Source organism: Petaurus breviceps, unplaced genomic scaffold, assembly GCF_028583685.1.
Source record: "Petaurus breviceps papuanus isolate PSGF00001 unplaced genomic scaffold, PetGlider_PUasm1.0 90847, whole genome shotgun sequence".
Lineage (NCBI taxonomy): Eukaryota > Metazoa > Chordata > Mammalia > Diprotodontia > Petauridae > Petaurus > Petaurus breviceps.
The window spans coordinates 392,338-464,426 of NW_027187360.1; the positions used below are offsets into that span (position 1 = coordinate 392,338).

A 72,089-nucleotide genomic window follows, 5' to 3' on the forward strand; every position below is an offset into this window, starting at 1 on the left:
CTTCAGAACTTCCAAATTCAAGAGATTCACCAACCTCAGCCTGTATAGCAACAGAGACTATAGTGATTGAAACTGCTGGATACCAGTGCTGCAGAGAAGAAGATGATCCTAGTGCAGGGATGGAGGTGGGGACCAAAAAGGCAATCTGGAGTGCCATGACTGTCAATTATTTTATGTGGATTTAGTTGGGTTGGTGAGCTGAGAAAGGGAGATTGATTTCCAATGATCATCTACCTGCTTTCCCTTTCCACAGTCTGGGTTCCACAGATGAGATACAGGACACACACACTTTCCTTTACTTTCCGTGAACTATAAATATGAATAATGTAGAAATTTCTTCCCAGCTCCCCAAAGATCAAGAAGGACAAGTAGAAAAGACTGATGAGATAGTAGGATGCAGAATACGTTGGCTCCATATAAGAATGTATGACCTATTTCCTTTCCATTTCACTATGTTCAAAAATTAATGGGACCATGGTACATTAAGAATCTGAGTCCCATGGATGAAGAAAGAGTTGCAATCTGAGAGATTAGAGTCCAGTTCAGACACAAAAATGGGGGTTTTAGAACTTTGTACAGACTGTAGGTTCCATATTTTTCCGTGTTCACTAATATTCCATTTTATTTTCTAGCTCAATTCCAAACTCAGCCAGGTATGTTACTTGAAGCCACATGCTTGGTGGTGGTACCTAGGTGTCTGTGGGCTAAGAACTAGCCTTTGGCAATTGAAAATACCACAGTCTTTTAGGAAGACTATCCCATACCTGTTCCAGAGAGACTGTGAAGAGACCACTGGCTTGGTGGTTTGAGTAGAGCACCACCTAGTGAGCAACTCAGATACTGTACCCCCCTCTAATGACTACAATGACACTGTCTTTTAGACTCCAGATTGCAACAGTGAAGCTGATTTGGACTGTTTGTAGTGCTACAAGACTGGTGATGCCACACTCCGGTCATTCTTTCCTCAGGCTGTCCTCCATGTATGGAATGGAATCCTTCCTTTTCTCCACTATATGAAATCTCTACTTTCCTTCAAAGCACAGTCTGGGTGCCACACCCACAAAAGACCCTTACTGATCTCTCCACTTGTTTATTCTCTCCCACCACCCAAAATTTCTGTGTAGCTTCCCTACAGAGATCTTGTACGCTTTTATCTGTGTGTGTGTGTGTGGTGTTTCCCCTTAGGTGAATGTGAGCTGCTGCATTTTTGCCTCTATATCTCCATCACTCAGCACCACACATGGCACATGTCATAGACCTTCAATAAATATTTGTTCAATGGTATTTAATGACATTGAATTACTACCAACTCAATCTCTGTTCTCCTTCCTCATCCACATTCCATCTTCACCACATAACAGACTACCAAAATCAATGCCTTGAACAACAAGGTCAAGGGTACATTTTTTTTTTTTTGCCTTTTGGAGGGCAATTGGGGTTAAGTAACTTGCCCAAGGTTACACGGCTAGTTTTTGTGTGTGGGGGTGTGGGGGTGTGTTAAGTGTCTGAGGCTGGAACCGAACTTGGGTCCTCCTGACTCCTGGACCGGTGCTTTACTCACTGAGCCACCTAGCCTCCCCTAAGGGTACATTTCTAAAGGGTAGTTTTAGGATAGCTTCCTAAAAAGGGTCATGGAATAATTGACAGCTGTGAGCAGCCGGCCAAGCAAAAAGGGCAGTACTGCTCCTCCCTTGGCGGCATCCCCAAGCTCTAATAATGTCTTTTGTTCATGCCATCCCCCATATACTAGCAGTATGACCTTGAATGAGTTACTTAACCTCTGACTTCCTCAATTTATTTTTCTAATGTAAAATGTAAAAATAATAAAACCTAGCTCCTAGGATTGCTGTGAGGATCAAATGAGATTACATTTGTAAAGTGCCTAACACATAGTAGGCACCATATAAATGCTAGCTACTACATGAAATAGATTGGACCCCAACCATCTCTGTTTAAGTCCATTGAAGATCAAGTGAGATAAGAATTAGAAAGTACTTAGCACAGTGTCTGGCACATAGTAAGGACTATATATAATGTTAGCTACTACAACTATGATCAGTGTCATCATTATTTCTGATGCCATGTTTTACATAAAGCCTTCCCTCTCCCTCTATATCTTCCTGCCTGGCCCACAATGAAAGTGATCTTTGTCTTTTCAAATTCTTCATAGCATTTTTCATTTGTCTTCATCACATTTTACCTTGTGTCATATTTATTTTTGTTTTTTTTTGTCTTATACTCCAATGAGAATACAATCTCTTTTAGGACAAAGACTGCATCACTTTAAACCTTTATAGCCCTAGCACCAAGCAAAGTCTCTTGCAGATTTAAGTTCTTAACATCTCTTACATTCACTCCCTTCTCTCCAACACTGCCATAACCCTGGTGCAGGCACTCATCACCAGACCCCTGGACTATTGCAGTAGCCTGCTAGTGCATCTCCCTGCCTCAAGTCTCTTCCCATTCCAATCCATCCTCCATTTAACTGCCAAATTCATCTCCCTAAAGCACTGGTCTGACCATGTCTGACAAACTTCCCTTAGTCCATAATCTCCTGTGGCTCCCTATCACCTCTAGGATCAAATATAAAATCCTCTGCTTGGCATTCAAAGTCTTTTACAATCTGGACCTTCCTAGCTTTCCAAGTTGTTTGGGTTTTTTTACACTTTACTCTCCCCATATAGTCTGGGATCTGGTAATATTGACCTCCTTGCTGTTCTTCAAACAGGACATTCTATTTCCCAACTTAGGGGATTTTCACTAGCTGTTCTCCAAAATTAGAATACTCTCCCTCCTCCACTACACCTCCTGGCTTATCTGGCTTCCTGCAATTCCCAGAGATTCAAAAAGTAGCAAAAGATAGACCCTGCTCTCAAGGAGCTCACAATCTTATGGGGGAAACAGCAAGCAGACAAATGTATGCAAACAAGCTATATACTGGGGAAAAATAAATAACTAAAAGAGGGAAGGTTGCAAAATTAAGGAGATGTTAAAGTTGTTAAAATCTGTAAAAGACAAGATTTTAGTTGGGATTTGAAGGAAGCTAGTGAAGTCAGGAGGCACAGAGGAGGAGGGAGAGCACTTGGGGGGCCAGCTTGGGGCCAGCCAGGGAAAGTGTCTGGAGCTGTGAGACAGAATGTCAAAATCCTACCTTCTACAAGAGGCCTTTCCTGATCCCCTAAAATTCTAGAGAACTCCTTCTATTGATTAGCTCCAATTTATTCTGTCTATATCTTGTTTGTACACAGTTGTTTTCATATTATCTCCTCCATTAGACTGTGAGTTACTTGGTTGCACAGTTTCCTTTGCCTTTCTGTGAATCCCCAGCACTTAGTACAGTGCCTAGCACAGGGTAGGTGCATAATAAATGCTTATCACATAACTTAATTGGGGCATAATAAATGTAAATTTATTTGAATTCTGAATTTTTAGGCATTAGTGGAATTAGCAGAATCGAACAGTGGATAGAAATCTGGACTTACCAGAAGACCTAGGTTCAAAGTCCTGCTTCTGATGCAGAATGTCTGTGTAACCCTGGGCAAGTCACTTAATTTCTCCTAATGGCTGCCAACTCTTTAAGACTCTAAGCTGTAGAGAAGGTACTGCTCTGCATTACAAGAAGTTGCCTATACTCATAAAATCACAAGTGCAGAAAAATTAGGGAGGTGGATTTGGGGGAGCCATGAGCTCTCACTGCAATAGGGTATTGCTTATTAGGCTAGTGAGGGTTAAGTGTCTGAGGCTGCATTTGAACTCAGGGTCCTCCCGATTCCAGGGCCAGTGCTCTATTCACTGCACCAACTATCCACCCCTAGCTTTGGTTTCTTCATCTGAAAATTGTCTATTTATATACAATGACTATTTATCAACTGGGGAATGACTTCTATTCTTATACATTTGACTCAGTTTTCCATGTATTTGAAAAATGAGGCCTTTATCAAAGACACTGACTATAAAAATTGTTTCTCAGCTTTCTGCTTCCCTTCCAATCTTAGTTGCATTGGTTTTGTTTGTGCAAAACCTTTTTAATTTAATATAATCTAGTCAGATCAAGCATAGAGAACTTTGGAGTTAGAAAGGACTTTAGAGATCATCTTTATTTTCATATGAAGAAGCTGGAACCCAGAAAGGGGAGGACAGAAACTCGTCCAACCTCACAAGCCACAAGGGTTGGAAGTCAGGATTCGAAGCCACGTTTTGTAACTCCATATCCTTGCAGGCATGCCATTCAGTGAGATCATTTTCAAACCTTCCCTGGGCCGGTTAATCCTGTCCATAGCTTGTGTACAAATAATCTTGTATATATCTTCTTTTTAGGGGTCAGGCAATCCTGTCTCTATCTTGTTTGCTTTTAATCCTGGTTCTATCTTTTTGCAAAAAAAGATCCTGTCTACATCTTGTTTTCAGGGCGCTGCTGGAGATGCCTTTGCCCTTCCATCCTTTTGCCATTGGCCTGGGCTGAGCTGGTCCCTGCTACCCGCAATGCGGAGCGCGGCTAGAAGCCGCAGTTGGCTTCTAGGTGACGGTCCCAGAGTAAAATGGGCCCGTGAACGCAATCTCTTCCCAAAAGGGGTATGGGGGTGGGAGATGTGGAACGCCGCACCTCACGGAGGAGGGAGGGCGGGTACTCGGTCCACCGCGGGTACTCTGGCAGAGTAGTGAAATACACCATAGCAGGTACAGAGAGCCTGCGGTGCTCGGACCACTGCGGGGGCCGGCGGGCCTCGAACTCTCAAACAGAAGCCAGGTTCTAACGCTAAACTCGCACACCGAGGCCGCTGCGCCACTGAGGCGCAGCGCCAACCGGCTGCCCGGGGACGGGCTGTTCCGCGCTCGGCTCGTCTGACTGCTCCAGCCTCCTGAATGGCGCGTTCTGGTGGGGTTTCCAGAGCAGAGTAACCGCAGCCCAACAAACCACCCACCGTCCACTTAGGAGAATCGCCTACTGGCTCCCCTTTCGTTTCATAATAGATTCCTACGTCACTGGAGTTTAGGAGAGCGAATGGAAAGCACCTCCCCACCTCCCCTCCTTTTACAGACAAAATGAAGGACGCGGATGAAGCCCGGCTCTCAGAGAGCTTGTTATCGGAGCAAACAGCTAATCCTTCCACGGCACCACAAACCCACTCACTAGTGACCCCGATCCTGAGGCAAGTTCCTTCCCTGTGTGGTCCTGAGAGCAGTTTGGTGGCCATGCAGAAAGGACCTGGGCTCCAAAGAGCTGAGTTTAAGTCCCAACTTCACTTACTAGTCCGGTGTCTGAGCTTTGCAAAATAAGGATGGCAAAACCTGCGCAATTAGATCATGCGATTATTGTGCATTTTTTAAACTTTAAATTCAGCACTTTATAAAGGAGTATTATTATTGAAAATAATAATGGAAGGCTCTGGAGTAAAAGAGCCTGGGTTCATCTTTCACTTTTGACAGCTACCTATTTGACGTTGGGCAAGGCACAACCTTTCTGGGGGCCCCTGTTTACTAATCTGTAAAATAAAGGTGGTTGGACTAGTTGACCTCTTGGGGCCTTTCCCCTCTACATCTATGATCCTCTCTTCTCCATGGTTTTAAGCTTCAGATACTGGACAAACGCATGATCTCCAAGAGGAACTAACCCTCTGCTTTCTCACCTGTAAATGAGTTTGGGACCAGATGACTTCCAAGCCCCTTTAGCTGACATTTATTTGTGTGACCCCATGGTCTTCCTGAAATGCACCCACTGTGAACTCCCTCTTTGTCTTCTTGCTTCTCTCTCCACTAGAAATCAGAGTCTGATTTGCCACTTATCCAATTATAGGTACTTTCTAATATTTGGCCAAGCTCATTTGCACAGGAACCTGCCATATATCTGTGTATAATTGGACAAGGCTTTTCTTCAAGAAAATTAGGAATAATTAGAGAAGAAATTCTCTTGAATAGCCTACAACAGGGGTGGGGAACCTTCAGAAGCCACATGTGGCCTCCAGGCCACAGATTCCTCACCCCTAATAAGCAATGGATACCCAACTGACTAAGAATACTGGATTTGGAGTGATAGAATGTGGGTCCTGACTCCTGCTTACTTTCAACTTGTGAATCAAATGAGAGAAGGTATGTAAAATATACAGTACAAACCTTTATCACTGTGAATTATTACTTGGCAAGTTACATCTCCTTTGGTTCTCAATTTCATCTGTAAAATGACAGTTAGAATAGAAGACCTCTAATGTTCAAATCATCATTGAAGGGCCAAGATTCAACACACCTTAGTTCACTCCCTGGGAGGTTTTTCACAGACAATAATTTATTTCCAGAATCTCTGATTTTCTCAATGAGGGAATTCTTACATTCTGGTAACAGACCTGGCTCCTGACCAACATTTACTAGTTGTGCTAACATGGACAAGTAATTTAGGTTCTCTCACCTCGGTTTTCACACCTGTAAAATGGGAATACTGCTAATTTTTAAACAGAGCTGTTCTGAGGGTCAAATGAGAGAAAGTACAATGTAAATGTCAGCTATTATTATTATCTATAGCTTCAGGAGGCACAGGTTAATTGACTTACCTAGTTCACACTGTTAATGTGTCAGAGATAAGAATGTATCATCCTGACTCCGACATTCTATTGACTCTCCAACTAGTTCAAATTAAGGTCCAAAAATCAATTTAAAAGTTTTAGAGAAATTTTAAAACATGTTTTTTCTAGAGAAAGGCTGAACATCCAGAGTATTTTACATGTTTTGGAAAACTTACAGCTGCTTCTGAGACAGCACAGGTCACTAGTCTGAAGTTCATCTGAAAGCCTGTGGTGGGTGTCCAAAGTCATTAATAGCTGATTTGCCCTGAGCAGTCTTTGAAGGATTTCAGACACAGGAGAAAACAGAAAAGGAATTTGTACCTTACCTTAGGAAATGCTTATTTAATAACCAATTTCCCATGAAATATTAAATATGCATATATATTAGGGCAATTAAGTGGGACAGCGGATAGAGTAACAGGCCTAGAGTCAGAAAGACCTGAATTCAAACCTGGCCTTTGACACTGACTAGTTGTGTGACCCTGGGCAAATCACTTAACTGTTTGTCTCAGTTTCCTCATCTGTCACATGAGCTAGAGAAGGAAATGGCAAACCACTCCAGTATCTTTGCCAAGCAAACTCCAAATGGGGTCACAAAGAGTTGGACAAGACTGGAAAACAACTGAAAAACAGAATGGTCAATATTTACTTTGGGGATATTATGGCATTCCATTCCCAAATGGAATAGGACTGGCATATCTCTGCTTTCACTTGGTTCTGAATTCAGTTTAATTCAACAAACATTTACCAGTTGTGTGCAAATCAAAGTGATGGATAACAACACACAGGGATGTAAGACAAGGAACTGGTACCTGTATACTTAATGTGCAAGTCCCACCTGACATATACATACAGTGTGACTATTCCCTGATGGGGCAGCTGGAGAGCAGGCCTTCCCCCTCTGCTAGGATTCTTCTGTGTGGTTCACTCCAGGCCTTCAGTGCCCCAAATGTCACTTGAGACATCTAACCCGTGTCCTCTGAGAAATAACTCCTCTCCAAAGGTGACTATGTAGGTTGAATTATTGAGGAATTTTATAGAGCTCTCTCCATGGGTTACATGTCAGAACACCTAGGTTCCTCTAGTACTAGGCTTTACTCACTCTCTGGGTCTCAGTTTTCCTAAACAGTAAAATGAAGAAATTGGAGACTAGACAATCTCTATAAGGTTCTTTCCTATAAGTCTATAAGATTATCTCTATGGTTCCTTTGTGCTTAATGACCTATTGATTATAGTCTCTATACTGTAAAGGTGGACAGGACAGGATACTACTATTAAAGATGCACTAATGGAAGAAACAGGCTATATTTTCTGGGAAATACCAGCTCTCCCAATATGTGGGGGACCTTTGGTAACTCAGATTCCACTTCCTTCAGGAAGCCTACCCTGACCTTTCTTGATGGTAACAAGCTACTGCTTCAGACCTCATATTTCATTTTGTTTTCTAACACTATGTAATTCATTTATCATGTGTGTTAGGCAACATGGTATAATGAAAATGCCTTAGTGCAAGGGAGATCAGGGCAAAGTGAATAGAGCACTGGCCCTGGTTCAAATCAGACTCAGACACTTAACACTTACTAGCCCTGTGACCTTGGGCAAGTCACTTAACCCCAATTGCCCTGCATTCCTCCTTCCAAAAAGCAAAAAAAAAAAAAAAGAGAGAGAGAGAGATCAGGGTTAAATCATACCCCTGTGACCTTTAGGACAGCAGTCTTCAAAGTTTAGCTCCCAAAGACAAGGCCTTTCAAGGTCAAAATTATTTTCATAATAACATTAAAATGTTTTAGTCTCTAATACAGTAAATATCGATAGAACCAATAACAAAAAAAAAATCCTTTGGGGAGTACTAAGTAATTTTAAGAGTGTAAAGATATCATGAGACCAAAAATTTTGAGAACAGATGCTCTAGGCAAATCCTGGGACTGTAAATTGCAGAGAAGGTCCCCACCTGCTTTGGTAAAGGGATTTTCTTTTTTTTTTTTTTGGAGGGGGGAAGGCAGGGCAGTTGGAGTTAAATGATTTGTCCAAGGTCACATGCCTTGTTTTTGTGTTAAGTGTCTAAGGGTCACATTTGAACTCAGGTCCTCCTGATTCCAGGGCTGGTGATCTATTTATTCACTGTGCCACCCAGCCACCCCTGAGGGATTTTCTTATCTGGTAGTTACCCATGTCAATAAAATGAAAGATCCAGTCCCTTAAACCCCCTCTTTGTGTTTTAAAACTGTCTTTACATACATATATATCACACCCTCACTAAAAAGTGAACTCCTTAAGGGTGAATTTTTCTTATCTGGATTTTTTCTCTCTCCAACACTAAGTACTTAGTGCTACACAAATTTTTAAATATTTGTTGTTGTTAACTTCCTCCTCTGTTGAGCCTTATTTCCTTCTCTGCAAAAAGAATATTGGCCTAGATCTAAGTTCTTAACTTGGAGTCTATAAACCTGAGGTTTGGGTTTTCTTTTTTAATATTTTGAAAACTGTATTTCAACCTAATTGGTTTTTTTTCTAATCATCTGTGTTTTTATCCTATGCTTGTAAAAACATTCTTCTTGAAGGGTTCTGTTGGTTTCACCAGAATGCTTCAGGGGTTCATGACACACAAAAAAGATTAAGAAATCCTGGCTTAGAACACTTCTTAAAGGCCCTTCTAGTTCTATATGATTCCAATGTAAGGTTCCCCTCCCTGTCACCCCTTACCCACCTACCCACCCCCAGGGATAGGAATAGCATAAACTCCTTAGTCTACTGGGAATTGGAATTTTTTTTTTTTTGGCTTATTTCCTGAGGCAAGGAAACATCAAATGTTTGGGAACTGAGGAGGATCTGGGGAACTAGAAGGATAACCCCAAAGAGAAGCAAAGGGCACCCAGGAGAGATGAAGCAGCAGCAGCAGTGGCCATTTCGACAATTCCCCTTGTCAAACCCACAGCTCCTCCTGCAACCCTGGAGAGTGGAAACTAGGGGAACAAGTGATAAGATATGAGCCTAAAACCGAGGTTCTCCAGTCCCACTGAGGTGATTGCTGAGGGAAAACACAGACATGAAGTGAATGGCTGTCCTCAGTCCCTTCCTTCCCAAGGGTGGGCTTGGTGTTCCTCTTATATTCTGCTTAACCTTTTTCCTTTCATAAATACCTATGGTTGATTCCTTTGCGTCCCTCCGTTTACAGTATGAAGACAAGATACCTTAGAGAGACCATTTTGTCTCCAATCCTCTCATTTTATAGAGTGGGGAAACAGAGACTCAGTGAGTGCCACAGAGCTATTAAGAACCAGGACTAAAGAAAATCTGGCTGGTGTGCTGTATCTCATCCAATGCTCTAGTGGATAGAGATCCATAAAGCTCCCAGAGACAAAGCTCCTCAGCCCTGTTAGTTTTCCTGGGGCATACCCGCAGGCCATACTTTTGTTCCATATCTACATTTCCAAGGTCCGAATTACAACAAATTGGCCTAAATCTGCCTCATCAGACACAAGCTTAACCTAGTCACCCCTAGAATTCTCATACTTTGTCCTTATATCCTCTATATCTTGTATTCCTAGTACAGTGTCTAGAATACAGTAGGTATATACAGACCTAGCTTGGAGACATTACAGGTTTGTTTCGAGACCACAGAAATAAAGTGATATCCCCAGAAAGCAAGTCACATGAATTTTATGGTTTCCCAGTACATATAAAAGTTACGTTTACACTATACTGTAGTCTATTAAATGCAATAGTATTATGTGTAAACACAGTTCATAACTTAATTTAAAAATACTTTATTGATTTAAAAAAATGTACTTTTAATTTCCTTCAAGAACTTTTCCTTTGCATTTAGTATTTTGTCGTTTGGCACAAGAGGCTTAGCTTTTGGTCCATCTCAGCTTTTGACATGCCTTCCTCACTAAGTTTAATCATTTCTAACTTTTGATTTAAAGTAAGAGAAATGGGACTCTTCCTTTCACTTGAAAACTTAGAGGCCATTGTCAAATTATTAATGAGCCTAATTTCAATATTGTTGTGTCTCAGGGAATAGGGAGGCCTGAGGAGAGGGAGAGATACTGGTCAGTGTAGCTGTTGGAACATTCATAACATTTATTAAGTTCTCTGTCTTATATGGATGTGGTTCATGCTGTCCCCTCCCAGTTACAATAGCAACATCAAAGATCACTAATCACAGATCACCATAACATTATAAAAATGGAAAAGTTTTAAATATTGCAAGAATTACCAAAATGTGAGATAGAAACACAAAGTGAGCACATGCTGTTGCAAAAATGGCGCTGACAAATTTGCTTGATCCAGGGTTTCCACAAACCTTCAATGTGTAAAAAAAAAACAACCCAAAAACCACAACACCCTGTGAAGTACAACAAAATAAGGTATGCCTGTCATAAATACACATCTATCAGTTGGAGGTTGTAGCTGAAGGGGAGAGAGTGAATGAAGCACAGAAGGACCTCTCCTGAAATAGTGCTCCAGGGGAGGCAACTACCCAAGGGGGAGTGGGGGAGAAGGCAGAGGCTTGGGTACAAGTCCCTCTAAAACACAATCTCTGGAGGGCGAGGGGCAGGTGGTTTGTCCCGGAGGCTATGTGGAGGTGGCTGGAAAACAAATTAGGCTTACTCCTAAATCCCTTGGAGCTCTCTGAAAGACAAGTGAAGAAATCTTATTTAAAGTATTGTTTTGCTAAGGACCACTCCCATAACAGTTTTTGACAAAACAATCCACAGTGGCAAGTAGATGATGACAATGAAGGACAATGCCAATGATACCAAACACTACTTAGAAATATTTCCATCACAGCTTCAGGCCAACCAGCTTCCACAAACCAAATCTAGCAAAACTCTGAAGTTTGAATGAGACCAAAAAAGCAAGATATGCAATGAGTAACTACAGTGACTTCTTCCACATCAGATCTGTCCTAAAAGTCAGCCCAGAAGCCTATGGGCAATAGGAAGGGGGGCCCACCAGTAATGCCAGCATCAGTACAGGGCAGCCTCCCATCATGACCAGAGGCAGAACATTTGTAACCCACAAAGTTCAGTATTTGGAGGCAAGGACAGAGTTTGCCTGAGCAAACTTCAAGGTGATCAGAAAACTCCAGAGTGGAAAACTTGGAAGGTCCAAGGAGTAGGCAGTGACCAGCAAGGTGCCATAATGCTCAGACCAGGATAGCCTGGGCCAAGGGGCTATAAAACTATATACCCTTTGACCCAGCAATACCATTAGTAAGTAGGTCTATATCCCAAAGAGATTAAAGAAAAAATAAAAGGTACATATGTACATGTACATATGACGGCAAAGAACTGGAAATTGAGAGGACACCCATCAACTGAACAATAGCTGTCATATATATTGTTTTAGAATATAATTGTTACAAGAGATGACAAGCAGGATGGTTTCAGAAAAACCTGGGAAGACTTATATGAACTCATGCAAAGTGAAGTGAGCAGAACCAGAATACTGCACACAGTAAAAACAATATAATGGTCAACAATGAAAAATTAGCTACTCTGATCAATAACATGATCTATAACAATTCCAAAGGACTTATGATACCTACCCCCAGAGACATAACTAATAGACTGAGTACGGAGTAAATAGTTTTTCCCACTTTTATTTTTCTTGTTGTTTTTTTTTTTTTTTTTACAACATGGCTAATATCTAATAGCAAAAACAACTGGCCTGGAAAACAGATCAAGGGAAGAAGATTCATTAAACTCCCTAAAAATCATAATAAAAAAATCTGGATACTATATTTCAAGAAATCTTAAATAACTGCTCATATCTAATAAATGCTTGTTGCCAAATCTAATAGAACCAGAAGGCAAAGTGAAGACAAAAAGATTCCATTGAATACCTCTTGAAAGGAACCCCAAAATGAAAAGTCCCAGGATTATTGTAACTAAAATAGAGAACTCCCACATCAAAGAAAAAATACTGCAAGTATCCAGAATGAAACAGAAATACTAAGAACTATAAGACCCATAAGACCTAGCAGATTCTACTACAAATACAAGCTCTTGGAATATAATATTCCAAAAGGCAAAATAAAAAGGTTTACAACCAAGAACAATTTAACCTGCTGATCTAAGTATAATCCTACAGGGGAATATTGCCTTTAATGTAAGAGGAACTCAAGTCTTAATGATGAAAAGACAAGAGCTGAGTAGAAATTTTAAATACAAACATGAGTTGAGAGAAATCCAGAAAAAAAGAACTTTGAAGAATTGAAAGCTATAGTTCTGACATCCCAATAAAGAGAAATGTGCCTCTTCAAAATCTTAATGTCTTCACTGAGTATTGAGGGAAAAAAGAAATGTCTTGGGGAGTGGATTGGTTATGTTTCAGGGTCTGAAGTGGGAAAGAAAAAGGGATGATAAAAGCATGAAACATGATGAAGCCTGTAAAACCACCTCTGGGGAGTGATGATATCCACGAGACACAGAGATATATTTTTGAACTATATAAGTATATTGCTTCTCTATGCTTATTTGTTACAAGGGTTTTTTTTTTCCCTCTTTCTTTTTTTAATTTGAGGGAGTAAGATTAAGGGAAGGGGTTTAGCAGTAGTGTCACAAAAAAAGAGGAGCATTGTAACATTTTTTTAAATGCACAGAATAGAAAGTTCATTCAGGAAGAAGGACAGAGAAGCAGGACAGTTTTGAAAGTAACTATTATTATATGCTTTTTTAAAAGTAGTGGGAAATGGAGACTGATTTCATATAGATCCCCTTTTTATGTTCTGCTGTATATACAGAAACACTCTTTTTTGAGGGTATTTAAGTTCAGAATATTAAAAAAATTAAAAATAAAATCTCAACACAAGTTTTGGTAACCTCCCTGGAAAATTTATTTGGAAATAAATTATGAGGTACCACAGAATCTTCTATCCAACCATAGACCGCTTCCTTCCTCTCAGGCGTACCTCATCTAACTTCTTTAGCACAGGGCCTGACTTTTTGGATTCTGAAGAGTAAGTTTTTAGAAGGTCCTGGTACAGGGTCTCCGTGTTGGGATGTGTGCTAAGAAAGGCCTTTTCTAGGACATACAGGTCTACACCCTTATCTTCAGGAAGGGCAGAAATGAAACTGAGCCCAAAGTCTATGAGTACCAGGCTCAGCTGTTCAACAGGCATTTTCAGAAGCATGTTTGAGGTGGTGAGATCTCCATGAATAACATCTTCATCATGCATTTGTGCCAGAACCTTCCCGATCTTTCTTGCTAAGAGGGAGAGTTGTTCAGGATCTGTTTCAGTCATCTGAATTGACTGAATATAGTCCCTTACAGTCAAGGATCCTTCAATATCTTCCAGGTATAAGCAATTGGAGGCATAGTCCACAAAAAAGACAATTGGGGCCAATATCCCTGTAGGAGAGACAAAAAGGAAAAGCTAGTTTTTATTATTAATAACTTTTAAAAGTTTTTACTATATATATTTGTAAAGGTCTAAGAGTTTTCTTATTGTGTCAAATAATTTCTGCAAGAGAAACAAAACTAGAAAGGTTGGGGTTGTATCTTATCTAAACTTTCTATCTAAAAAAGAAGAGTTCCCTGCATTCAGTGTACAGGAAACTGACTGATGCTTTTGCCATGTGCCAGGAGCTTCGAAAAGCGCCCCCCCCACCCTCTTCCGCCCTCCACCCCCGCAAGCGCGCACGCGCTCACCGGCGCGACGGCAGCGCAGCAGTGCCCGAGCCTCCTGCACCGTCCGCCGCCGGCTCAGCCGCGTGTCCAGTACAGGGTGCCGATAGCGCTTTGGGAAGCGCTCCTTGATCACCGCCGCGCGGCCCAGGAAGCGGCCACGGTACACGCGCGCCTCAGCCCCCTGCTTCACCAGCTCCAGGCCCCGCAGGAAGTCTCTGCTCCTCGCCCGTTCCCGTTCTAGCTTCCGCTCCTGTTCCTGGGCCGCGGCCAAGTCCGCAGTCTCTGCCGCAGCCTCCGCTGTAGCTGTCTCCCTCCCGGTCTCCGCGACGGCCTCCATTTTGCCCTACTCTCAACGGCCGCTTGGAATTCTTCGGCTCTTTTCGGAAACCCTCGATGGTTGGTCCCCCTCTTCGGAATGCTTCGGCTTTTTCCGGAAGCTCCGCCCCCTTCTCGTCGGAAGTTTCTCCGGCCTAGAGACAGGGAGTTGGGAGGGGTCTCTGAGTCCAAGCCCTTCATTTATTTTTTTTAGCAGTGTGTCGGGGAGGGCTGGAGGGAGAGAGAGAATTGGGACCCCAAAATTTTTTTTAATGAATGTTAAAAAGTAATTTTTAAAAAGTTCAAGAGCCTATATGAGATTGCACGCCGTCTTGGGGAGGGAGGGGGAGAAAATTTAAAACTCATGGAAGTGATTATTGAAAATTAAAAATAAATTAACTAGGGGTGGCTAGGTGGCACAGTGAATAGAGCACCGGTCCTGGAGTCAGGAGGACCTGAGTTCAAATGCAGCCTGAGACACTTAACACAAAAACTAGCCGTGTGACCTTGGGCAAGTCACTTAACCCCAACTGCCCTCCAAAAAGCAGAAAAACAAACAAAAAAATAAAAATAAACTAACGAATTAAAAAAAGTTCAGTGACTTGCCTCAAGTCACACAGTCATCTTGTCTCTTCCTTTAGACTGTGAGCTCGTTGAGGACAGGGACCGTCTTTTACCTTTCTTTGTATCTGCTCAGTGTCTGGCCATTAATAAATTCTTGGCAACGAGGGATCTGAGGATTCACAGGGGTTGCCTGAGATTTCAAATGCAGTGCCTGCTCCAGTGGATGAATGAATGAATGAGCGTGCATTAAGACTTATTTTAAGGTCAAGCCTGTTCTGAGGGCTGCAAATATGAATATAAAAGAAAAGGTTGTCCCTGACCCCAAGGACTTGACATTCTTCTGGGGGAAGGGGAGGACAGGGGAGGGGCTAAGGGGATACGGTGTCACACACTTTTCAGAAGCAATGGCAGTAAACCAGATTCTCCTCCTGCCTCTGAAACACACAATCACCCTGGGCAAGACACTTGTCAGTAACTATCTGTTACAGAGAAGATCCCAGAGTTTCCTTAGTTTTCTTAGTCTATACTAATGAAATCACAGGTCCAGTCTATCCAGAACTATCCAGGACTAGTTTGGGGAGGAAAATGCTAAGAGGACTGGGATCTACCTGAAATAGTGAACCAGGTGAGGTAATTATCAGGGGTGTGTGTGGGTGTGTTTGGGGGGAAGGACAGAGAGGGAGTTCTGAAAGGGTTAGCATCTTCAGGGAATAGCCTCTGGTCCAGGTGGCAAGGCAGTGGGGCAGAAGAGTGGCCCAGGATAAGGAGAAAATGTCTCATTTACTTGCTTCTCTACTGAACCCTTTCATCTTTCCAGAAACTCAATCTCGTCTCATAGGATCATGTACTCTAACCCACTCATTTTACAGAAGAGGAAACTGAGACCCTCAGAAATGAAGTGATTTGTCACACAGGTAGCAAAGCATTCCACTCCCTGTAACCTCTTCATAGACTTTTCAGTCCTTCTTATCTGCTTCCAGAAGATCTTTCTAGATCTTGTTTCATGGGTGAAATCCACATGGGACTTCCAAATGGATGAAGAGTGCATGTTTTCCAGATTATGGTTTGTAGTGTAGGCAGGCAGTCCATTGTGTTTACCTACTTTTAGATGTTCCCACAATAGAATCTCTGACTTTTGAAAGTAGGGACTGTTTCATTTTTGTGTCTGTATCCCTAACACCTAGCATAGCATCTGACATTTAGTAAGTATTTAATAAACTCTTGATAATTTGAATTGACTGAGTTGATAATGATTGTCCCTTTGTTCTTACTTTGAGATGTCTCTTTAATAACATGTGAATTCTTTGTCTTGTGATGAGTGCTTGTTGCCACGGGTACTTGATAACACATCTGTGATGACTGGTTGCTGAAGTCTATAGACTGACCAACATCATTGAGGGGAAGGGAGGAGTGGGTGGGGAAAGAGAAAGGGAAGGAGGGAGAGACAGAGACATAGAGAGAATGAGAAAGAATCAAGAGAAAGAACAGGGGCTACTTTTGGATTTAGTTCTCTGGAGAGAGCCCAGGACATCCAGGCAAGTCCTTTCAAGGAACAACAGTCTCAGTAAAAGCAGTGAACAAAGTCAGTGGTACATAGCTGAGGAGCTGATGGGCCAAACAGTGATTTGCAAGAAAATGAGTCACAGAGAGGGAGGCCAGGGGCAGAGTTAGGAGGGACTTCTGGACTAAACTTCCTATAGCTAAACGAGGAGTTCCTGGACAAAGTGGGAGCAAACCTAGATCTTGCTGTTTGTGGTACTTCGAGTTGTGTGATATAGAGTTTTGTGGTTTGGGAAATGAAAAGGAAAAGCATTTTCTGAGTGTTTACTATTATGCCAAGTGCTGTCAAGGAGTTCACTTTCTAACTGAGGGAGACAATACACAAAGGAGATCTCCTGTATTATCTTAATGGGATTTTAGAGATCTTTGATGGAGTCTTAGTCCCTAGTTTTTCAGAAAAGGAAACTTATGCTCAGAAGTTCAAATGACTTGTGTAAGGCTATATAGCTAGTGAATGCCTGACATGGGATTTGAACCCAATTTGACTCTTGTCTTCCATAAACACTGCCTCGTAACTTTTTATTTAACCCTAAGCACTTGCTACTTTGGGGGTGTGGTGGAGAGACAGGGTAGTACTAAAAGGTGAGCTCCCTTGAAAGTAGATGACATGAATTTGTGGTGGATCCAATCTGCAAGGTAGTAAGATTCCTCCATTAGTGTTCAGTAGCTTAGTGGAACCAATTGTAGCAGCAAGCACCCCAAGCGTGTCCTCAGGGTTTGCAGCTACCATAGGTTCTTGGATCTGCTTTGTTGAAGGAAAGCAACTCAAAATGGGTTAACAAGCTTACTTTAATCAGTCAGACATATATCGTTTACCTTGTTCAGGAGAAAAGGTCAGCACCCTGAACCTCAAAGCATACAGGCATAATTATCAAGACAGAAACATCAAGTAGACAGATTTCCAAACTGTCCAACCATTACATCCATACCCAGTCAACATCTGGGTTTCCACATTCTGGGTTTTTCAAAGCCGGGGGACTCTCAACAACGGCTTCCCAGAATTCAGATCAAATCACAGAACACTTCTCAAAGTGAGTCCCAAAAACAAAGCCACACATCAGGGCTTATATAGCCTTCTCCTGGCTCAGAGAATGTAACAACCTTATTGACTCACTGGCCAATCAAGAAGTATCTACTGAAAACAAGCCTCCCCCACCCCAGGCTTCAGGTGCACATTAGCCTAGGGGCAGGGAAGATCTTTAAAATTTACATTCTTATTACACCAATTGAGAAGAAAAATGGCAAAGTTTATCCAAAGCTAAGGACTGGCAGAGTGTGAATGGTAATAAGTCAAGAGGGCATGGGAGTCAAGGATGGGGGACGGTGTATAGTTAAATTGATCAACTCTAGGTAGGGTCAAGACTGTGAAGAGTCTTCCCAGAGTGTGAACCTGAGGCTATGCCCTGAAGATCTTAACCCTATCAGAACTCACTATATCCTCACCCCCTACATGTTCCTGTATTTACCCAATATATTCACTAGAGGAAGGGTTATGTATTGGGAGAATAGGAATGGATGGAAGGACTGGAGGTTATGGTGAAGATGAATAAGTTTAGGAGACAGTCATTCAGTCAATAAAGGCAGCTCTGCTGAGCTTGTTGCTTGCTGGCTTGTGTTTCTCCTTTGTTCTCGAAGAGGATTGTGACATGCAAGTGAATTGGATTTAAGTGAGGAAAGGCTGTGAAAAGTCACCAGCCTCACTTTCACCTCTAGAGCCATCTGGGTCCAATGACCAGATAAAAGGATCAGGACCACTGGAGATGACCCTAGAGGCAGTGGGGGCCCTTGGCCTTTTCAAGCTAAGGTCTTTAATAGGTCTCAGTTTGGCTGAGGCAAAGCACATTCAGTGATTAAAGCTTAACAAGAAATGAGACAGAGGATGCCTTCTTTATCTTATCCAAAAAAAAAAAAAAAATCAGTGTGGTAGGGGAAGACCCTCAGGGTTTCTGACCAAAACAGAAAGAATTGCTATTTGCCTTCATTTTGAACCAATAGAAAGGCAAAAGACAATCCCTGCTCTCAAGGATCCCATCTAATGAGGGAAATTACATGCAATAGACTATCAAAAGATATACTGGGTAAGTCTGAAATAATCCCCAAAGGGAGAGCAGTAGAATTAAGGGGGATCTAGAAAGGCTTCTGTAGGAGGTGGGATTTTAGGCAGGAATTGGAGAAAGTCAGAGAAGCCAAGAAGGAGAGCATTGTAGGGATGGAAGACAGCTAGTGAAAATGCTTGGAGTCGGGAGGTTATTCCATCTCTTGTTTGAGGAATGGAAAAAAGGCCAGTGCAGAGTACTTGGGGGGGGGGGGTGGAGTGGTTGTAAAGTATAAGAAGAATAGGAAGGTGGAGGTGAGGATAAGTTATGAGGGGCTTTAAAAGCCAAACAGAGCATTTTATATTTGATCCTGGGGTTGATAGGGAGCCACTGGAGTTTATTGAGTAAGGGGATAACATGGTCAGACGTGTGCTTTTAGAAGATCACTTTGCCAGCTGAGGAGAGGATAGACAGAAGTTGGGAGAGACTTGAGGCAGTCAGACTCACAAGTAGGTTACTATTGCAGAAGTCAGGGCTGAAGTGGGTAGGGCCTGTACCAAGGTGCTGGCAGTGTCAGAGGAGAGAAGGGGGTGTATGGAAGAGATGTTTTAAAGGTAAAATCGACAGGCCTTGGCAAAAGATTGGAGATGGGGGTTGGGAGTGAGAAAGAGTAAATAGCTGAGGATGAGAGACTAGGCTGAGACTAGGAAGCGGTGGCAGAAGGAAAGACAGAACAGGACACTGTCATCAGAGAAAGGAATATCATAGTTTAAGTTCATAGGTAGGAGAGATGGTAAGATTTCTCTCCGATTGACTTAGGTGGAATGAAAACATAGTCCATAGGAGTTAAGGAGACAGGCGAACTGGGAGACCAGAGTGCTTGAGGAGACATGTTTAGGTATATTGAAGCCCACTCCTCTCCCCCCCCCCCCCCCCCCACCTCACTCCCCCCCTCCAAGTATGGAGCAGGAGTCGAGTTGGAAGCAGAGTTGTGGGCTTAGAATTCCAGGAAATGAAGGAAAGTGACTTGGAGGCCAAGAGATAACAACACATATGGATAAGATGAAATAAATGGACAGAGTGAACCTCAAAGGTAGAGAGAATGCTCAGTGCTTGTAGCAAATAGAATGAATGGAAACTCCTTGGGGACTTCATTATTTTGTCTTGTGGCCTTAGCACCTACTGCTGCTTCTGGCACATAGCAGACATCTGACAAATTCTTACAGATTGATTGATCAGTTGATTTATAATGGCCATAGGGAACCAGGAACACACTTGTTTCTCTTGATCAGTGTGCTAGGACACATGAGATGTAGAACAGCCAGCAGTGGAGAAGGTGAATCATCTGGAGAACCTGTATTTCCCTGAATCCAGAAAGATGGAAAGATGATGAAAAGGAGACAGAGGATGAGGGGAAATATTTTGATGATTAAGTGGATTTTCCAAAGGGCACAATGGAAGAGGAAGGCCCAGGAGGAAAGAGACTGGGGAGTGGTGGATTAGATCTGTATGCCAGAGACATCAGGGGAAGGGGAGTTTTGTCTGCTTTTAGTAAAATGACTGGATTATCTCTCAAGTCCCTGCTGACTTCTGCTGACTTCCTACATCCACTTTTACTGTGACTTCCCCTTCTCAGTGCTGCCCTTCTCAAAGTTCCTGCCATCATAAAATCCTAGAATTTAAGAGGTGAGGATGAGGAGGAGCATCTCTATACTGGATTAAAGTCAAGACTGGAGTGGAGTATAACCCTGGGAAGTCCCTAACCTTTCTGGATCTGTTTCCTTCTCTGCAAAATGAAGATATTGCACTCCATCCATGACCTCTGAGAGCCCCTTGGGGAGGTGAATCAATGATCCTATAATTTTTAAACTAATTATAAAAGCTCACATGTCCTTGATACTGAAAAAAGCACTGCACTCACAACCACCTTCTAAAGTAGGTTCGAAAGCATCCTCCTTTTACAGAGGGCTCCAAGAAAGTGACACAGGGCAGCTAGGTGGCACAGTGAAGAGAGCACCTGCCCTGGAGTCAGGAGGACCTGAGTTCAAATCTGGCCTCAGTCACTTAACACTTACTAGTTGTGTGACCTTAGGCAAGTCACTTAACCCCAATTGCCCAGCTTCCCCTTCCCTTCTCCAAAAAGCAAAACAAACAAACAAACAAAAAGCAGAAAGGGACAGTCACTAGCTGTGTTCTGACTTGAGCCTAGGTCTTCCCATTTCACATCCAGCTCCTTGGTCTACTTGTAAGAATATTTCCAGTCCCTCCACAAACCCACACACCCATTTTAAATAGCTAGAAATGAAAGGGAAAAAAAGAGTAGTTTGTCCCCCCCACCCCCAGCTAATGAAGTGAAGGGTGTGACCCCATCCTGGGCAACCCAGCCAACTCCAAAAAAGGCCTCCTACAACAGAGCTGTCTGCAACTGCTATCTCCATGAGGTGCAAATGCTTGATCATTTTCTCAAAGCAATTAAAACCTACTTCAGAGCAATTGCCTCTCCATTGTTCAGCCTTCAAAGTGCATCACTTAATTAGCATGATTATTAGTATCATTGTTATAACCATCACCGGGGTTACCAACCCCTTAGGAACACCTGCCTAATTAAGTCCCTTTGACAACCTCCTTTTGAGTTCCATCTTAATAAAAAGACTTTACAATCTAATATAATAAACAGCATCTCCCATTCTCCTTATTCTACTGGTATATTCATTCTATTATCTTTCCACTGGAGAACAATAGCTCCAGTTTGTGAAGCTTCATGGCTATAAAGCAGTTTCTCATAACAACCCAAGGAAGTACCAAGGCCAGGGATTATTTTCAGCCATTTTATAGATGAGGAAACTGAGGTCCAGGGATATGAGAAGACTCATAGTCATCAACCAGTAAGTGGTAGCCTGTGGACTCAAACCCAGGGCTCTGGCCTCTCAGTCCAGTGAGCTTTCCACTATACCCTGGCCCCATTTTCTTTTTCTTTTTTTTTTTCCAAATTGAATTTTTTAAACTAAATTTTATGTTTATTTTTAGTTTACATCATTCATTTCCACAAGATTTTGAGTTACAAATTTTCTCCTGGTCTTTTCCCTACCCAATACCCCAAAACAGCGATCCCACTGTATACCCCCTCCCCTAATCTGCTCTCTCATATATCCTCCCCCATCCCCACTCTGACTTTCTGATAAGGCAAGATGGATCTCCATACCCCAATGCCTGTATATCTTATTTCCCAGTTGCATGTTAAAAAAAATAATAATGATAATTTTTTTAAACATTTGATTTTAAAACTTTGAATTCCAGATTCTTTCCCTCCCTTGTCAGCCACCCTTACTGGGAAGATAAACAATTCAATATAGGTTGTGTATGTGTAGTTACACAAAACATTTCCATAGTGGATATATTGTGAAAGACTGACTATATTTCCCTCCATCCTATCCTGCCCCCCCACTTGTTCTATTCTCTACTTTGACCCTGTCCCTTTTCAAAAGTGTGTGCTTTTAACTACCCCCCCAAGCCTGCCCTCCCCTCCATCATCTCTCCCTTTCATCCCCTCCCCCCTACTGTCCTGTAGGACAAGATACCCAATTTTGTGTGTATGTCATTCCCTCCCTAAGCCAAATTCAACGAGATTTTTGCCTTCCTGTTCTTCCCCTATATTGTAAGTTATCCCTTGCCTCTTCTATATGAGATAATTTACCCCATTCTATCTCTCCCCATCTCCTCTCATCTCAATTTCACCTTTTAAATGTCATCCCTTCCTATTCAATTGATCCTGTGCCCTCTGTCTATATATACCTGTACACATATATACACTTACATATGTATTCATGTGCACATATACTCTCCTATATAGACATATATGTATGTATACATATATATATATACAATTTATATTCCCTTCAACTATCCTCATACTGAGAAAAGTTTCATGAGTTACAGTTATAGTTTTTCCATGAAGTCATGTAAATAGTTCAACTTTGATAAGTTCCTTATGATTTCTTTTCCCTGTTTACCTTTTCATGCTTCTCTTGCTTCTTGTATCTGAATGTCAAATTTTCTATTCAACTCTGGTTTTTTCATCAAGAATGCTTGAAAGTCCTCCACTTCATTGAATAACCATATTTTCCCCTGAAACATTATACTCAGTTTTGCTGGGTAGGTGATTCTTGGTTTTTAATCCTAGCTCTTTTGATCTCCAGAATATCATATTCCAAGCCCTTCAATTCCTTAATGTATAAGCTGCTAGATCCTGTGTTGTCCTGATTGTGTTTCCACAATATTTGAATTGTTTCTTCTTGGCTGCTTGTAATATTTTCTCCTTGATCTGGGCATTTTGGAATCTGACTATAATATTCCCAGGAGTTTTCTTTTGGGGATCTTTTTCAAGAAGTGATTGGTGAATTCTTTCAATTTCTATTTTGCCCTCTGGTTCTAAAATGTCTGGGAATTTTTCCTTGAGAATTTCTTGAAGGGTGATTTCTAGGTTCTTTTTTTGATCATGGCTTTCAGGTAGTCCATTAATTTTTAAATTATCTTTCCTGGAGCTATTTTCCAGGTCAGTGGCTTTTGCAATGAGATATTTCACATTGCCTTCTATTTTGTCATTTGTTTGGATCTGTTTAATAGTATCTTGATTTCTCATAAAGTCATTAACTTCCATTTGCTCCAATCTAATTCTGAAGGAATTATTCTCTTCAGTGAGCTTTTGAAATTCTTTTTCCATCTGTAAAATTTGACTTTTTAAGGCATTCTTCTCCTCATTGGCTTTTTGGGCCTCTTTTGCCATTTGAGTTAATCTATTTTTTAAGGTGTTATTTTCTTCAGTCAGGTTGTTGACTCTCTTTTCATGATTTTCTTTCATCATCCTCATTTCTCTTCCCAATTTTTCTTCTTCTTCTCTTACTTGATTTTCAAAATCCTTCTTGAGCTCCTCCATGGCTTTTAACCAATTCATATTTTTCTTGGAAGCTTTTGGTGCAGAAGTTCTGACTTCAATGTCTTCCACCAGCTCCATACCTTGATCCTTTTTGTCCCCCAAAAAGGATTCTATTGCCTGTTTGTGCTTCCGTTGCTTGCTCATATTGGCAGGTTAATTGACATTAATTAAATTGACAATCAATTACTTGATTTTTGAGCTTTTTGCCATGTAGAACTCTGCTTCCAGAGGGGAAAGCTTTGTCCCAAATCGCTGGGGTTTTCACAGCTGCCAGAGCTCTTAGGAGGGTGCTTTCTCTACAGCCCTCACAAGCTGGCTCAATGAACACACACCTCAGGACCACCACCAAAGACTGCGATTAAAGCAAGAGCAAATACCCTCTGAATGGTCGCTCAGCCCCCCTGTGTTCTGAAGCAGCCATGCAGTGGTGGCTGCAGAGCTGCAGCACCTCTGATGCTTCTCACTCCGGGGCCAGGGGCTGGACCGTACTCCTAGACTTCCCAGTTCCAACAGAGTTCTACACTGACCTTTTACTTTGTCTTTGGCATTTATGAGTTGATATTTCTGGAAAACACCACAGCTACTAGTGATCCACTCTCCCGATGTCCTTCCAGCCAGGCCACCATGGGGCTAAAACCCTCCAGTTCACATGGGGCTGGGCTTGGCTCCCAGTGCTGAACCCTTCCTGCCCATCTTCCAGGCTCCCTTCAGTGGGAGATTTGTTTCTCTCTGTGACTTTGTGGGTTCTGTAGCTCTAAAGTTTGTTTAATCATATTTTATAGATATTTTAGGTAGTTATGGGGGGAGCACACAAGTTTTCCTGTTTCTACACCGCCATCTTAGCTCTGCCCCCCCAATTGAATTTTTTTTAAAAATTACAGCTATCTTTTGATTTTTGGTGGTTTTTTTTTACCTTCATTTCCAAACATTTCTTTCCCTCTTCCTCTAAAGAGTCATCCCTTGTAAGAAAAGAATAAAAAAGAAATGGAAAAAAAATAAGTTCAGCAAAAGTAATCCAAATCTGACAATATGTGTGACACTGAGAACAATGTTATATAAACTTTGTCCAGAAACCTGTCATTATAGAAATGTGTTGAGCTTGTTTATTTGGGAAAGAGGGAGGAAACAATTATTAATTGCCTGCTGCATGCCAGGCATCATTCTAAGCCCTTTTCACAAATGTCACTCAATCCTCACAATCCTGGGAAGTAGGTGCTATTGTGATCCCCATTTTACAGTTGAGGAAACCGAGGCAAACAGAGGTTAAATGACTTACCTAAAGTAACACAGCCGGTTAGTGGCAGAGGCCAGATTTGAATTCAGGTCTTCCTGACTCCAGGCCCATTGCCTTATCTACCATACCTATCTGGAGATTAATTCTGTGATGTCATTGATGTGGATATAAAGGTACCCTCAGGGTTAATATTAAGGTTTGCCTTTTCAGTACCTTGGGAGACCCTCCTGAGCCTTAGAACATCCTAAAGTAAACTTCCCCCTTGTCCTGGACCATGGAATTCCTTGTCACCTTTCCATCCCAGGTCATAAAATTTCCCCTCTCTCCCTTATCTTGTGTCATCCATCTTCCTCATCCTGTCTCTAAATCTTTAACCCCCATTAGAAACCCTAAAATTACATCACCATCTGTGTAGCTTTCTGGTTATATAAGTTTAGTCCTTTTTCTATATCAGTGCCTTTGTTTAGCTCCTTACTAAATCTCAGGCCTGAATGATTTTGCGTCAGTAAAGCTCCCATTGGCTAAAGAGAAGGTCTAAGTGAATTCCTTTAAAAACCTGAACCAGCTCTCCCCACTCTGACCTCAGTAATTGTGGTTCTACTTGACTTGGTTGTCTCATTCTGTGGGTTCTCCTGTTCTCAGGGCTCACTTCCTCATCTTCTTAGTGGGCACTGATGCATTCCTGAGTACACGAAGTTTAAATTGTAGAGCTCTGACTAGGCAGGCAGAACATCAGTATATGGTGGACCCTGAGGAAGATAATGTTATCTGAGGTATATTGGGACTCCAGGAGGCTGCACAGGTTATGTTGCCTTCATGGGATACTGTAGTACCTTTGTTGTTAATAGCAACTCTGGGTCCGGTTCCAGATCCCTCCCTTTCCTAACTCCTTTGACACTTAGCTATTAGCATTTTCTTACATCCTAACTAAGGGTTTTCCAACTCAGGGTACAGAAGAATAATAAATAACCATATTATCCTATTGACACTAATTCACTTTTTAAAAATACAATTAAATTATAAATACATAATATATAAATATAATATAAAATATAATTAAAGAGACAAAATGCCACAATGGATAGAGAGCTAGTTTTAGAACCAGGTTCACATCTTTCCTCTGACACAATACTGGCAAAGTGACTCTAAGCAAGTCACTTTATATCTCAGTGTTCTAGGCAACTCTCTAAGACTGAGAATGGTAGAGAAGGTGCAGGACTCCATTGGCAGAAGGAGTTTCTAATACCAATGGAATCTATCCAGGCTTCTCCCTACTATTTTTTTTATATGTGTATGCACAGTAAACTCTAGAAATTTATTTCAGTTGATATAGAATAGAGAGTACAGGAAGGTTTGCTGGAAGCCAAGGGGTACAGGAACCAAAAAATGTTGGGACCCCCTGTTCTAACTCATTCTCTAAGCCTTCACAAAGGACCATGGGAAGTTAGAGCTTGAAAGACACTTAGGAACTGTTAAGTTCAAACTCTTCATTTTATAAAGACCAGGCTCTCAAAGGGGAAATGAGGTGGAAGAGTAGATTAGAGTCATAAGTAGAAGGGATTTGAGAAAACCAAATAGCAGAACTGGAAAAAATCTTAGAAATGTCTAGTCCAACTTTCACATTGCAAAGAAAAGGTTATGTATGGGCCAACTGGACCATGGGAACTTCAGTGACAGGGACTATGGCTTCTTTTCTCATATCTTCTATATCCTTCAGCACAGGACTGGGTACATAGTAGGTGCTAAAGTCACAGCTTGCAAATTCAATCTCTTTATTTAAATTTTCTTTAAACTTTAAATTTTTAGTTTTTTTTAAATCCTTTTTTTCTGAATACGTCCCTCAATCTCCCCTAACCAGGGAGTAAATCCTTGTAACAAAGATTTTAAAAGAGAAAAAAATAGTTCAACAAACCAACCAATAGCAGCTTATATAATATTCCACATCCACAGTCCCCCACCTCTGTGAAAAGGAGAGAGAGGCTGCTAATTAATTTTTTTCTCTTTTTTTATGCCGGGGTGGGGGAAAGAGTGGTACTCTCCTCATGCAAGCCTCTGTCCACAAGTCCTAGTCCAAATTTACTTTGGTGATTTGAGTAACTGATGCTAAAGCTAACTGCATTTTGGTCAGTTATAGGTTTAAAATATGAAAGGCAAGGGGAAGGGGTCTATTTGAACAAACTGATAATTTTACAGCCAAATTAAGGGAAGGTTTCAGAATAGGAATTGATTGCCATCTGTCTCACTGAGAGAGGTAGCTGCCCAAGACCATCCAATGCCCCTGAGCTGGGTTAATGGAATTCTGTTATAAAAGGGTCACTTTAAAATGAAATTTAGTTCAGCTAAAGTCACATTAGTGCTAAAAAAAAATATTCAGTGTTCCTTGGTCTTATAATTCTCATATTCTGGAATTGGATTTGATGACTATATTTTGTCAATTTCAGTTCATCTAAAGTTGACGATATTCTTCTAATAAAATCTTTGGCTGTACCATTGATCTAGAAATTCTGCTGTCTCTTCACTGTGGCATAATTGACTTATGGAATTTTTTTCTAAAAATGTAAAATAAAGATTATTTTGAAATTTTTGGGATGGGGGGAAGGAGAGCTATCCATTTGGGCTGGAATCACAAGGTAAAGGCGTAATAGAACTGAGCTTTGTGAGGACAGGGGCTGTTTTCTGTTGTCTTTAAAGCTCCTGCACTTAGCATGGTGCCTTGAAAATACAGAGTGGTCAATTCTTGTCGGATTGGACTGGATCAGACCAGAAAGGTGTCTGGAAGTAATTGAGAGGAGGGAACAAGGATGCAATGATCTCAAGCAATGCTGTAGTTACCTTAAGAAATATTTTTCTACACAAAAATAGCAACCAAGAAGCATTTATTGAATGCCTATCAATCAGTCAATCAACACACTTATTAAGACCTACTATCACTATGCTAGGATCTGAGGATTCAAAGACAAAAATTAAAATAGTACCAGCCCTCCAGGAGCTTGCATTTTATGGGAGAAACTACATTACCTATTAGTAAGTACTTAAGATATGAAAAAAGTAATTTCTGGAGGGCACTAGGAACTCAGGAAGATCAGATAAAGTTTCTTGTAAGGAGCAATGCTTAGCTAAGTTTGAGAGGAAACTAGGAATTCTAAGAGAGAGAAGAAGGAAAAGCATTCCAGGCTTGGGGCACAGCCCATGCAAGGGCACAGAGGTAGGAAATGGTTTGTTGTACCCTAGAAATAGTAAATCAGATTGACTAGAATATAGTGGATGTAAGGGGAGTAATGTGCGATATCTGGGAAGGTTGGCAGAATTGTGAAGGGCCCTAAATGCAAAACAGAGGAATTTATATTTCATCCTAGAAGCAATAAGGAGCCTGGACCTTCTTGAGCAGAGAAGTGACATGGTAAGGTCTGTGCTTTAGGAATATCACTTTAGTATCTGTAAGGAAGCTAGATTGGAGAGGGGAAAGACAAATCAGGGAGACCAAATAGTACTCTATTTTCCCCAGTAATGTGGATTCTTTAAATTTCTTTTTTATTTTGAACTTAGAATTGGATATTTCCATATACAAAGTCAAATTTAAAAAACCATACATGAAGTTACAAATCTATTATGTATAGTTTGCTTTTCTTTTTACACATAAATAATATGATATGTAATGTAACATAATAAATATAATATAATATATTCAACATGTGACTTTGTAATAGAAATGCAAATTTAAAGATCTTCCCTGCCCTTAAGCCCTTCAATAGGCTTAAGAGACTCTGAGAACCTTCCTTGATTTGAAAATATACTCTGCCTGCTAATAGGCTGAATGTGGTCATATGGAGCCTGTGGCAGGAGGCCTGGTTTTCAGGAATGCCCACACCTAGATGCTGTGTGATTGGGCAGTGGGTCAAGAGGGTGGTTACATTCTCTGACCCAGGAGAAGGCTATATAATCCCTGATGTGAGGCTTTGCTTTGGGGCTCACTTTGAGAAGTGTTCTGTGATTTGATCAGATGAGATTCTGGGAAGCCGTTGTTGAGAGTCCCCCCCCCCTTTGAAAAACCCAGATGTTGATTTGGTATGGATGTAATGGTTGGATAGTTTGGAAACCTGTCTACTTGATCTGTTTCTTTGTCTTGATAATTCTGTCTGTATACTCTGAAGTTCGGGGTGCTGACCTTTTTCCCCTGAGCTAGGTAACGATACATATTTGACTGATTAAAGTAAGCTTGTTAACCCATTTTGAGTTGCTTTCCTTTAACAAAGCAGATCTAAGAACCTGTGTTGGCAGCCACCCTGGGGACGCTGGGGTGCTTGCTGTACAGACTTTTAAAGAGGTCTTATTTGTTTGTGATTCTTTCTGGCTTTCTGTGCATTAAACAGATGTTCTTTCTTTGATGGCACAGATTCTATAGACTACATGGTAAATGGGACTATAGATGTTACCTTGTTCAGTGATCTGCTGAGCATTGATATAAGGTAGATACCTGTGTGCCAAAGGTTTTAGCAGCATCATAAAGGAAGATATTCCACCTGAGATCCAACTAAAAGGATAATTATCTTAACAATGGCAAATTTCTCCAAATGCTCTATTTCTAGATGAAATCCTACTAACTGCATTGAGCTGCCTTGGGGAAAGCCATGATAATGAAAAAGTTTGGTCAAACCAGCCACACTAGAAAAACAAAATGGATGAAAAAAATGTACATTACCTAGATTGTGACATGCAATTGGATGTTACATCCAGTATGCAGAATTAGTCCATCAATATTTTTAGTTTGGTCAAGTGTTGAGGTCGGTAATGAGATGGAATTCAACAGGAAGTAGGTAAGAAGCTGGCTTATGTTTTGGAAAATTTTGCTTACTTCTTTAACACCCCATCTCTTTACCAACATTATTCTGTTCATGTGAATCAAGGAACTCCACTACCTCAGAATAATTATGATAACAAGTACTCCAAAAGTCACTAGAAAGATTCGTGTTGGGTAAAATCATCATTTAACGTGTTACTAGTCATAAATTATAGGATCACAGACCTAGAGCTTGAGGTCACCTAGCCATTTTGACAGATGAGGTAACTGAAGCCCAGAGAAAATGAGTTAGCCAAAGGCATGTTACTGATGCCCTGGGTATAAGAAGTGCTATAAAGGAAATTGTGAGGAGGTGGGCTGGCAGGTGGTGAGATTGAGTGAAAACAGAGAGGACATGAATGGCCATTGGCGCTAAGGTGATCAAAGGAATAGGAGGAAGAAGGCATCTTTCGAATTTAGTGAATCCTTCATGGGAAAACTCAGACTAAGTTACCTATCATCCAAAGGGTAAAGGAGTTGTGGGCTGAATGCCAGGCAGGCAAGAAAGATGCATTTTACTTGGTTTATGACACTAAATTAAACACACCATGATTCAAGTGTGGCCTTCTTCAGCTAGGCCATTATTCAAAGGCTCACCTTTGTTCTTTAAGGTGTTGGCTTCTTTCAGTCTGCTTTTGACTGCCTTCTCATGGTCACCCCTGGAGCTGCTTTCCACCTCTTTTGAGCTGCAACTGGTACTGAGGGGATGGGGGACAGCTTAATGTGCCACTCAAGCTTGTCTGTGTCCATGAGAGCTTTGGTCAGCCTGTTTCTTGCCTGGCTTTCAGCCCACCAGATAGTCTGAATGAAAGTCCAGAAGAGATCTGGGCCAATGCCCTCCTAGGCTGGTAGAGCCAAAGACCAAGAAAGAAGATGCCACTTCTACCCCCATGCATGTTCTCCACCCCTAGGATAGCATGTACTCCAGATGCACGGAGACCACTCCTCTCGGGCCCCTTAGAGTCAGGCCAGTCTGACTTGTTTGCCAGTGTGAAAATGACACCTCCCATCTATATAGTACTTTAAGCATTTTACTCCATTGCTTACAATGATCTTGTGAGGTAGATGGAGAAATTGAGGCAAAGAGGTGAAATTATTTGCCCAGGTTCCTACTTATGTTTCTATGAGTTGTTTTCTTTTTACGTGCATTATCTCATTTGATTTTCACAAAAGCCCTGTATGCTTGGTCGGTTAGGAATTATAATCCCAATACATAGATGAGGAAACCAGCCAAGAAAGGTTCATTGACTTGCTCAAAGAGTCCTCCAACCAGGCTCACAGGTGAACATTCATTTGCATGTCATGGCACCACCTCCTTTATGTCATAGTCCTCTTGGAGAAAAAAGGACAAACAACAAAGGAACTGTGATCTGCATTACTAGGGGAGCTCCCTCATCAAGGAAAACAAATGTTTCAAATAGTCAAAATAAGTGAATTGTAGACGATTCGCACTAATCATGGATTGATTTAATACCAGAGTCAAAAGGGATCTTTGAATATAGAACAGCTGTGCCTAACAGAACTGGGTACTCCATGGGTGGGTGAACCTCAGAGCTGAAAGGGATTCTAGAATATAAAACATCAGAGGATCTTGGACTGTAGAACTTTTAAAATGTCAGAGCTGGAAAGGGCCTTCAAAGTAACCTGAATGACACACCTCATTTTACAGAAAACATGCCCAGAGAGGGAGAAGGGCCTACCTGTCCAAAGTCACACATTGAGTCAGTGGCAGAGACCATAACCTAGATTTCTTGACTCACAGCTCACTTCTCTCTCCATTATACCACGTGTTCTCTCCAGAGTACAGACAGAGAGTCTTTCATCTTTACTTTCCTGGATAAACTAATTTTTGCTTCTCTAGGTGGTGCTAGATGGCAAGATTAATAGACCATGAGGCTTGGAGTCATGAATACTTGAGTTGAAATCCCTTTTGGGACACTTACTACCTTTGTGACCCTGGACAAGTCATTTGACCTGCCTCAATTTCCTCAGCTATAAAATGGGGACCATTGTAGCATCTATTTCCTAGGGTTGTAGTAAGGATCAAACAAGATCATATTTGTAAAGCACTTGGCACTTACTATGTGCCTGGCACAGAGGAGGTGCTTAGTAAGTGCTTCTTTCCTTCCTTTTATTCCCCCTTCCTCTCCTTTAGGAAGCTGCACCCCTTTGGTGATTTGGAAAGTTAGAATGGGAATAACATCCCCAGAACGACAAGCAGGGGACCAGAAGGAGTCAATAGTTTGTTCAGAATGAGCAGCAGCGGTTCCATCATTCATTGTGGCCTCCTAATTATTACTTTATGCTATCAGATTTTGAGCTTGAAGGGTCTTTCAGAGCCATTCCTTCATTTTGAAGATGAGGAGGCTGAGGCTCAGAGAGGTAAAGCATGCCCAGGGTCATACAAGCAGCATGTGATCAGAGCTGCCCTTTGAGCCCTGCTTCCCTGACTCCAAATCCAGGGCTCTTTTCTCTGTACCTTTCATAGAAGGTCAGAGATGTAAAGGAAGTCACCAGGGATGACCTGGTCCAGCCCAGTGAAGATGAAAGAACAGTGGATTTGTAGACAGGGTATATGGGTTCAAACCCCAATCTGCCACTTACTAGCCCTGTGACCTTGGCTGTCACACAACTTTGGGAGCCTTAGCAGTCTCTTTCACAAACAGGGTGGGGGTGGGGGGCATTGAATTTACAGATTGAATGTAAGGGACTCAGATGATTTTGTCTTTTTGTCCTTAGCCCCTAACACAGTGCTTACAGTGAGGAGCGTGGTTTCTACTAGGTTCCTTTCAGCTCTAGAACTTCTAGCTCTAGAAAACCCTTCCTTTTACAGAGGAAGACACTGGGGCCAGAAAGAGGAAATAATCCCAAAGCCACACATCTAGTTAGGTGTTAGGACCAGAGCCAGAACCCAGGACTCCTCTTTCATTGCAGATGGCTCTGCTGAATATTTACCTTAAATGCCAAAATACATTTAGTGATTATAGGAAAACCACGTGAGTCTCAAGAATTATCTCCTGGCAAGGAGGTTTTATCATCTGTTAAAAAAAAAAAACATGGACATCTTAAGTGCCTTCCAAGTCCTCTGATAGTAGGTCCACTAGGAGCTGGGAAAGGCAGGGACAGGTTTCTTTTACATCCAGGCCCACACCTTGGTTAAACATGTTTATGCTCAGAGAAGCAGTTGGGCCTCCGGCACAAGGACCCAAGCTTGTTTGGATTTTTATATTAAATGTTTTCTTATCCCATTTGTCTTCCCCAAGGGCGGGAAGTGCCTGTCTCACATTCCAGAGGCCTCGGGGAGCCGGAACCTGGTAGGTTGGTCAGGATCCAGATTAGCTAATCCTGCTGACTGCAGCTGCGGGACCTGCTGAGTGCCAGCCTGTGCCCGCAGGCGTTCTGCCCTCTAGTCCAGCCCGCCAGCGCTACGAGGCAAGAGGAAATAGGTCACTGGATTCGGAGACAGAAAGTTCCTTAGAAATCACATCTATTCCAACGCCTTCCATTTACAGATGGGGAAACTGAGTCTCAGAGAGAAGAGACTTGACCGATGCCATAATGACAAGTAATAGCAGCACCCGGATTTGGATCTAGGGCTTCAGACTCCGGCTCCTGGGCTTTTGGTATTCATTCATATAGCACAGGTCCTATCTGGTCAGAGATGCGGAGTCCAGAGCTCAGCGTCGGTCCAGTGTGAGGCCCTGGGATTGGGGCTGGTTGGGCAGGGGCGGGCCTGGGTATATTGCCCCCTCCCTCCGCCCCTCCTCTCCAAGCTCCTCAGGGGCCTGGGCTGGGGCGGGGGCTGGCCGACGTGGCGCGGGCACAGCCGGGGATCGGGCAGGGAGGAGATCCCCGGAAAGTTTGCAGAGCGGCTGCGGGGCCGCACCGAGGGATGCGCTCCGCTCTCCCTGCCGCCCCCGACCAAGTCGGGTCTCCCGGCACTGCCGAACCCGGCTAGCCATGGGTAAGTAAGAGGCGGCCCCGGAGCTAGAGGAGCCCCGACCCTCGACTCAGCTCCCTCCCAGGGCTTCACCAAACTTGGGGGGGAATCTCCATGACGCCGTGCTCCCAATTCCCACCGCTCCTCCCAAGCTCTGTGGGCTCCTGGGTTCTCCTCCCCCGGGCCCCTCTGGCCTTCTCTTCGGACTCCACCCTCTTCCCTCTCTCCCTGTTTTCCTCTCCCCACTTCCCATCCACTCACTTCCTCCTACGCCCCAACTCTCATCCCGGGAGATGACCCGAGTTTACCCAAGTGCCTAATTCTGTCCCGGTCCCTATATTACAACTACCACTGCTAATCCACATTTTCATAGTGCATTACGGTTTACAAAAGCACTCTTCTCAAAATCAGTGAGATTGTTCAAGTATTCAATTACCCCAAATACTCCACTTAATCTGAGATCTCACGGATGTAAATGTACCCTCCAACGATCTATGCCTGACCATCCTTCACAGGCTTGTATGTACTCTTATCTACGTTGTCCACAAACCTCCTCAACAGTTCTGTCCAAATCACTGGAATCTACCTTATCCTCCTTTTATCCTTCTCTCTTCCTCCCTCCCTCTCCCTCCCTCCCTCCTCCCTCTCTCTCCCTCTCGCTCCCTCCCTCCTCCCCCCCCTCTCTCTCTCTGTCTCAGTCTGTCTCTGTCTTTCTCTCTCTCTGTCTCTCTCTATCTCTGCCTCTCTGTCTCTCTCTCACTGTCTCTATCTCTCTCTCCCTCCCTCTCTGTCCCCTCCCTCCTTTTCTCCCTCCACCTCATGACCCTATGTTCCATACACCTATGCAGATCCATAAACCATAACTTACATTTTAAGGAATGTCCCGAATTTTGCCTTGAAACTAAGTCTCCTGGATTACTGTCCACTACTCCATACCCTCTCATCTCCATTTTAAAGATGAGGAAACAGGCCTCAAAGAGGTGACTTGTGACTTCAAAGTCCAACCAATAATACAACTTAGAACCAAGGTTTGAAGCCATATTTCTCCTGTCTCCCAAGTCCAGATTTCTTTCCCTTATTCCACTTTAGGTTCATTTTTTTTTTTAAGAGACTGGATTTGCTGCCCAGGGTAGAATCAGAGCTGCTACTCCTGGGTCCACTGCAGATGGCAGTGGAGCTTTGACTTGCTCTGGTTCCGACCTGGGTCAGTTCCATCCTTCTTAGGCAGCCTGATGATGCATCCCCCCCCCATTCCTGAGGGCTCAGTTTATCCAGCCAGCCTTAATGCAGATACCAAATCAGTTTTAGTTCTGTTGCAGCTAAACTACAGCTCAGAACTCTCAAGTTCAGAAGATCTACTGGCCTAAGTCGCCCCAGGAGGTGAGATTAAAAGCTTTGTTGCTACATCTCTTATTCTAAAGCCTAAATCAAGATTCAGAGAGTGAATTTACTTGCCTGAGGTCACCTAAGCTTGGCTTTGGAATCAGAGAATGTGGGTTTTGGAGTCACCATTGTGGTCAGTCTGGTCCTGAACCATCCAAAGAGAAGCTCCCCATGCTCTGTTCACAGCTAGTAACTTTCCATTGCTGCTATTCAACATGTAAAGGAGCTTTTCCAATGTCAGTCTTTACTCCTTCAGGCCTGCTTCCCTTCTCTGAAAAAGAGTGGTTATGGGGTGGCTAGGTGGCGAAGTAAATAGTGCTGGCCCTGGAGTCAGGAGGACCTGAGTTCAAATCTGACCTCAGACACTTAACACTAGCCATGTGACCTTGGGCAAGTCACTTAGCCACAATTGCCCTACCTTTCCTCCTCCAAAAAGGAAAAAAAAAAAGAGTGGTTATGTGTCAGGTGACTAGAACCCCAGATGACTAGAACCCCAGACTTGAGTCAGGGAGAACTGAGTGTGAATGAATCTTATCTCAGGTTCTTACTAGTTATATGACCCTGAGCAACTTACCTCTCCTCTTTCAGGCTCAGTTTTCTCAGCTATAAAATTCGGATATTTGCATCTGTCCCACTGAGTTGTTGTGAGAATCAGATGAGATCATATTTGTAAAGCACTTTGTGTGCTATACAAAGTACTTAAAGTACTATATAAATGCTAGCTCTTACTATTACAATGATCTCTGCACACAATGCATACCCAGTGAGTTGTACAATGTATGAAACTACTTCTGTGCATTGAAAGACAAACTTGGGAATACACATTATTATTCAAACAGGCAATTGATAGCTGTTCAGTTGAATCTATTTGAGTAGGTATAACAAGTAGGTATGCCTGTTTTATGATCATCTCTCTCACCTTCTGATTCCTACCTTATTCTCAGTTTTAATTAACATCTCTCTCCCTCAGCACCATCAGACCCAAAGGAAGCAACGTTTTTTTCTGTTTGGTTGCTGCAGGCCTTACCATATCACTCAGGCCAAACTCTAGTTCATTCTGCAGGTTCCCCACTCTTGAGAGTTCTAGAATTCTGTGATATCTCACTCCTGATCTGCCATTCCAAGAAATTTTGCATAAACTCCTGTTTTCTGGGCCCTTTAATTACATTGTCGAGCCAGGTCTTCTGACTATAAGACCAATGCCCTTGCCCCAGTTTCTAACTATCCTGGCTCTGGTATCTAATGTGCTTCTCCTCCTCCTGCTCCTCCCTCACCCCCTCCCACCAGACCTTCAGTCTGGAGAATATTCCCAGTTTCTCCAATTTTCTTTTCTCTCACCCTCTGCACTTAAAACAGCACCTCCCACCCTCATGCCGTTTTTCCCTCTAGCTAGGTTCTTCTTCCAGAGATGTCTGTCACAATTGTATCATTGCATCAGCATATTAGCATATCCATTAGAATATTAACATATTGCATGAACATTTTCTCTGGATTCTGCCTCACTCAGACAAGGATATATACTAAGGTCTACCTTATTTGTTTAACATTTTTCTAGTTTTTCAAAATCCATGAAGAAGACTGCTTGTGTACAGTTTGGGTATGAACCTTTTGAGCCACCAGCAGTGAGCAAGAAAAGTCTGGTTGAGATTAGAGGGCCTCCCTGTAAGGTTTTCTGGTTGGACTTTATTGACAGTCAACATTATGTTGACTTTTCTTTCCCTTTGGCCCTGTGAGAAGCCAGGAAGTTGCATACTTTGTGCTTTCACTGTGGCCATTCATGTCCTGGAAAAAGAATAAGAAAATGTCAAAGCTGAAGGGGACTTGAAAATATAGAATGTAGGGGTGGCTAGGCGGCACAGAGAATAGAGCACTGGCCCTGGAATCAGGAGGACCTGAGTTCAAATCTGGCCTCAGAAACTTAACACGAAAACTAGCTCTGTGACCTTGGGCAAGTCACTTAACCCCAATTGCCCTACCTTCCCCCCTCCAAAAAGCAAGAAAACAAAAACAACAACAAAAAAAGAAAATATAGAATGTGAGCACTGGGAGCATGTAGCTTTCAGTGCCAGAGCTAGAAAAACTTTAGAACATGGAATGCCAGAGCCAGAAGGGATCCTAGAATATAGAGTGCCAGAACTAAGAGACCTTATAGCATGGAATGCTGGAGCTAGGAATTTAAAATATAGTGTTAGAACTAAAGGAAAATTAAAACATGAGTTTATTGTGTCTGAACTACAGGGATCTTAGAACATGGAATGTCAGAGCTTTATTTGGATATAGAATGTTACAGCTGGAATTCAATTCAATTTAATAACTGTTTAGGGGCAGCTAGGTGGCACAGTGAATAGAGCCTCAGACACTTAACACTTACTAGCTTTGGGACCTTGGGCAAGTCACTTAACCCCAATTGCCCTGCCCTCCCCCTTCCAAAAAGGGGGGAGGATCCCTGTTTATCAAATACCTATTAGGTACAAGGCACTGGACTGGATGCTAGGCATACAAAGACAAAAATGACATAGCCCTTGCCCCCTAGGAGCTTACATTCTGCTGGGGGTTGGGTGGTGAAGGTGATTACAATACGGACACAAATAACTATTAGTAGAGGAGAAATTGACTGGCTTTCACAGAAGAGGTGTTTGAGCACAGCCTTGAAGGGAGATCATAATTTTGGGAGTCAGAGATGAGAAAGGCTTGTATTTCAAACTGAGAAAATTGCTTGTGTGAATGTACTGAAGTGAAAGCTGGCAGAATGAATTTGGGAAGCTGCTAGCAGTTTGACCAGAATGTAGATGTCAGAAAAGGGAGTAGTATGAAATAATTCTTTTTTTTTATTTTATTTTTTTAAAGCAATTGGGGTTAAGTAACTTGCTCAAGGTTACATGGCCAGGTGTTTCTGGGTGGGTGCTAAGTGTCTGAGCCCAGGATTCGATCCCCAGGTCATCCCGACACTGGAGCTGGTACTCTTACTCGCTGTGCTACCTGGCCACTCCAGTATGAAATAACTCTGAAAAATGTTGGGGCAGCTAGGTGGCACAGTGCATACAGCATCAGCCCTGGAGTCAAGAAGACCTGAGTTCAAATTTAGCCTCAGACACTTACTAGTTGTGTGACCTTTGGCAAGTCACTTAACCCTGATTGCCTCCCCCCCCCCCCCCCCCCCAAAAAGAAAAAGAAAATGTAGGAGGGAAAGAAACAGAGTGAGATAGGCAGAGGAGTCATTAAAGGTTTGTGAGCAGTTACATAATTATGCCTATGTCTTTAGAAGATCTTTCGCCACCCAAACCCCAATAGAATGCAAGGTGGCTTGTGTGGGTGAGATAGTTTGGAGGATATAGTGATTAAATGCAGAGAAACCTTTTGGAAGGCTGTTGCAATAATCTCAGTAAGGAAGTGAAGAAGAGGGACCTGTGAATTAAATAATATAGTAAAACCTTGTTTACTCAGAACATTTGGATCCCCAGGATTAAAAAGGAGGTGACGCTATGAAAATGACAAGAAAATATATTCATTTATTTTTTTAAAACCCAATGATTTATTAAAATAACAGCAATGATAATACTTAGCATTTATATAGCTCCTCTGAGGTTTGCAAAGCATTTTATGTATGTCATCTCATTTAAATTTGTATTTGATCCAATAAGCCCATGAGGTAGGTGCTGTTATTATCCCCATTTTATGTATGGGGAAACTGAAGCAAATGGAGGTTAAGTGGCCTGCCAAGGGTCACATAGCTAGTAAGTATCCAAGGCCAAATCTGAACTCAGGTCTTCCTGACTCCAGGCCCTGGGCTCTGGTCACTGCAGCTCCTATCTGTCTAACTAGAACAAATTATGATCCCCATTTTTTTTTCATTCCAAGTTTTATGCCACCTGCATCACAAGGAATGGTCTGAACTCAGGCCATGGTTCCAACTTTCCTCACTGTGTGACCTTAAGAAAGTCTTTTCTCCTTTCTATGTCTTAGTTTTCTTAATTGTACAAATTGTGGGTTGGACTCTAAGATTTCAGCTATAGTATTCATTTGTGTCTATGGCTTTGGACAATGAATACTGATTAAGAGTGATCACCTTGGGGTTCCAGGAGATCCCTTCACCTGAAAGACAGATTCATTTATGTTAAGCATACTCCATTTACTGAGGCAGGAAAAGACTCGTTTTAGCAAGATTCTCAACAAATTTCAAGCAGAAGCAATTACATTATTTACATTCTTTAATTAAGTTAACCAAGAAATTCTAGTATGCAGAAGCCGGGATTCCATTCTATCAGAGGACTCACTAAGAAATACTGCCCCCTTTGCCCAGGCCGTTAGAGGCAGAGCAGCTCTCATTTTCTTGTTTGCCTTTCAGGACTGCATTCACCTGTCCTGATGCTGTGTGCCTCTGTCTCCTTGCTGGGAGGACTGACTTTTGGCTATGAGCTGGCCATCATCTCTGGGGCCCTGCTGCAGTTGCAATTAGACTTTGGGCTCAGCTGCTTTGAGCAGGAGATCCTAGTGGGGACTCTGCTCCTCGGGGCTCTCCTAGCCTCCTTAGTTGGAGGGTTCCTCATCGACCGGTATGGGAGGAAGAAAGCCATCTTATTTAGCAATGTTATGCTGCTTGTTGGCAGTCTGAGCCTGAGCCTGGCAGGCTCACTGCCATGGCTGGCCATGGGCCGAGGCACCGTAGGCTTTGCCATCTCTCTGTCCTCCATGGCCTGCTGCATCTACGTCTCAGAACTGGTGGGACCTCGGTATCGGGGTGTGCTGGTGTCCCTGTATGAAGTGGGCATCACTGTGGGGATTCTGCTCTCCTATGCACTCAACTACGCGCTTGCTGACACAGTGCAGGGCTGGCGGCACATGTTTGGCTGGGCAGCTGCCCCGGCCCTCATGCAATCCCTCAGCCTCATGTTCCTCCCACCAAGCCTGGTTCCGAAATGCAAGTCTGAATTGGAGACTCATAAGGGCCTCATTCCCCTCCAAGGCCTTGAGGAAGCAGCAGAAGCCACAGTCGGTTCCAATAGGAAGAAGCAGTACTCTTTCTTCAGCCTATTTAAGGCCAAGGCTAACATGCGCAGCCGCACGGCTGTGGGCCTGGGCCTCGTGCTCTTCCAGCAGCTTACTGGCCAGCCCAATGTGCTATGCTATGCCTCTACCATATTCCGCTCTGTGGGTTTTCAAGGGGGGTCTTCAGCCACCTTGGCTTCTGTGGGCCTTGGAGGGGTGAAAGTGGTTGCCACATTGGTGGCTATGGGACTGGTGGACCGTGCTGGGAGGAGGGTGCTGCTGCTGGCTGGCTGTACTGTCATGGCCATCTCGGTCAGCGCCATTGGGCTAGTTGGCTTTACTGTGTCAATGGACCCCACCCAGGGCTGCCACATGCCTGCTGGGGCACTCAACACCTCTACCTCCAGGCTTCCTGCCTTCCGGGTAGAACCTAGCCCACCTCCTCTCCAAGGGGCCAGTGAGTACCAAGGGAGTTCAGGTTATGCCAACACAAGATTGACTTCCCTAAAGATGGACACATCTGGTCCCAAAACCAGAGGCACAGTTGCTAATTCCTCAGGAGTTCATGGAGCAGCTCCTTCAACTCATGACTCACTGACATATAGCACCAGTAACCTGGTTCCCGACCCCTCTACCAGCGAACACAGGGTTTTAAATTGGATCGCCTTACTCTGCATGATGGCATTCGTGAGCGCCTTTTCTTTTGGATTTGGACCGAGTAAGTGCACACAACCAGGCCTGCTTTTAGCTACTCCCAGCCCCAAGGGATCCTCAGGACCCATCCTAGTAGTGGTGACTGAATCCAGTTTGATGTATAGGCACAGTAGGCAACCCCTCATCTGTCATGATTTCAGAGGCACCCCTGGGATTTCCTCCCCTCTGGAAATCTCTCCCCAGCATCAGCCATCCTGAAATTCCACTGGTCATTTCTTTGGATAAAGAAACATTCCTTGGGAGAGAGAAAACCTAGTCTTTTCTTTGGATGGATAAGAGAGAAAGGGACGTGGAGAATGTACTAAGTGACCAGGAGGCAGGAAACCCGGCTCTGAACCTGACTCTGATGCCTGCTAAAGTTGCCTCCATGAGCAAATCACTTCCCTTCTCTGTAAAATGGGCATAATGATACGAACCCTACCTCCATAATTGCAAATGAGATAATGTGTGTAAACCACTTTGCAAAACTTAAAACACTATAAAAATGTTAGCTATTGTCATCATCATCATTATCTTCTTCCCCTAAACTCACAGGGTTGTGAGGAAAATGTTTTGTAAACTGTAAAGTACAGTAGTAGGAATGTGAGTTATTATTAGTCAATATCAGTATATAGAAATATGAGTTATTAATCAGGTAATAGTATCAATCTCCCCTTACCTTTATGTAGTACTTTACCTACAATGTGTTAGCTTCACAACTTTATGAGATAGTACAAATGTTAGTATACCCATTTCACAGCAACAGAAACTGAAGCTTAGAGAATGAAAGTGACTTGGGGTGGCTAGGTGGCACAGTGAATAGAGCACTGGCCCTGGAGTCAGGAGGAACTGAGTTCAAATACAGCTTCAGGCACTTAACATACACACACACACACACACACACACACACACACACACTTTGGGCAAGTCACTTAATCCCAATTGCCCTCCCCCCCAAGAAAAAAGAGAATTAAAGTGATTTGTGACAGACTTGGGTATTTAAATTCTGCCTTTCAGTCTGTATAGCTTTTTCATTCTTTTGTGAAGTCTCCTAGAAGGACCTAGGGGCAGCATAACACCAAATGCCTATGCCAGGAGGTGCTCCAAAAACCATCCAAAAGAATTGTACATTTAGAGCTGGGAGGTACCTTTGAGGTCATCTAGGCCAACCTCTTCATTTTACAAACCAGGAGTTTAGACCAAGAAGATTAAATGGCCCAAGCGCACTTGGGTAATAAGTAAGTATCCAATTAAATATTAATTTTATTATTATTTATAACAAAAATTATTAATTAAAGTAGCCATTTAAAAATATATATTTTTATTCTGAACTTTAAAAAAATTAACAATAGGCATTTCCATATACAGAAAAGGAGGATTGCATGTGAAACTATAGATCTCTGTCATGCATAGCTTGCTCTGCTTTTGAATATATAACAAGTTTAACCTCTGGCTTTCAAAGCTGTCCTGCTTGTCTGTGCTTCTTTCTTCTCTCTTCTTAGAAGTAGGATTTGAACCCAAGTCCTCTGATCCCAACTCTCACACATTTTCTACCATACCACACTACCTTAGTACCAGGCTAGTTATTAGGGCATGACAAAGGGCACTAGCTTCATCTAGGAGGTAGCTGTGCTATTGGGCAAGGGCACAAGATGTGGCATCAGGAGAGGACTGGGTTTTGATCCCACCTTTGGCAAATGTTTACCATGTAACCTTGAGCAAATCTCTATTTTCTAGTCTGTAAGGAGACACTCCATCAAAATAGGGAGGCTTTCCATGAGGTAGTAGAAGGAGCAGATTACTGAGAGTCAGGAAAGCTGGCCTCTAGAGGCTTGGGACATTCCTTCTGAGCCTGAAAGATGGGGGAAGGGACTTCATAACAAGGTTCCAAGATCCTTTCCAGTTCTGACATTCTGTGCTCTATGTTCTCAGGTCTTTTTCCCGTTCTAAAATCCATGTTATATATTCTCTCTCTTTTTTTTTTTTTTTTTGCTTTTTGGATGGCAGTTGGGGTTAAGTGACTTGCCCAAGGTCACATGGATAGTAAGTGTTAAGTGTCTGAGGCTGGATTTGATCTCAAGTCCTCCCGACTCCAGGGCCAGTGCTCTATTTACTGCGCCACCTAGCTGCCCCTATGTTCTATATTCTAAGAGCCCTTCCAAATTTAAAATTCTATGTCCCGTCTTCTAAGACCTTTCTAGCTCTAATATTTTATGTTCTATGTTCAATTTCTAAGGATTCCAACTCTAATATTATATGTTCTAAATACCCTCCTTCTTTAGCATTCTATGTTCTATGCTTTCCTTTGTAACTCTATTACTAAATTCTCTACATTACAAAGTCCTTCATGTTTTGGCTCTTATTCCCCAGGCCCTGTAGTATAACCCCATTTTATAGGTGAAAGTGCACAAATTTGACCTTAGAATAGTTCATGGACTGTTAGGGCTGAAGGGCTTTAGGTATTTCATCTTTCATTGTTCAATTGTTTTTCAATTGTGTCTGACTCCTCATGACCCCATTTGGGGTTTTCTTGGCAAAGATACTGGAGTGGTTTGCCATTTCCTTCTCCAGCTCATTTCATAGATGAGGAAACTGAGGCAAACAGGGTTAAGTGACTCACCCAGGGTCACACAGCTAAGAAGTGTCTGAAGCTGGATTCTAATTCAGGTCTTCCTGACTCTAGACCTGGTGCTCTATCCGCTGAGCAACATAGCTTCCTTTCATTATTGAGTCTAGCCATCTTATTTTACAGATAAAAGGAAAAAATCAATCTTAGAGGGAAAGTGACTTTTCTAAGGTCAGACAGTGAAATAATGGTAGAGTTGAGACTTGAACAAAAGTCCTTTGACACCCAAGTAAGTCACTGTTCTAGAGAGGTTCTTTGCACACCAGTAAGCTAATAGTAGCATTTATATAATGCTTACTATATGCCAGGGTACTGGTGCTCTACAAATTTGCTTTACAAATATTATTTCATTTGATTTTCACAACCCACCTGGGAGGTGGGTACTATTATTATCCTCATTTTCCAGGTGAAGAAATTGAGGCAAAGAGAGGTTAAGTGACTTGCCCAAGGTCACAGATCTGTTAGGTGTCTAAGGCTGGATTTGAACTCAGTTCTTCTTGACTCCAGGCCCAGCGCTTCATCCGCAGTGACATCTAGCTGCCTAAAGAAAGGCTTTGTGACTCAAAATAATGAATTGTAGAATTTGATGAACCAGAAGTGGAAGGGAGGGGGAGAGATCTGGGGACATGTTCTCTGCCCCAGATCGCACTGGGTAGGCAGCTACTTGCTTCATCTACAAGTAAAAGTTGACATAACATTCTACTCTCCAACTAAAGGTTCCATATGGCTGTATGGGTTTCTTCTCTCTTTTTTCCCTTGGTCTTAATGATGATGGTCCTTGGTGACCTTCAGGGTGGGGGATGGGAGTGAAACTTCACAAGTTCTAACCTTGGTGAGTGTCAGACTGCCTTTTCCTTTTCCCCAATCCAGGACTATTTTCTTTGCCAGTTGGCCCAGGGCAATGAATCCCCCATTCCTACCCTAGAGCTCAGCCATAAATCTCCTGTTCTATTCGGTCCTTTAAGGTTGACTTGACCTGAATTCTCCCCATCCCATCTGTCTTCTAGTCACCTGGCTGGTCCTCAGTGAGATCTATCCAGCTGAAATCCGAGGACGGGCATTTGCCTTCTGCAATAGTTTTAATTGGGCTGCCAACTTGCTGATTAGCCTCTCCTTCCTGGATCTGATTGGTGAGTAATTGTCCTTAAGTCAAACTGCCCTTCTGCTGCCTGCAGGGGAGTGGCAAGCATGGGCTTTGTCACTGGTACAGGTGGGTGGGGGTTTGTCACTGGCTGATAGGGTTTGAAATGAAGGCTGGGGATAAGGAAATAAAATCCTTCTTCTGTGAAACCATAATTGAAAAAGTTCTATAAAGCGTTATTTCAATCTAGTTCAAGTCAACAACCATTTATTCACTGGAATCAGGAGACCTAGGCTCTAGTCCTAGCTTTGCGCGCTCTCCCTCCTCATTTTTATCTCTTGACTTCTCTGGTTTTTTCAAGTCCCAGCTAAAAATCCCACCTGCTAGCAGTGTTTCTTCTTCTTTTTAAAAACATTTATCTATTTATTTATTATTTACTTTTAGTTTACAACATTCAATTCCACAAGCTTTTGATTTCCAAATTTTCTCCCCCTCCTACCTCTGCCCCCTCCCCCCCACCCATGGCAGCATGCAATCCAATATAGATTCTACAAATACCTTCACATGAAACCTTAGTCAAGTTGTAAAGAAGGATTATAACCAAAAGCAGGGGTAGCAATCCTTATCTCAGATAAAGCAAATGCAAAAATTGACCTAATTAAAAGAGATAAGGAAAGAAACTATATCCTGTTAAAAGGCACCATCGAGAATGAAGCAATATCACTACTTAACATATATGTACCAAGTGGTGTAGCTTCCAAATTCCTAGAGGTGAAGCTAAAGGAATTAGAGGAAGAAATAGATAGCAAAACTTTACTAGTGGGAGACCTTAATCTCCCCCTATCTGAACTTGATAAATCCAACCTCAAAATAAACAAGAAAGAAGTTAAGGAGGTGAACAGGATTTTAGAGAGGATAGGTATGATAGATCTCTGGAGAAAACTGAATGGGGATAAAAAGGAATATACTTTCTTCTCAGCGGTTCATGGCACATACTCAAAAATTGACCATGTTCTAGGGCATAAAAACCTCACAATTCTATGCAGTAAGGCAGAAATATTAAACGCATCGTTCTCAGATCATGATGCAATAAAAATTATATGCAATAAAGGGCCAGGGAAAGACAGACTAAAAACTAACTGGAAATTAAACAATTTAATCCTAAAGAATGAGTGGGTCAAACAAGAAATTATAGAAACAATCAGTAATTTCATTCAAGAGAATGATAATAATGAGACAACATACCAAAATCTGTGGGATGCATTAAAGGCAGTTCTTAGGAGAAGTTTTATATCCCTGAGTGCATACGTGATTAAATTAGAGAAAAGGGAGCTCAACGAATTGGGCATGCAATTAAAAAACCTAGAAAAAGAACAAATTCAAAGTCCCCAATTAAATACTAAACTAGAAATATTGAAGACTAAAGGAGAGATTAATAAAATCGAAATTAAGAAAACTATTGAACTAATAAATAAAACCAAGAGCTGGTTTTATGAAAAAACCAACAAAATTGATAGACCCTTAGTCAATATGATAAAAAAAAAAAGAAAGAAGAAAACCAAATTATGAGTATCAAAAATGAAGAGGGTGAATCTACCTCCAATGAAGAGGAAATCAAAACAATAATTAGGAATTATTTTTCCCAATTGTATGCACATAAATTTGACAATCTTAGGGAAATGGATGAGTATTTAGAAACATACAAGTTGCCCAGATTAACTGAAGAGGAAGTAAATTACTTAAATAATCCCATCTCAGAAAAAGAAATTGAACAAGCCATCAGTCACCTCCCTAGGAAAAAATCTCCAGGGCCAGATGGATTCACTAGTGAATTCTATCAAACATTTAAAGAAAAATTGATTCCAATACTCTACAAATTATTTGGGAAAATTAGTGAAGAAGGAGTCCTACCAAATTCTTTTTATGACACAAATATGGTACTGATACCTAAATCAGGAAGAGATAAAACAGAGAAAGTAAATTATAGACCAATCTCCCTCATGAATTTAGATGCAAAAATTCTAAATAAAATACTAGCCAAAAGACTACAGCAACTTATCTCAAGAATAATACACTTTGATCAGGTAGGATTTATTCCAGGAATGCAAGGATGGTTTAATATTAGGAAAACCATCAGTATAATTGATCATATCAACAATAAAACTAGCAGAAACCACATGATCATCTCAATAGATGCAGAAAAGGCTTTTGACAAAATACAACATCCATTCCTATTAAAAACATTAGAAAGTATAGGAATAAATGGAGCCTTCCTTAAAATAATAGGTAGCATCTATTTAAAGCCATCAGCAAGTATTATATGTAACGGGGAGAAGCTGGAAGCATTTCCCATAAGATCAGGGGTGAAACAAGGGTGTCCACTATCACCCCTCTTATTCAATGTGGTACTAGAAATGTTAGCTGTAGCAATTAGAGAAGAAAAAGAAATCAAAGGAATCAAGTTAGGCAAAGAAGAGACCAAGCTGTCACTCTTCGCAGATGATATGATGATATACTTGGAGAATCCTAGAGAATCAAGTAAAAAAACTGCTTGAGACAATAAATAAATTTGGCAGAGTTGCAGGATATAAAATAAACCCACATAAATCCTCAGCATTCCTATATATTTCCAATGAAATTCAACAGCAAGAAGTAGAAAGAGAAATCCCATTTAAAGTTACTGTAGACATTATAAAATATTTGGGAATCTACCTGCCAAAACAAACCCAGGACCTGTATGATCATAACTACAAAACACTTTTCACACAAATAAAGTCAGATCTAACTAATTGGAAAAATATCAATTGCTCATGGCTGGGTCGAGCTAATATAATAAAAATGACAATTTTACCTAAATTAAATTATATATTTAGTGCCATACCAATTAATTTACCAAAAAACTACTTTATAGAGTTAGAAAAAATAGTAACAAAATTCATCTGGAAGAATAAACGGTCCAGAATATCAAGGGAATTATTGAAAAAAAAATGCTAGGGAAGGTGGACTAGCTTTACCAGATTTCAATCTGTACTATAAAGCAGCAGTCATAAAAACTACCTGGTACTGGCTTAGAAATAGAGAAGTGGATCAATGGAATAGATTAGGCACACAAGATTCAGAAGTCAACGACTACAGTAATGTATTGTTTGATAAACCCCCAGACCCTGGTTTTTGGGATAAGAACTCACTGTTTGACAAAAACTGCTGGGAAAACTGGAATATAGTATGGCAGAAACTGGACATAGACCATTATCTAACACCATATACCAAAATCAAGTCTAAATGGGTTCATGATCTAGGTATAAAGGTTGATACTGTAAGCAGTCTGCTAAAACAAGGAATAGTTTACCTATCAGACTTGTGGAGAGGGAATGACTTTATGATGAAACAGGAATTAGAGAACATTATAAAATGTAAAATGGATAATTTTGACTACATGAAATTGAAAAGTTTCTGTACAAATAAAGCCAATGTAACCAAGATTAAGAGGGAGGTGGGAAATTGGGAAAGAATCTTTACAACCTATGTCTCTGACAAAGGACTCATCTCTAAAATATACAGAGAATTGAGTCAAATGTATAAGAATACAAGTCATTCCCCAATTGATAAATGGTCAAAGGATATGAACAGGCAGTTTTCAGAGAAAGAAATTAAAGCTATCTATAAGCACATGAAGAAATGCTCTAATTCACTGTTGATTAGAGAAATGCAAATCAAAACAACTCTGAGGTACCACATCTCACCAGTCAGATTGGCTAAGATGACAAAACAGGAAAATGACAAATGCTGGAGAGGATGTGGGCAAACTGGAACACTAATGCATTGTTGGTGGAGTTGTGAACTGATCCAGCCTTTCTGGAGAGCAATCTGGAATTATGCCCAAAGGGCTATAAATACTTTCATACCCTTTGATCCAGCAATACCACTCCTAGGGTTATATCCCAAAGAGATTATAGAAATGGGAGAAAGACCCATATGTACAAAAATGTTTATAGCAGCTCTTTTTGTTGTGGCAAAGAATTGGAAATTAAGGGGGTGCCCATCAATTGGGGAATGGCTGAACAAGTTGTGGTATATGCATGTTATGGAATACTATTGCGCCATAAGAAACGGGGAGCAGGCGGTCTTCATATTTACCTGGAGAGGCTTAAAAGAACTGATGCTGAGTGAGAAGAGTAGAACCAGGAGGAATTTGTACACAATTACAGACACAACGTATGTGTGATGACCAACTTTGATAGACTGGACTCTTCTCAACAATACAGGGATATAAGTCAATCCCAAAAGACGCATGATGGAGAGAAAAACGTGCATCCAGAGAAAGAACTAGAAAGAACTAAATTTATGTCCAGGTGGAAGCAAAATACCTGATCTTTTTCGTTCTCTTATTTGATTTTATGTCCTTTTTACCATTTTTCATTCCAGCTGGTACAATCCATCCTTATAACCTGACCATTGTATAATGTGAAAGTATTTACAGATCCTATACTTGATAATAAGCCGCCATGGGGGGGGGAGGGGAGGGAGGGGGACAAAATGTGAAATTCAAGGAATTGTGGAATTGAATCCTGTAAACTAAAAGGAAACAAACAAATTAATAAATTAAAGTTTAAAAACAAAAGAAGGATTATAACCAATAGAGTGAACAACGAGAAAGAAGGAACAAAATAAAACAAAAGAGAGAGAGAGAAAGTAGTTCGCTTCAATCTGCTTTCAGACTCTGTAATTCTCTGGATGTGGAGAGCCCTTTCCATCATGAGTCTTTTGGAGTTGTCTTATAACCTTCTAGAAGGTTATAAACTGTGGGTTGTGACCCCCATATAGGGTCATGAAAAATTTGGCAATAGTAAAAGGGTTTCTGAACATGCAACAACCAAAAATTCAAAATCTAAGGGTAATGAATCCGAGGTGTTTCTGGCAGCAATTTTCGGTGTTGCATCCCACAACTTCTCTGCAGCCTTGGTTCGGAACACAAAGCATGCCCACTTTGTAATGTTTATGCCCTCAGGCTACACAACACACAAAAAGGGGAAAAGAATGGAAAAAGTTTAAGAAGCCCTGTTCTACTGGAAGCCTTTGCAGAGTCTCCTTAATTCTAATGTTTTCCCCTTGTTGATTATTCCCAATTTATCCTGTATATGGTTTTTTCATACATAGCTTTTTGTATCTGTCTTCCCCATTAGACTACGAGCTTACCTTTCTTCGTAATGGGAATTTAATAAATGTTTATTGACTAACCTACTGCAAAAGATTCACTCACTGTGTGGCCTTAGGCAGATCACTCTGAATCATAGAACTGGACCGGACTTGAGAGATGATCATGATTTTGAATCAGAGAACCTGTGTTCAAATTGTGTCTTTATTACTTACTATTTGTAAGTATGACTTTGGGCCAGTCACTTTATTCTAATGGGCCTCAGTTTCCTCAATTGTAAAATAAGGGAATTGAACCTGGTTCTACTCTAGCTCAAAAGATGTGATTCTTTAATACCCTAGGTTAGATCTAAGCCCTGACTCCCCCATCACCACTTTGCACTGAAGCTGAGAAGAAACTGAGGCTCAGAGTCCCCAGAGTTTTCCAAGATCATATAATAGCTTGGTGCGAGGAAGTCAGAATACCTTGGTTCAAATCCAAACTCTGTGACCCCAGACAAGTTGTGTGACTTCTCAGGGCCTCCTGTGAAATGAAGGGCTTAGACTACATGATTCAAGGTCTCTTCCAACTTTAAATGTAGTCATCCTAAGGGACAAAGCTGGGCCTTAAACCCAGGTTCTCTGCTTTCTAGTCCAGGGCTCTTTCCATTAAACTGCTTTGTATTTTTACACATGTTTTTCTTTATATTTATATACATATGACTCTAATAAAATGCAAGCTCATTGTGAATAGGGATTATTTGTATCTCCATTTCCTACCCCAGTACTTGGCATATATCAGGTGCTTAATAAATGTTCGTTGATTGATTTTTTTTTAGTCTTTTTCAGCAAGTGACTTGCCCAGGGCCACACAGCTAGTAAGTATATGAGGCCACATTTGAATTTAGGTTTTCCTGCTTCCAGGCCCAGTACTCTGTGCACTGCAGTGCCACCTAGCTGCCCCCTTGTTCATTGATAGGTAGATGTATTTACTCTTCCCCTTCTGAGGCCTTTCTATTCTCTTCTGATGGGATAAAGGGGTTCACAGATCTAGAGCAGCAAAGGTCCTCAGAGATCATCTAGTCCAACCCCCTCATTTTACAGATAAGGAATCTGAGAACCAGGGGGAGTTAAGTGATTTGTCCAAGGTCACAAAGGTGGTATGTGTCAGGGACAGGATTTGAACCCAGGTTCTCTCTTTGTAGAATGAAGATTTTTTCTACTTTATCACACTGTCTCCTCAAGGGAACTGGCCTTAGTGAACTCTAGAAACTTAGCATAAAGACCATTTCCTGCCATTTCCTCCTACAAGATCCAGACAACTGTGCCTAACACAAAGATCCTTGACCTTTACTTGTGATCTGTGGCCACAAACCATTGCACACATTGTCCCTTTTGTCTCTTTAGGAGCAATCGGCTTGTCCTGGACCTTCTTGCTCTATGGGCTGATGGCTGTGATTGGCCTGGGATTCATTTACTTATTTGTCCCTGAAACCAAAGGCCAGTCCCTGGCAGAGATAGACCAACAGTTCCAGAGAAGACGGTACGTGCCACCCATGGGTCAGGGCCGGAGGCTTAAAATCTCCACAAACTACCCCCCTACACTTGTGATGGAGCAAATAAAGCCCTGATCAACATTCCTCGGATTTTATGCTCTGTATTCTGTCTTTCCCCCAGTTCTGTCCTCCTTTCTCCTGGCCTCCAGATGCTGCCCCTCTCACTTCTTGGACTCAGCTCACATTTCCTGCTGGCTTTCTCATGCCCTCATGGCTTTTTTTTTTTTTTTGGACCCAGTTCCCAAGAATCATAAAATCCCAAAGACTTAGAGCCATAGAATCCTGGCATCACAATATTAGAGCTGAAAGGGATGTTTTTGGTCCTGTGGTCCACTTCCCACCCCTGGCAGGAATCTCTCCTGAAGCATCCCTTACAGATAATCACCTAGCATCTTCTAGAACACATCCATCTAGAATACTACACAGTTCCCTCTGTCAGGAGCTAGCCTTTTCCACAGCTCCAAATTGTTAGTAAGTTTTTCCTTTAAGGTAAGAGGGGATGGGAATTTCCTTTAGGGAGAGAGACTAAATCCACCTCCTTCTAATTTCCTTTCTTTCATACTCCCTACTTCTCCCTTGTCTTCCCATAGATTAAATCTAGTCCCTAGCTCTTCAAATTTTTTAAGATGATTAAATCTTCCCCAAGCCATTTCTTTTCCTAGCTAAATATCTTCAGCTTCTTTATCCTGTCCTCACATAACATGGCTTTGACTTCCCCTCCCCATCCTACTCCATCCAGGATGAGACTCAAACCCAAGGCCCAGAGCAAAGAAGAGAGGAGGACCTAGGGAAGAGGATATGATGGTTGTAAGTGGTGGGAGATGATACTGAGGAACCAAGGAGTCATGCTGGGCAAGCCAACCTAGCTAGGTGGTCAGAATTTAGGAGCCCAGGAGATGAAGTTGAAAGAGTTGCAGCAGCAAGATTGGGTGCAGGGGCTGGATGCAGAGGCCACAATCTACTTTAGCCTAAATAAGGCTATTGAGCTTAATCAGATTTTTAACAGGATAGCAGTGTTGTTAGGTTTGGTTTTAGGTGAGGAGACACAATGGAAAACCAATCTCCCTAGCCACGGTTGAGTTGCCAGGCTTTACCCGGCTTAGGGGCCTTCTTTGGATTCTAAAGCCCAAAATGCTGCGCAGGACTCTATGATAGCTAAATTCCTATGGAACCCATAGGTCCCCTGGTCCATGTATAGATGACATGTGACTCAATAGTCTCTAGGGATAGGCTTGATCTAGCACCCTCTAGGTAAGGCCCTTACCTCCAAACCCTCCCTGGGGCTCCCCTCTCCCTCTTCCTGTCCCTGTCCTGAAACCACCCTGTGCAACTTCTGTTACTGTCTGATCATACTCCTTGTCTGACAGGTTCTTTCCTGGGAAACTGATCAGCGGCCATCTGGGCCAAGGACCCAGCTCAGCCTGGGCTCAGTACAGCCTGGTAGATGCATCTGCTGCCTCCTGAGATACTTCAGCTTCATGGAAGGAAGGACACAGCTCTGAGGTCTCCAGCAGTTGGGGTCAATGTAGTCACTGAACATTTTCATCTTTCTCTTATAAGAAATCATTTTGTCCCATAATGGATGTGACTCAGCTTCAGGGTCGCTTTAGTACCTTTGTGTGATAAGAGACGAGAGGCCAGGTTGAGATTGGTCATTTCCTCTCCCCACCCCAGATTCTCTCTCTTTTCAAGGACAATCAGGAAATCTTGAACCTTTGGTCTCAGCTTTGGACTGATTGGTGGCAGGGAACAGACCCAACTGATATACCCTGCCTTAGTTTCTCCCTTTGGGCTTCAAAAATAGGGTGTTTAACATGTGAAATATAATAATTAAAATCGCAGCTTATAAAGTATTTCAATTTTAAGAACTCTTTACTGTCTCTCCCACTTAGTGTCCTGCCAGAGAGTTTCTTGCAGAATCTTCCTATGGGAACAAAGCAGTACCAGCTTGATATGGTTTGAGTACTGAGATGCACCCCTAAAGTGCCTTCCAGCTCTGGATCTAGGATCTAAGACCTAATTCTGGGTAACAGCCAATTTTTATCTCCCACCACTCCCTAACCCTGATGGGGTTCCTTGAAATTCCCAGAGATTTAAGTGAGAACCCTTATATTCCCTGGGGCAGGCCTCAACTTCCTCCTAACCTCTAGGGAGAAATCAAGATCCCTCATACTCTTTGGGGATGCCCTGGGCCTGGGTGCTTGACCTGCAAGGTTTCTTTTGAGCCCTCTGGAGGTATCAGTTCCAGATGAATATCTTGGGCTCAACTCTACATCCTGACTTCCCTAGTTTCCTTCAAGCCCCAACTAAAATCCCACCTTCTACTGGAAACATTGCCCAATCCCTCTTAGTTCTAGTACTTTCCCTCTGTTAATTATTTCCTGTTTATCCTGTCTATAGCTTGTTTGTATATAATTGTTTGCTTTCCCCTAATTAGACTGTGAGCTCCCTGGGGGCAGGGATTGTCTTTTGCCTCTCTGGGCATTTCCTGCACTTAGCACAATGCTTGACACCTAGTAAGCACTTAAATGTTATTGACCTTAAATGGCTTAAAGAAGCATTACTGAGACCTAAGAGGACCGTCCAGTGGGAGAGCAACAGAACCCTGTATGGAATGTTGAAGGGAAGGCTCCTTGGCTTAACCGAAGATACCCAATGGACCGTAGGAAAGGAGGCAAGGGTAGCCAGGGAAGAGTACTAAGGTGGCATCTCCTACACTCACCCCCTCCCCCCCAAACACACACACACACACTCACACTAAAGCCAGTACCAATACCTCCAAAGTTGTATGGGGAAGAGATATAGGCAGGGATGTCACCGAGGAACCTGCGGCTCAATGGTCTCTAGGCCATGGCAAGGGGAAGGAGTCCACGCTGGTCTAGCAAAGGGCTACTCCTAAGACACAGTGCAAACAAATTTGTGATGAATAGTTTGATGGACATCTTGATTCCATGTGTCAAGATTGCAGAGAGAAAATGCAGAGTGTTTTATGGGGTAGGTAATACCGGGGGCTGTCATATTGAAAATATGTTGATTTGTCTCCCACTTCAAAGGTCACAGGTTCCAAGAGGGTCTGAATGTGGGCAAATCAGTGTAGAATGAGTCTGTCAGCTAGAGAAAGATTAGGTCCCCCAAATCAGAGATTCTTCAGGTCTACCACAGGGGCTCACTAGACTGCATTCTCAAGGATGATCAACCAGATTGAGGAAAATGTGTATATATGGGGATCTTCCTGTCAGATGCCCAATTTCATAGGATGTTAAGCTGAGAGGGACCTTAGAAAGCATGTAGTCTAAACCTCCTACTTTATAGATGAAGTAACTGAAACCCAAGAGGTTAAGTGACTTACCCAGACTTACTTTCACAGCTGTTAAGTAGCAGAGCTGGCATTTGAACCCAGGTCCTCTGATTTCAAATATACTCTTGCCATTAGACAATTTTTGAATCTGCACATCATCATGTGGTATTAGGTGGAGGAGAGGCTTAAATCAACTTACTACTAGTGGACTGAACTCATTCCCACAACTCGGGGCCACCCAGCAGTGTGTTTGAGTGCCTTGAGAAAGCCTTTCCAATGAACCCTGGTTAGAATCAAGGGGTAATATTCAGGAGATGCTGGGAGATAAAATGGGTTGAGGCTAAACTGTGGCCATTGAATACTGACTGGGTCAAGGAGCTTAGCAAACCACTTAACCTCATTGGGCCTCAGATCCACCATTGGTAAAATGAAGGAGTTTGAACTGGATGATGTATAAAGCTCCTTTTGATTCTGGTCCTATGATTCTGTAATCCCATTGCTTAATCCTGCAGGATTGAGGAGCTATGGAAGGTTCTGGGTTTTTCTAGCATTTTCTCCCTCATTAGCCCTTCTTCTTCTTCTCCCTCTTCGTCTTCTTTGGAAGGCAGGGCAATTGAGGTTAAGTGACTTGCCCATGGTCATACAACTAGTAAGTGTTTAGTGTCTGAGGCTGGATTTTAACTCAGGTCCTCCTGACTCCAGGGCCTGTGCTCTATTCACTGTGCCATCTAGCCATCCCCTTCTTGGACTTTCAACCTTAGTGTCCTACTTAATGAAGAGCAAGAATGAACTCTAGGGGCAGCTTGGTGGTGGTGGTGTAGTGAATATAGCACCTGCCCTGGAGTAAGGAGGTCCTGAGTTCAAATCCAACCTCAGACACTTAGCACTTACTAGCCGTGTGACCTTGGGCAAGTCACTTAACCCCAATTGCCCTGCCTCCCCCCCTCCAAAAAAAAAAAAGAATAGACTCTGGAAATCAACTAACTTTACAAAAGAAGAAATGAGGCATTGCGCTAAGCAAAGACACAGATGCCCAATAAATACTAAGCAAGTGTGTAGTAGAAAGAGTACTCTATGGGGAATCAAGAGAGCAGGGGCCATGCCCCAACTTAGCCACGAGTTTGCTGTATGACTGTGGCCAAATCATTTCCCCTCCATGGTCTCAGTTTCCTCCTCTGTCAAAGGAGGGGGTGTTTAACAATCCATGAACCTACAAACCTGCTTATTATGCTAATTTAAACACTCATTAAAATTAAACACTAATTCAAAGTTGCAATGTGATGGAGGATTAAGTACTAGATTGGGGAGTCAGAGTCCTGGGTCAGCTCCTTACTCACCATGTGACCTTAGCCAAGACACAGACTCTGAGGTCTTAGCCTCAGTTTCCTCAGTTGGACTAGAGGAGCTCTAAATATAAAATTTTATTCTATCTTACCCTTCAGCTCTCCTGTCGTTTCTCAAGTCCTCAGTCGTTGCTATAATTATCATCAGTAATATTGGCATTGTAACGATACGTTTCAAAGCACTTTTACATTATGTCACTGGAGATTCAATATCCAAGTGAAGTGGAAAGGCAAGGGTTATGGTCTGCTTTACAGAGGAGGAGTCACAGAGAGGGAACATCATTTGTCCAAGGTCACAAAGCTAACTGGACACTTGGCCCTAGATAGTTTGGGGGAATGAGATGAATGACCCATCTAAAATGACTAGAATCCGGTGTTTGCATTGGGATCATCCCAGATAAGAATTTTGAGGTCACAGAACAGTGGACTTCTTTCTGGCCATACTTTGTGTGGTGCGTGTGGGGACAGAAACATCGGGGACCTGGATGACCAGTGGAGATGGGGCCTGGCAGGATCTTCATCCCTTGGACCACAATAAGGAAGCAACCTCATTCTCAGCTTGGCCAGTACCCCTGCCCCAGCTAGCCCTCTGTGCATTGGGGGACAATACTACTTTCTGTCACTAGATGGTGCCAAGGGATTGCTTCAATACACTCTTATTACACCCAGAGTCTAGAAATCATCTCGTCCCTTCTCGGCTGGAGCAGCTGAGGTATGGTAGGAAGTACTCTGGACTTCTAGTTAGGAGATATACATTTGAATTCTGCTTCTGTCACTCACTAGCTGGTTGCTTTGTGCAAAATCACCTTGTCTCAGTTTCCTCATCTGTTAAATGGGGAAACCATACCTAGCTCCATAATAACATATAAAAAATGCTTTGTCAACTCAAACGGTGCTGTAGAAAGGTCATCTGGTTTTGTTATTGCCTAAGGTCACGCAGGTGGTAAATGGTTTAGCAAGGACTGGAACCCAGCCTTCCTGCCCTCTGGGCTAAGGTTCTCTCCCCTGTGTCCATTGTATTAGTATCCCACTGAGCTTTCTCTCCAATAAAAAAGTAAGCTTCAGGAGGTCAGGGAAGATGTTTGCTTCTGTCTCTCCCATTGGGTCAACACAGGGCTTAGATGTTGTAGGTATTTAGCTATAAGCTCAGTAACAATGTGTCACACATCCCATCCACCTAACTGGGATCCTACTCCTTGAAGAAGGGGTGTGGGGAAAGCTTTGTACATAATGGCTCCCAGTTCCTTGGGAGCTTTTCAGTCATGGAGCTTTTCAAAGGAGAGACAGTGTGGTACAGTGGAAAGGACACAACTGGGCATCAGAAAGTATCTGCTGGAGTCCCAGCTCTGCACAGTGTATAAGTTAGTCAAATACTTTCCCCGTTCTAGGCTTCAGTTCCCCCTTTTATAAAATAAGAGGACTGGACAAGATGTGCTGTCAGGGATCTTCCAGTGCTAACATTCTGGGATCTAAGGACCCTTCCGGCTCTGAAGTTCTGTATTCTAAGGTTTTTAGTCTGTAAATTTGCCTCTAGGGGGAAAAAAAATCAGCAGACTTTTGACCATATGTATAACTTTTGAAGACTCTGAGGATGTGTCACTGTATGGGGCAAAGTATGGGTATCTGGCACCCACAGAATCTGACAGCGAGACAGAGGTGGAGACTGTTGAGAGAAACCAGAAGACACAAAGCCGGGGGTGAAAATCACTTTTTGGGAGAATTTGGTAATTCAAGATTCTCTTCTTCTCCTTTCTGTCTTTCTGCCCTCCTACCTGTCTAAAAGCTTCTCTAAGAAAGGGATGTTATCTCTCAAAGAAACTTCAATGGGGCTGCAAAACCTTTGTGCTCTTTTTTTCTCCATTGCTTCCTCTCTGACTGGGCAGGAGACTCTTTGTTGGGTAGGTATGTGTAGGAGGGTGGGGGGTCTGCCTAGAAGGCCTAGCTGGCCACTGAGATCACAAGACCTCTTTCCAGAGAGAGGAAGATAATACATGTCTCATTATTCCCATTTTACAAATAAGAATATTGTGACTCAGAGTGGTTCAGTGACAACTAGGAAATGTCAGAGCCAGCTTAGGAACCCAGGTCTCCTTACTTCATGACTTAATGCTAGCTCTCTAATAAAAACCTCCTCCCACGCAGAGACTGAACAACCCTGCTGCTTTGAAAGGACAAGAGAAGGAAATAGATAGGAAAAAAGTGAATTGTGGATTTTGAAGTTTGAAGGGATTGTTGAACCTCTCTGGTTCATTCCCTCATTCTGCAGATATACCTTGGCCACGTGGATTTTGGAGGTGTTTTCTGATTTTCCCACCAGTGTAGTGGCAACTGTGGAATATTTTCTATCACTTTATTTGCTATACTATTTGATTAAGTGTCTTTTGCTTTGAATATATGTGTCCTCTGGTAGGGTTAGTAAATGCAAACTCACTGGTGGGAGCCCACGAACTATAGTTTTGAGTGAGTGCTGATCACAGAGTGCTTGAACTAAGGTGACATTTTTTAAGACCTGTGTGTGTGTGTGTGTGTGTGTGTGTGTGTGTGTGTCCCAGGTATTGCATACAGATAAGGAACTAAGGTCTAGAGAAGGTTAAATGTCTTTCATAAGATCACATAGGGAGTAAATAGCAGAGCTGAGATTTGAACTCTGAAAACACCACTTCCCACTTCCAACTGCCCGCAGCCCTTTGTCTAGACAGGGACAGGTAAGGCATAACCAAAAACTTCTTATTGTGTGTGTGTTCTGTCAGCCTTTTAGATTTTTTTGTGACAAAGGTTAGTGTGGGGCTAGGAAGACAAGAGTAAACACTCTTGTCTTTGGAAGTTATAAATGCTAGCTCCGTCTTTGGAAGTTATAAAATGTCAGAGCTGGCACATGCTCCAGATCTCCACTATACTATGCTGGGCTCAAGAATTTTGGGTCTGTGTCAGGAGATAAGGATCAAAAAGTTCCTCCGTGGTGGCTCATAGCCATCAGCCATTCTTCAAAAGGGGCTTAGCTTACCCTTATCCAGTGGAGGCTTTCTGAGCACTGTCCCCAGTAGATGGCAGCAGAGAGCAGCAGGTATGAAGACCTGAGGCTCCGCTGATGGCAGCCCAGTGGAGATTTCATGGCAGAAAAAGGAGGCTCAGTACCTGACCAGGTGCCCAACAGAAAACAGAATGAAGATGTGGCTGGAAGATCTCAGTTGTTCTGAAGAGGTACATGTGCCTTGGCCACATGGATGTTGGGGATGTTTAATGTTTCCCACCAGTGTAGTGGCAACCTGTGGAATATTTGCTATCACTTTATTTGCTCTACTATTTGATTAAATGTCTTTTGCTTTGAATATATGTGTCATCTGGTAGGGTTGGTAAAGATAAGCTCACTGGTGGGAGCCCACAAGCTATAGTTTTGAGTGAGTTCTGATCCACAGAGGGCCTTGAGCCTTGGTAACTTTTCTTTAGGACTTGCACGTGTGTGTGTGTGTGGGGGGGTGTCTCAGGTACTGCATATAAATAAGAAAATGAGATTTAAAGAGAGGTGAGTTGTCCAGTATCATAAAGGTAGTAGTAAGAAGTATATCTGGACTTGGGACCCATGACTTTGAACTGAAGTGCTCTTTCTGCAGTGTCAGAGCTAGGAGGATCTAGTCTGTTCCCATATGTGGGTATGATCCTTCCCTTCTTCCTTTTTTCCTTTGCCTCCTTTTTCTTTCCTTTAGGCAGTTGTACTTAGACACCCTATGGTGGGGAAACAGTAGAGGAGATTGGTCAGCACTTGGGGAAGGGGGCCCTTCAGAGCTAGGCCAGGCCAGAGAAGGCTTAGCTGGGACTGTGGGGGTGAACAGGGCTTTGGAGATGGACAGACCCTCTGGACAGACTTTTATTGAGAGTCTGAAGAACAAAGGATTTTCCACAAGTGGTAATTTTTCCAGATAGAGCCTTGATCTGATAGAAAACTAAGGAAATTTGGCTCCGGAATCCAGCCTCCACTTTATGGCCTTGGGGAAGGATTTGGGACCTGTAGTTGCTTTTGTTCTCACTGTAATTTTCTCCTCAATCGAATGCCCTCTCCCCTCAGTCACTGAGGCTTCACTCCAATCTGATTCCTTCTTTTCAGGAAGATTTCTGTGACCATCCCAGGAATAGGACCCAGGGATTTCCACATCTGAACTTGGTGACTCCTGCTAGTGGCTTTCTTTCCTTAGAGTAGTAAGGGAGAGGGGAAAGACAGCACTTAGGTGCTGGGGCACGAAAGTGGAAAGGTGGAGATTCTAGGGAGGAGGAAAAGGACCCAGAACATGATGGCAGCAATGTATGGAAAAAACTCTGGACTGGGAACTGGAGTCCCCCTTCTGCCCCTTATTAGCTGTGTTCCCTTGGACAGCTTTCTTCCTGACTCCATGCCTTAGTTTCTTATCTGTAAAATCACTCAGTTGGATTAGCTGATCTCTAAAGTCTCTTCAAAGCCTGACATAATGATTTTTTTTGCCTTTTTTTGTAGGGCAATTGGGGTTAAGTGACTTGCCCAAGGTCACACGGCTAGTTTTTGTGTTAAGTGTCTGAGGCTGGGTTTGAACTCAGGTCCTCCTGACTCCAGGGTTGGTGTTCTATTCACTGCACCATCTAGCCGCCCCTGACATAATGATTAAATGATTCTTAGGGTTTGATGGATTGACCTCTGTGTGTGTATGTATGTGTGTGTGTGTATGTGTAAGGGGGGAGACAAACTGACAGAGAGGGGGAAGAGAAAGAGACGGACAGAGAGACAGACAGAGAGGGAGGTGAGAGGGAAGAGAAAGAGGACAAGGGAGGGACAGGGAAAGAGAGGGAGGGGGAAAGGGAGAGAGACAGAGACAGAGAGAGATACAGAGAGACAGAAACAGACAGAGAGAGAAACAGAGAGTGACAAAGAGAGTGAGCGAGAAAGACAGAGACAGAGAAACAGAGACAGAAGAAGGCATGGGGGGTGAAAGAGAGGGAGAGGGGGAAAGAGAGAGAGAGAGAGAGAGAGAGAGAGAGAGAGAGAGAGAGAGAGAGAGAGAGAGAGAGAGAGAGAGAGAGAGAGTTTGTATAGGGCTTACTCTAAAGAGCTTACCTACTAATGGATGGAGACAACCCACGAAAGAAGAGCAGGCACTCAAAGCAGCATGGCATGGAGATGATCTGGAAGAGAGGAGACTTGGATCCCACAGGATGAAGTGAAGCTCACCCATCAGCCCAGGGCAGTTCCAGAATGTTTTAGAGCTATAGCAACCAGAACTGGATGAGACCTTAGCAGCATCTTATCTACACGTTACCACATCTTACTAGAACAGAAATCCCCTCTACAACAACCCTAGCAATTGGTCAGCCATCCGGTTTCCAGATTAATGCCTCTAATGATGCTGAACTCACATGTTCCCTAGTCAGCTCATTCCACATTAGGAACATAGAAGGAGAGAAAGGTGGTGACTCCTTCCTGAGTGATTTGTGAAAACCCACCAGCTACAACTAGAGCCTGGGACAAACTCTGTCTCTCCCCAGACCCCTTTTCCATAGTCAACACCCCCCTCCACACCTCCCCTTGCCTGTTATGCCCAGCTGAAACAACAAAGATTGGGAGCCAAGAGGGGAGTAGGTCAGAGGGCATTGCCCTCAGAGAATTGTGTTTGTGGTGACGAGTGAGATCGGGTCGGGCAGGTGGTCCTTGGCAGGGGTTGCCCTGACCAGTCAGCAGCCAGGAAAGTTTGAGTTTCTTGGAATTTTCCAGCTCAGGAAATGTTACCTCTGTACCACCCCCTTCCCTCTAGTTCTCTGTCTAGATGTGGACAGGTAGACCCGTCCCAAAAGTTTATGACTATGACTGTTTTGCCAGTCTCTCAATTTTCTTGACCAAGGTAGGGGTAGGAATGTTTGATGCTAGAAGTCATAAAATGCTAGAACTGGCATAGCCCTTATAACCTAGATCACCCAGAGTATGGTTATAGTCTATCTTTCCAGACTTGCTCTGCATTAATCCCCTTCACACACTTTCCATTACTGCGAAACCTTGCTGCTCTCTGAGCTCTGTATTCCATCTCCCGTTTGTTCAGGTCACCCCAAATGACTGAAATGCATTCCCCCCATGCCTCTGCCTCTCAGAATCCCCAGCCTTCTTCAGTGATCAGCATAGATACCACTACTTGTAGGAAGCCTTTCTGGATTCCATCCCCTCATTCCCAAAACCATATCTGAAACCGTGCACACAGGGCTTTGTCTCAGGGCACCAGTATCTGCAGGTGGGGGGTGGTATGCACAAAAGTGATCTCTTTCTGGGTAGACAGACACATTTGCTCCCCAGAAGGTCATCCTTGAGCCTTACCTTACAGTTCTGCCCCGCAAATTCCCCTTAACAGCAATCCCATAGTCCTGTTGCCATAGGGCCCTTTCTCCCAGGCTCACCTTTCCCCCCACAATCTCCACAGGGGCTAGTGCTAGTGGGCAGGCTGCCCCCTCCCCAGTCCTACAGCATCCACTGTCAGACTGTACTCTTCACTGTCACCACTTTGCCCCCCCCCCATTGATTTTGTCCCAAGTGAAAAACATTCCTACTCTAACCATCAAGTGGCAGGTAGTAATTCACTGGGTAATTCCTGTGCTCATTCTAGCTGGTCTGCATGTGTCTTGCTAGAGCAGCTATACTAAGTATTACCAGACAGTCGTCAATCTGTCTCCACAGCCTGTCCTGTCCGTAGGGTGACTAGTTGAGGTCTAGTCATTTTTAGGCAACTAAAATGGCACAGTGGATAGAACAAGAACCTGGAGTCACAAGGACCTGAGTCTAAATTTGACCTCAGACACTTATTAACTGTGTGACCCTGGGAAAGTCACTTAACCTCTATTTACCTCAGTTTCCCCATCTGTAAAATGAAGATAATAACACATCTCCCACAGTTGTGGTGAGGTTCAAATGAAAATAATAATTGTAAAGTGCCTTTAGTAAGTGCCATATAAATGTCAGCTATAATAGTAATAATTATTATTTTTCCCATACCTCTTTGGGAAGCTTATGTAGATGAGTGACTAGGGATAAAGGTCTGAATGCAGTTGTGCTAACCTTTTCATATATAATTAGGGCTTTCAAGCCTCCCACCTTTTCTAGGTTGTTGTTGTTGAGATTAAATTGCGTTTGATTCTCCATGACCCCACTTGGGGTTTTCTTGGTAGGGATACTGGAGTGGTTTTCCATTTCCTTTTCCAGTTCACTTTACAGATGAAGAAACTGAAGCAAACAGGGTTTAAGTGACTTGACCAGGGTCACACAGCTGTTAAATGTCTGAAGCCAGATTTGAACTCATGAAGATGAGTCTTTCTGATTCCAAACCCAGTCCTCTAGCTGGGGAATAACTCTTTTACATTTATGGCATTTTCTTTTACCTTTTGAAGTTTCTATATTTGAACCTTGGCAAGACCTTCACCTTTTGCTAGTTTTACTCCACAGGGAATTCTCTCCTACCTTCCTCCCCCTTTAAGAAGCAATAAGCAAATAAACAGTAGATAATAACTTAAAACACAGGATATAGAGCTGGGAGGGACACAACAGATCATCAAGTACAATAGATTTAGGTCCACAGGGTGGACAGGGGCTGCCCTAGTTTAATTAGAATCCATGTCTTTGGGCTTCCGTGTCTCTGCTTTATTATTGTTGTTATTATTATATGATTGAGAATCAATGGCATAGAAGACATAGTACTGGTCTGGGTTATAGAAGACTTATGTCGAAGTCTTAATGCTGAGACATACATCTCTCTGATCTTAGGTTTCCTCATCTGCAAAAAGAACATAATAATCCTTATATAATCATTTATACTTATTTCTTTTGCTTTTTTTGCTTTTTGGAGGGGGAGGAAGGGCAACTAAGGTTAAGTGACTTGCCCAAGGTCACATGGCTAGTAAGTCTGTCAAGTGTCTGAGGCCAGATTTGAACTCAGGTTCTCCTGATTCCAGGGCTGGTGCTCTATTCACTGCACAACCTAGCCGCCACTTATTTCTTATTCTTTATACTTCTTTCCATAATTATACTTATTTCTCAGGGTTGTTGTAAGAAGAATGCTCTGTAAACTTCAAGGTACTCTAACTGGGGGAGTTATTTTTGGTGATAGAGTTCTCTTCCTGGTTCAGATTTTTATAAGATTGAATACACCATTGCCAGCAAAAAGGGAAAGCCAGATGCTGAAGGAAGATTATGGTGCAGTGGGCTGTAGAGATGGGAAGGAAATTGTCCTGGGAGGACAAGCTGGCTGTGGATAAATGAGAGTGAGCTGGACTGTGTAATCTGTCCTTCAGAAAGCCTCTTCACTCCTGTGTCTGCTCCAATACCCCCCTCAAGACCTGGTGTATAGATCCTTCTCCCTGCCAGAATCAGGAATGGTTTCCATATTTGTTTGAATTTGTCTATTTTATTTTCCAGTTTAAATATTATTTTTTCATCTGTGGCTTTGGTGGATGGAATTTTGATGGGAGGCAAAAAGGGAATCACTCAGCCACCCTCTGAGAGCTTTTCCTGAGTCTTATGATGCCCCTGGCTCTGCTCCCAGGCTTGGGAAAGTCTTCCCACATACATTGGACTCCTGGGGGAGGGGAGGCAAACTTATTCTGCTTTAGGTGAAGTTCCCACCTCTCTACCTAGATGAAGTATCAGTCAGTCCATAGATTAGCCAACAAGAATTTATAAAGTGCTTACTATGTGCCTATGTTATAAAGTGCTTACTATGTTCTAGGCACTGTGCTAAGTGCTGAGCATATAAAGAAAAGCAAAAAACAGTTCCTGCCCTCAAGGCGCATGTATTCTAATGCAAAACAGTATGTAAATAACCAGGTAGGTATATACAAGGTAGAAGGGGGAGCTCCTGGTGAACTGCTTAATTTTTATTTTTTTGTGACACAGACTGAGAGGAGTGTTATGAGTCAAGGGCTTGTAAACCATTAAGCACTACAGAAATGTGAGCTCTTATGGCTAGGGGAAAGAGTCTTCCCTCCTAGTCAGTCAGACCTCTGAGTGGTCCTAGACTCCTCTTTCCCCCACCCCATATCCAATCCACCACCACACTCCAAAGATTCCATCTCCACCACAACTTTCTCATTCATCTCTTCATTTTAAATGGCCACCGACCGCTCTAGGTTGGACTCATCACCTCACACCTAGACTATTGTAGCACCCTCCTAAATTAGTCCCTGCTTCCAGTCTCCCCCTTCTTCAAGCCGTCCTCCTTCCAGTCTCTCCCTTCTTCAAGCCGTCCTCCACGTAGCTGAACAAATGAACATACAAATGAACAAACAAAAAGAAATAAACAAAACCTCCTCCACTTGAAAATCTTCAATGACTCCCTATCACCAATTACAATGAAATATATATCCCCTACTCAATGTTAAAAGCCTTCTACAATCTTGCTCTAAAGTTATTTCCCCTTTGGGGGTTGTTTCCCATTGCTCACCTACATTCCATGCAAACTGGACTACTACTGAAATTGAAATGCTCTCTCCCACTACAATGCATTTGTGGGTTTTATCTCTCTTAACCATCCCTTACTTTCAGAATACTTATTTACTTTTAAAATTCAGTTCAAGTACCATCTCCTCTGTGAAGCCTTCTCTGATGTTGAAAGTGTCCTCTCAATTGAAGAGTGGCTGAATCAATTGGGGAATTCGACAATCAATTGTCGAACAAGTTGTGGTATATGATTGTGATGGAATACCACTGTGCTATAAGAAATGAGGGGAATTGTTTCTGAAAAACCAGGAGAACACATATGAACTGATGCAAAGTGAAGTGAGCAGAACCAGATCATTGTAAATAGTAACAGCAATATTGTAATGATGATCAGTTGTGAGAGACTTAACAATGCTAATTAATATGATGCTCCAAGACAATCCCAAAGGACTCATCATGAAAAATACTCTCCACCTCCAGAGAGAGAACTGATAAACTCTGAGTGAAAATTGAAGTATACATTTTTTCACTTTCTTTATTTTCTTGCTTTTTTTTGTAATGTGGCTAATATGGAAATATGTTTGCATGATTTCACATGTATAATTGATATCATATTGTTTGCCTTCTCAGGAGGTGGAGAAGGGCCTGGAGAGAGGGAGGGAGAGAGGAAGGGAAAGAGAGAATTTGAAACTCAAAATTTTAAAAAGAGAAAGTTAAAGATAGATAAATGATAAATTAGGAAAAAAGAAAGTATTTTCCTCAAATATTACTAGTGTCCTTTGTCGGTATTTCTTCTTTGCTCTATGTCAGGAAGGAAGAGATGAACCTGTCAATTCCTATCTTGTGTCAGGTACATGTCATAATTCCCCCTTCCACTTTGTAGAATATACATTCATTGAGGGCAGGAATATAACTATTTTTAAAATCTTTTTATCCCCAGCACATAACATAGCAGTTTACATATAATAGGAACATAATAAATGTTTTGTTGAATTTAACCCAATGGAAGATGTAGATCCTTGCCCCTTTCTGTAACTAACTTACTTTGTAAATTTAGGCAAATCTATTCCTCTCTCTATGCATTAACCACCTCCTCTACAAAATGAGGGGTTTGGCCTAAATTATTTCTGAAGTCCTTCCAGGTCTGGTTCTTTGATTAATATAAAATTCCTTTTGGTTGGGAGGCAGAGAAGAATTGTGCTAAGGGGGAAGAGAGCTAATTATTTCTTTTCTTTTCTGGGTTTGCACACAGGATGGGCCATGTAGGGAAGATGGGGCAAGGGGTCCAGCCCATTAGCAGGAGGAATTTGTGTCTTTTTGATAAGCCCAGCAAGGTTACAGTAACAGAAGGGTAGAAAGGATACAGTCACAAACTCCTTGGGCAAATAAGTCACTTAAATTCTCCAGGCCTCGGTCTCTTCATTGGTATTTTCATTTTAATACTTTATTAGTGAGAGTACTACTATCTCCCCACCCTGGCCAAAGCATATTACAACCTTCACATGCTTTAGCAAATGTATGTTTGGTTTTTTTAATTGTTGTGGCTAAAAAAATTAATCACCTGTAACCAAAGGGATGATAAGCTTAAAAAAGGCCAATCCTTCTTATGTAGGCACATGGTCCATCCTTGGATCTCTGCTGAGAATATTTCCAGGTTAGTAAGATCTATCATAACTTTGTTGTAACATCAGAAAGACTTTCAGAATTTAAGAATTCTGCATACCAGTCTGCATCAATAGACACAGACAAAAAAAAATACAAATAGGGGATGAAAATGTTTACTTCAAAGTAAAATTTTAATTTCTGCTTGCAGCTATTTGTATTTGAAGTGCATTTGTGTGGAAAGGAGAAAGAAATTATTCACCATCAAATACATTTTCTCGTAAACACTTATTTAGGAATTACATTTTGCAGTCTTTTTTGTGGAGCCTTTGCCACAAACAGGTTTTAGAGGTTCTTTGAGGAGGGTGTTTTTTTGTTTTTCAGATGAAACACACACATTTTGGAAGGAGGAGCCCATGTCTTCCACCATGGTTGGCGCAGCTTCCAATTTGCTACTTGGAAAATCTCCAGTCAACTCCTCACTCACCTTTTGGATGTATTCTTGATAACTAATGTTTGAATCATAATTTTTTGGTCTTTATTAATTTGTTTACTTTTAGTTTACAAAATTCATTACCACAATTCCTTGAGTTTCAAATTTTCTCTCCCTCCCCCCTCCCCCATGGCGGCATACAATCAAGTATAGTATCTGCAAATACTTTCACATTAAGCATTAGTCAGGTTATAAAGAAGGATTGTAACAGATGGAATGAAGAATGGGAAAGAGGTAACAAAACCAAACAAGAGAACGAAAAAGGGCAGGTAGTTTGCTTCAATCTGGGTTCAATCGCAGTTCTTTCTCTGGATGTAAACATCTCTCTTCATCATGAGTCTTCTGGGTTTGACTTATGTTTCTGGATTGCTGAGAAGAGTCCAGTTTATCAAAGCTGGTTGTCACACATATGTTGTGTCTGTAATTGTGTACAAATCCCTTCTGGCTCTACTCTTCTCACTCAGTATCAGTTCATATAATCCTCTTCAGGTAAACATGAAGTCCATCTGCTCCTCCTTTCTTATTGCACAATAATATTTCATAACATGCATATACCACAACTTGTTCAGCCATTCCCCAATTGATGGGCACCCCCTTAATTTCCAATTCTTTGCTACCACAAAAAGAGCTGCTATAAATATTTTTGTACATATGGGTCTTTTCCCCACTTCTATGATCTCTTTGGGATACAACCCTAGAAGTGGTATTGCTGGGTCAAAGGGTATGAAATTATTTATAGCCCTTTGGGTATAATTCCAGATTGCTTTCCAGAATGGTTAGATCAGTTCACAACTCCACCAGCAATGCATTAGTGTTCCAATTTGTCCACATCCTCTCCAGCATTTGTCATTTTCCTGTTTTGTCATCTTAGCCAATCTGACTGGTGAGATGTGGTACCTCAGAGTTGTTTTGATTCACATTTCTCTAATCAATAGTGATTTAGAGCATTTCTTCATGTGCTTATAGATATCTTTAATTTCTTTCTCTGAAAACTGCCTATTCATATCCTTTGACCATTTATCAATTGGGAAATGACTTGTATTCTTATAGATTTGGCTCAATTTTCTGTATATGTTAGAAATGAGTCCTTTATCAGAGACATAGGTTGTAAAAATTATTTCCCAATTTCCCACCTCCCTCTTAATCTTGGTTACATTGTTTTTGTTTGTACAGAAGCTTTACAATTTAATGTAACCAAATTATCCATTTTGCATTTTATAATGCTCTCTAATTCTTGTTTAGTCATAAAGTCTTTCCCTTTCCACAAATCTGGCAGGTAAGCTATTCCTTGTTTTCTGAGATTGCTTACAGTATCAACCTTTATACCTAGATCATGCACCCATTTAGACTTGATTTTGGTATATGATGTTAGATAATGGTCTATGCCCAGTTTCTGCCATACTATATTCCAGTTTTCCCAGAAGATTTCGTCAAATAGTGAGTTCTTATCCCAAAAACTAGGGTCTTTGGGTTTATCAAACAATAGATTACTATAGTCATTGACTGCTGAATCTCATGTGCCTAATCTATTCCATTGATCCACTACTCTATTTCTCAGCCAGTAACAAGCAGTTTTGATGACTGCTGATTTATAATACAGATTGAATCTGGTATAGCTAGTTCACCTTCCCTAGCATTTCTTTTCATTAATTCCCTTGATATTCTGGACCGTTTATTCTTCCAAATGAATTTTGTTACTATTTTTTCTAGCTCTATAAAGTAGTTTTTTTGATAAATTGATTGGTATGGCACTAAATATATAATTTAATTTAGGTAAAATTGTCATTTTTATTATATTAGCTCAACCCAGTCATGAGCAATTGATGTATTTCCAATTAGTTAGATCTGACTTTATTTGTGTGAAAAGTGTTTCATAGTTGTGATCATATAGGTCCTGGGTTTGTTTTCGTAGGTAGATTCCCAAATATTTTATAATGTCTATAGTAACTTTAAATGGGATTTCTTTTTCTATCTCTTGCTGTTGAATTTCATTGGAAATATATAGGAATGTCTAGGATTTATGTGGGTTTATTTTATATCCTGCAACTTTGCCAAATTTATTTATTGTCTCAAGTAGTTTTTTACTTGATTCTCTAGGATTTTCTAAGTATATCATCATATCATCTGCAAGGAGTGATAGCTTGGTCTCTTCTTTGCCTAATTTGATTCCTTTGATTTCTTTTTCTTCTCAAATTGCTACTGCTAACATTTCTAGTACCAGATTGAATAAGAGGGGTGATAGTGGACACCCTTGTTTCACCCCTGATCTTATTGGAAATGCTTCTAGCTTATCCCCATTACATATAACATTTGCTGATGGTTTTAAATAGATGCTACCTATTATTTTAAGGAAGGCTCCATTTATTCCTATACTTTCTAGTGTTTTTAATAGGAATGGATGTTGTATTTTGTCAAAAGCCTTTTCTGCATCTATTGAAATAATCATGTGGTTTCTGCTAGTTTTATTGTTGATATGATCAATTATACTGATGATTTTCCTAATATTAAACCATCCTTGTGTTCCTGGAATAAATCTTACCTGATCAAAGTGTATTATTCTTGAGATAAGTTGTGTAGTCTTTTTTGCTAATATTTTATTTAAAATTTTTTGCATCTATATTCATGAGGGAGATTGGTCTATAATTTTCTTTCTCTGTTTTATCTCTTCCTGATTTAGGTATCAGTACCATATTTGTGTCATAAAAAGAATTTCGTAGGACTCCTTCTTCACTAATTTTCCCAAATAGTTTGTAGAGTGTTGGAATCAATTATTCTTTAAATGTTTGATAGAATTCACTAGTAAATCCATCTGGCCCTGGAGATTTTTTCCTAGGCAGTTGACTGATGGCTTGTTCAATTTCTTTTTCTGAGATGGGGTTATTTAAGTAATTTGCTTCCTCTTCAGTTAATCTGGGCAACTTGTATTTTTGTAAATACTCATCCATTTCCCTAAGATTGTCAAATTTATGTGCATACAATTGGGAAAAATAATTCCTAATTATTGTTTTGATTTCCTCTTCATTGGAGGTATATTCACCCTTTTCATTTTTGATACTCATAATTTGGTTTTCTTCTTTCTTTTTTTTATCATATTGACTAAGGGTCTATCAATTTTGTTGGTTTCTTCATAAAACCAGTTCTTAGTTTTATTTTTTAATTCAATAGTTTTCTTAATTTCAATTTTATTAATCTCTCCTTTGGTTTTCAATATTTCTAATTTAGTATTTAATTGGGGATTTTGAATTTGTTCTTTTTCTAGGTTTTTCAATTGCATGCCTAATTCGTTGACTTCCCTTTTCTCTAATTTAATCATGTATGCACTCAGGGATATAAAACTTCCCCTAAGAACTGCCTTTAATGCATCCCACAAATTTTGGTATGTTGTCTCATTATTATCATTCTCTTGAATGAAATTACTAATTGTTTCTATAATTTCTTGTTTGATCCACTCATTCTCCTGGATTAAATTGTTTAATTTCCAATTAGTTTTTAGTGTGTCTTTCCCTGGCCCTTTATTGCATATAATTTTTATTGCATCATGATCTGAGAAGGATGCATTTAATATTTCTGCCTTACTGCACAGAATTGTGAGGTTTTTATGCCCTACAACATGGTCGATTTTTGAGTATGTTCCATGAACTGCTGAGAAGAAAGTATATTCCTTTTTATCCCCATTCAGTTTTCTCCAGAGATCTATCATACCTCCCCTTTCTAAAATTCTGTTCACCTCCTTAACTTCTTTCTTGTTTATTTTGAGGTTGGATTTATCAAGTTCAGAGAGGTGGAGATTAAGGTCTCCCACTAGTATAGTTTTGCTATCTATTTCTTCCTCTAATTCTTTTACCTTCTCCTCTAGGAATCTGGAGGCTATACCACTTGGTGCATGTATGTTAAGTAATGATATTGCTTCATTCTCGATGGTGCCTCTTAGCAGGATATAGTTTCCTTCCTTATCTCTTTTAATTAGATCAATTTTTGCTTTTGATTTATCTGAGATAAGGATTGCTACCCCTGCTTTTTTTACTTCAGCTGAGACATGATATATTTTACTCCAACCTTTTACCTTTACCCTGTGTGTACTCCTCTGTTTCTGATGTGTTTTTTGTAAACAGCATATTGTAGGATTATGATTTTTAATCCATTCTGCTATCCACCTCTTTTATGGGAGAGTTCATTCCATTCACATTTACAGTTATGATTATTATCTGTTTCTTTCCCTCCATCCTATTCCCTCCCCTGTTAATGCTTATATTTTTTCTCCCCTTCTCCCTTCCCCTCCTTAATAGTTTTCCTTTTTACCACCACCTCCCTCAGTATTTCCTTATGAGCCCCCCTCCCTTTCTCTCTCCTCCCCCCTTACTTCTTCCCTTCCTACCAACCACCCCCCCCTTTCATAGCCCTTTCCCCCTCCTACTGCCTGTAGGATGTTTTTATGCTTAATGAAGTATGTTATTTCTTCTTCGCACCAAGAGTGACAGGAGCTAATTTCATGCGAAGCTCCTAACCCTTCCCTCTTTCCCTCTAATATGATAAGTTTTGCATCTCTTCTCCATAAAGTCCTATGCTTAACTGGTTATTATTCTCTCCTTGCACCAGAACCAATGAGGGAAAAGCTCATATAATACTCATCTCCCTCCCTTCTTTTACTCTGCTATATTGTTTTTATTCCTCTTTGTGTGGCATGATTTACCTTTTCCACTTCATTCATTGCTCTTCTTCCATTGCAGTCCCTTTGTAGCCCTTAATAAGATTTTTTTAATCGTCATTTTGTGTATTTTATACTCATACCCTCTACTTGTCTATAAACAGTTTGCTCTTATTAAATAACAGGGTGTGTGTGTGTGTGTGTGT

At 41.8% G+C, this 72,089-nt stretch overlaps 2 protein-coding genes across 2 annotated transcripts; one reads left to right on the forward strand and one right to left on the reverse strand.

Moving 5' to 3' along the window:
* Positions 1-13,374: 13,374 nt before the first annotated feature.
* Positions 13,375-15,000, reverse strand: TP53RK (TP53 regulating kinase). The gene is made up of 2 exons (XM_069072327.1): positions 14,214-15,000; positions 13,375-13,913 (listed from the first exon to the last, which is right to left on the reverse strand). Exons 1-2 carry the CDS (start codon positions 14,527-14,529, stop codon positions 13,435-13,437), a joined length of 795 nt encoding a protein of 264 aa, XP_068928428.1. The 5' UTR covers positions 14,530-15,000; the 3' UTR covers positions 13,375-13,434.
* Positions 15,001-33,021: 18,021 nt separating this feature from the next.
* On the forward strand, positions 33,022-52,922 carry SLC2A10 (solute carrier family 2 member 10). The gene is made up of 5 exons (XM_069072328.1): positions 33,022-33,635; positions 39,340-40,698; positions 44,307-44,429; positions 50,921-51,056; positions 52,437-52,922. The coding sequence occupies exons 1-5, from the start codon at positions 33,632-33,634 to the stop codon at positions 52,531-52,533; spliced, it is 1,719 nt and encodes a 572-aa protein (XP_068928429.1). The 5' UTR covers positions 33,022-33,631; the 3' UTR covers positions 52,534-52,922.
* The last annotated feature ends 19,167 nt before the right edge of the window (positions 52,923-72,089 follow it).

Coding starts and splice junctions, on each gene's coding strand:
- TP53RK (XM_069072327.1), bottom strand. CDS start 14,529: ATGGAGGCCGTCGCGGAGACCGGGAGGGAGACAGCTACAGCGGAGGCT. Junction 13,914..14,213: donor GCTGCGCTGCCGTCGCGCCG/GTGAGCGCGTGC, acceptor TCTCTCCTACAG/GGATATTGGCCCCAATTGTC.
- SLC2A10 (XM_069072328.1), top strand. Junction 40,699..44,306: donor TTCTTTTGGATTTGGACCGA/GTAAGTGCACAC, acceptor TCTGTCTTCTAG/TCACCTGGCTGGTCCTCAGT. Junction 51,057..52,436: donor CAACAGTTCCAGAGAAGACG/GTACGTGCCACC, acceptor CTTGTCTGACAG/GTTCTTTCCTGGGAAACTGA.